General features: G+C 30.2%; 1 protein-coding gene across 1 annotated transcript; it reads right to left on the reverse strand.

The window, feature by feature from the left end:
- Positions 1-24240: 24240 nt before the first annotated feature.
- LOC146996287 (uncharacterized) lies at positions 24241-59869 on the reverse strand. The gene is made up of 7 exons (XM_085821404.1): positions 59864-59869; positions 58741-58968; positions 55331-55558; positions 46846-47073; positions 38375-38602; positions 34976-35203; positions 24241-26746 (listed from the first exon to the last, which is right to left on the reverse strand). Exons 1-7 carry the CDS (start codon positions 59867-59869, stop codon positions 26435-26437), a joined length of 1458 nt encoding a protein of 485 aa, XP_085677530.1. The 3' UTR covers positions 24241-26434.
- Between the last annotated feature and the right edge of the window lie 3702 nt (positions 59870-63571).

A 63571-nucleotide genomic window follows, 5' to 3' on the forward strand; every position in this document is an offset into this window, starting at 1 on the left:
AATCGATTATTGTTTGGGCATTGTCTTTGTAGTAAGTGAAAATGGTAACCTAGCTACATGGGTTTCCTGGAAATGTGCGGGTTCTGAGAATTGCCCCTTTCGTCATCCAGTTCGGCATAGCCGAAAGATAATGCGATTTTAAAAATTAGATAATGCTTTTTTTTTTGTTGTTGTTGTTTTGTTTTTGGTCAGTGTAATTTGTATAGATGATGGACACAAATTCATAAAGCCGCATTTGGAGATTACAGTTGATACTGAGTAGAATTTCAACAAGCATTTTATGATTGTATTGTACAAGAAAAGGCTTGAGAAAAGCTTTGAAAGAATTTAAAGATAATATGGGATTCTCAGAACCTCTGTAATTCTGCCTTTGAAGATGACGGCAATGATTTTATAAACGTGGAGCTTCCTCCACAGCAGGTTGATGGAGTTTTCTGATGATGGACTAGAGGCAGAGTGAGGCATTGCTAGGAGTGAAAAGTGTTATTTAAGATTCTGTGCTTAGCAACGAATCATTACGGGCATTTCAATAGAGATTAAAAATTGTCTTCAGTTAGTCATTTATCTTCAGTAACATACGAGAGGATGCTGAACAGGCACTGGAAGCTGTAGACACACTAATGTTTGTGAAAAATGCAACACCATGAAGGAACTGTCGGAAATGAATGAAATTTATTCCGCATATTACCGATAGTGATACAAGTAAACGATCACATTTACAAACGGAAAAAAAACGAAAGTTGGAAAATCAGTACTTTGGGGTTCTGTCATGCTGAGCGAGAGCCTGTACACATTGTGGCATTGAATCGTATAAGTTCTGAATGTAATCCTGGGGAATGGCTTTGACTTGATGTGAAAGTTCAGTTTCAGTGTGTGCCCCACTAGCTGTACGTGCGAGTCGCTGACCGATGAAATCCTAGGCATGCTGATTGACCAACATATCTGGGGAAGATGCAAAACCTGTTGTACCTTAAAGAAGGCTTGTGCACAGGTATTTTTTTCCCCTAAAATATAGTGCCTGGAATGCATCGAATAATGCATACTCTGTCATCATTATACTCCAGATTGTAGCAAGATTTGTTGGAGAAAGCAACTTGTTGCCACAGAGCACGCCATGCACTGAGTTGCAGTGCTCACTGAAGAGGCATATGTTACTCAGCGACAGGGCAATCCTGCATAGAGGAACCCTTGCATGCAGTTTATGTTGCAGCAGACAGTGACGAACACTTGTAACCGTGCTCCAATATTGTACTAACATATGAGAGGATGCTCAACAATCCATCACAGCCATGCAGATGAGGTGTTTGTCGTCCTGTGCTGTTGTGTGCCCCATTGCCAGGATTTCACCTTGTTTGGTTCTCGCTGTCCGTTTCTTCTAAACATGCATCACTGTTGTGGCATTGTGCTGCATGCGGGCTGTGATTGTTTGATATGAAAGTCCACCCTCTTGCATACAGACGATGTGGCCTCGTTCAAACTTGTTGGTATGGCATCCTCCGCTGTTGACGAGGCATACTGAGCACAAATTAAATGTTCACTGCAAACGGAGGATGATAAACAGATTTCAGCACAACTTTACAGTCCTTTAGTACTGCCAGTTCTCATTTCATGCATGCATAATCCCTTTGTAATTCTAATCATTTGTATGTCTTAACTCACTTTACATTTCATGTAAGTTTGGTTCAAAGTGCATAATTTCTTCATGGTTGTGATTTTCACAAATATTAGTGTATATTAGGTAGTCCTAACTAAAAAAGCATCTTGAAATAAAAGTATGCAGTTGTCCAGATCAAATGTTTATTTTACAGAAAAATATAAACAGCTTATTCATACATGCATTGTTTTTACAGGATTCTGACCATACCTGAATAATAATTTTTCACTAAGTTGTATTTTACAATAATTCTTTCAAATAAGTAACAGTTACTTATCCATTATTTTAATTAAAAGAATTTTGTATATATTTTTGTTCTTATCAACTAATGAAAGGGATGTATATGTATTAATTTTATAAAATTCATGTGAATGTATGCAAATAAATTGTTTATAAATGCCACATAAGTTTATACCTCCTTAAACCATTTTCATGTGAAACAGAAGCCTTATTCATAACAATATAATCAAACATACCAAGGTATAATTTTATTAAGACCCTGAGTTACATCAGTATGAACTTATGATGGAACTATTGGAACAATACTCATCATGAGTTGAGGATTACTTATAATTTGTCAGTAGGCATGTATGAAAATGGGTTTTGTAATTAATATTGAATGTATAACTTTTTCTTTTCATATAAATACAGAAGGATTTCATGTCTGCAGATAATGTATTACAAGAGGCTGTTGTGTGCCAGTGGACAAGCTGGTGAGAAGCTGAACACTAATAGCTTGAATCCTGGTGAATGGACTGCCTGCATAAGCGTCGTCATGATTTTTCCATGTGTAATATGAATGCAAGCCAGTTTGCCTTAAAACATCCCTTCTCGGAAAATATCTTCTAGTGTTTCATCACAAAAATCAGTCAAAAACTGTTTCTCATGATTTGAAAAATGCGTATAAAGGAAGTCAAATTTAATTGATAAATTGTGCATGCTGAGATTGTATACTATATCATATATATTTTTAATATATTTTCTGTATCTCTAATGTTGAGAATTTTGATGTTTTAATTTAACCCTGAATAAAATGTTAAGTACTATAAGCAAAGTAAGCAGTATTGTATTTGATGTCAGAACAATATTTTTTTATTTTATACTTGTATATTTTTGCTTATGATTGGAATTTTAGTACAAATTATTTTGGCATGATGTGGCCAGTTCTCATTTAAAATGCATTTTGTATTTTTTTCCCCTCTATTATTTGCATTATAATAGTTTGGCCATAACAACTATGGATGCCAAATCAACATGTATGGGAATAATTGTATTAAATTTTGCGAAAACCTTTAGGTGTCATTTATTATAAAGGTTGAGATGATTGTTTTTATAAATTCATTCATTCTTATCTATTTAAGAATTATCATTTAACATAAAATATGAAAAAGAATAATATATTATAATACTAAATAAAATATACTTATATATATATATATATATATCCAAGCTCACTATATGCACACTCAAAGAGATACATTTCTTTTTTGTGATGTATGTGATGATAATTTACTGTTAAGTATCTTAAGTTGTTCATAAATAGTGCTCATTTTTCATAATGCACCAAACAAACCTCACATAATTAATTTAATAAAATATTATTGCAGAGACATATTTTTGAAATTGACATTAGTTCTCTATCCGTCCATCCCATAGGGATAACTATGGGCCAGCTTCTGGGCAGATTCCTACTGTCATCTACAATATGCCCAAGCCCTTCGCCAATGACAGCTGCTTCTCAATACCCGTATTTTACAATTAAATTCACGAATCTGATCTGGCTGAGTTTCATATCAGGGGAATTAAAAAAGCAAAATACATTCATTACCTAAAACCATTTTTCTCCAACTAGCTGGATGATAATGTGATTGGTGTGCATGGATGGTAATGTGAAAGGATATGATTACATTTCTTCTAGGTCATAACAGTTTTTAATAATGAAAAGCTCTTGTTCTTTTTTCTTTAAATTCTTGTGTTTTTTTTTTATTTCAATGCACACTTTTTTAAAAGTAAACTGAATTAGCTGGATGATCACTATGAGTTTCATGACATATATTAAATATTGCATCTACATTCATTTTGAATAAATTGTTATTACTATAGTCTGCAATCATTGAGTTCATTTTAAGATTATTTGTCCTTTTTTTTTTTTGTTTGTGGAATAGGAGGCTGTATTGTTTAGATTTTCTGTTTATTTAGCCAGTTTTCTATATAATGGCTAACATAAAATATAATTTATGTTAGCCATTATATAGAAATTTATGTGCCCTGTTTTAAAAATTATGTATATCTTAATTTAAGTTTGTCTCATGTCAGATGAACAATGCTGCTAGTCTGGTTGAGAAATTAAGAAAGTCTGACCATTCCATGAAAAATCTTTTAGAACAGCTCACTGATTAAAATACATATACACACCAATTAACTGTGCTCATCAAAAGTGCTGTATTATTTAATGCTTCTCATGAGCAAAATTCAAAACATTATTTCTCTTGTTTTCTGTGTATGAAGTTTGTAGCAAAATGGAATTATTATTATTTTTTTTTTTAATTTCATTCACTGATATCACTATTTTTATATGTCTGATAATGATCTACTGCATAAGTAATATCTATATGCAAACATAAACCAAAATCTTGCTTCAGAAGAATTCCACCGGTTTTAGTTCTTGAATAGATAAGACCACAGAATACTGGTGATACAATTTAGGTTTGAATTCTATCAAATGGGTTAGCTACATCTCTGTTTTTACAGTTTTCCTATGTTTAATACGAATACAAGTCAGTTTCATTCAAAAAGTACTCAAAGAAGGGCATCTCTTCTTTTAAGCAAATAGCCCTCAGGACCTTTGCTATAAAAATTCAACAGCTGAGCTATATACAAGACATAAACTATATACTAAAAGATAACATAGTATACAGATGTCCATTTTATAACTTTCAAATGAAGTGGTCGATTTAAATTTCACATCTGGTGCTATAGCAATATATGTGACTTGGGTAAACAGCCAGTTGATATGGTCTAAGGAACAGGGTTTTTAATTTTATTTTCTTTTTGTATAGCAAACTAGCTTGCCTATGCATATATGCAAGTCTAATTTATTTTTTACAAAAGATTCATATTAAAATACATACACATATGACAAAGAAATGTATGCACATAAACTATAACTAATAAATCAATTGAGCAATATGTGAACATAGATGCTAATGGTTCAAGTGTCATGTAGCAGGGTATGACTGCAAACCCTATAGTGGTGCTGCAAACAAAAATTAGTGTCTGATTCAAAGCAGGCATAAAAACTAGTATACAGTTTGTCCTCATATGACACAAAACAAAAAGTATGTAATCAGAAAAAATATCATGTAGACATTGATTTACCCAACTTATAAGCTTCGGTAAAGGCCTTATCATTTGCCTTAAATCTGTAGAATGATTAGCACCCTTCTGCTTTGGAAACAGCTCCAGAAAGATATGTTAACCTAAACTACAGTAGAACATGTGCCTCTGAACCATTACCATCGAAACTGCAATTTCAGAGTCACTATGTACACTAATCTCGATATTAAAGCACTAGTAGCTCTATTTGCGATTGTGCTACTGTAGATGAGTGTAGAGTACCATAGAATGGTGATGTATAATATTAGGTTTATTTAGGAGAAAAAAAAAAATTAGAAATGACCTATCCTGGATTCGAAATCTGGGCTTAAAGACTGCCATCCAGAAGTGCTTCTAATTACATCATGAAAGCATGCGTTGAGAAAAAAGAAAATTCCGTACATTCTTCCCCATTTAAAAGGCAGTTGGGGAGGTGGTAGCCTAATCGCCACCTGCTGGTGGTGAAGAATTATCGTCTACCACATTTTAGTTTGGGAACCACTTGGTTAGTTGGTTGAGCCTTTAGGTATTTATTTGAAATAGAAAATATCAGCGAATGACCGCCCCAGGATTTGCATTCTGGACTTACCTATTGCCAGCCGAACGTGCTTCTAATTAGAACACGAAGCCAAGTGGTAAGGAAAGAGAAAATTAGTGACTTAGTATCTTATTTTATTTTGGCTGCACACAGTTCCTATATGTAGCTAAACGAATTTCCCGGTCAGTAGCATAAATCCCAACCTTCCTAGTGGACAGCGTGCTTCCGCTCCTGTAAAATATTGCGATTTAAGAAGTCATCCACGATAGCTGATCAGTTCTGCAATTATATAAATAATAAAAATTAAGAATGAAATGGAGAAATTAATGTAACGTTAGTACAAACAAGAAGATGCAACAAAAAGATCAATTAGGAGATCACTTAAGGTCCGGTATTGTACAGCATGCACATATAAGTAGCATGACATGTATGGGGTGTAGGAGAAGGTATAAAGCATGGTGTATGCTCAAAACATGAAAGGAAGCTACTGCACGGTACATTTGGTTTTAACAACATCGATTTGTAGTCTCAGCGTGACAGTTCTATTGACAATATCTAGACGACTTTGTCTGGAAGTTTGAAAAAAGGCCAAAGTGCGACTATACACATCATGTCAGTAGTTTGGATTACATTTCGAACAAAGGGAGCAGCTATCTGAAGGTTTAGTAATGCTCATCGTCAAATTAGACTTTTATATGCCCGTAGCACTTCAAAGATTTTGCTGCCTCCACATACCCATCTATAGTATAACGCCTCTTTCTCATCATACCCTCTTTCTTGGGCTTGGATTAACTGCACTATGTATTCCCTTCTAAAATCTGCAGTGAGAATTTTATTTTTGTGGAGCCTTTGCACTCTTTCTTTGAATCTTTAAGCACCTTTTTGTAACGCCGCCTTTACCTGATGCCCTAAGCACGTGCTTACTTTCCTTAATGGCTAATCCAACTCTGGTAGTGGTTTTCCACAAACAATCACGCCAGGATATGAAGAACTGATATCTTCTCTTACAGATGATGAGTTGTGTTCAGTTTATTTAGTTATGGCGAAACATTCGAGGGCTACCTGTCTAAGGGAAGGGATGGCTTCGTGAAAGACTTTCTAAGGGAAATTGGACTGTATATAGGTTACACATATGGAAACCATGAAAACGCTTAGTTAGCAGGCAATCTGCTCACCGGGATTCGAGCCCCGGCCCGAGTTTATCGGCTTTACCGTTCGGCCACTGGAGAGCCGTCTTTAGATGATGCGATATCTATGCTAATGACTCCCATCATCTGGTGGTGCTGACAGTGGGTGACATCCTAAGATGCATGCAATCTATTACTGGAAATCCAATATGGCTAAAGACTTGCTATAGTTTTCAGCGCCTAAAGACAACTGAAGATTTCGTACACCCTTCTGTTTTCTAAGTATGGAAACTGTTTCATTCTAAAACTTCGTCAGTTTGGTATTTCCGTGACACTACACCCAGGGACAGTTGTCCACCCTCGCCCGTCTCTAGCTATAACACTGATATCACTACGAAACAATCTGATGGTGTTTTGATCGCTTTGCGGACTTTCATGCCTTCTCGTCGGAGGCAGTGTCTTCTGTAGTGTTGCAAACAAAAGATCTGAGTAGCTCCAGTGGAGTGGCGAGCATAACTAGCGCCCGGGGCAAAATACCTTTTTGGCGCCCCCTTCCCGAAAAAAACACAATGATATGGTGAAAATCTTGTTTGGAGACCATTTGGCGCCCCTCTGCGACCGGCGCATCATACACCCCCTTTACGCCACTGAGTAGCTCAGCAATCGAGTTGAGCTTTAAGGATAGCAGCAGTCGCTGGCAAGACTAAACAGGGAAAGGCGGTGTCATCCAGTTTTCTAGGACAATAGAGGAGCCGCTGCAATATTATATGAGGGGTTATCATCCAGGTTCAAGAATAAGATAACAGCTTTAATCTTCCGATATTTAGATTATCTAGCCATTCTGGAAGTCTAAATATCTAGATAAAGCAGAGATTACGCAGTCGTCCCTCTAAGATCATCGAAAGGAAACAGTTTGCAAGTGCTCAAATTTTCGTTTGTGGAAGTGAAATGCTTGGTCGCTATATGAAGCTCCATACATATGAAGAAGATTAATTCACTACTGACTGCAGTTGTGCTAATTTTCTTCTCCTCACGTGCATCTTTTCCAAGATTCTTCACGAACAATAGTGCTACACTTCATGGTATACCAACTGTCGCTAGCTTGTTAAGGAGTGAAGATATAGCACCTGTCTTAGCGTAGGCATTCTGAAGGCTGTCGTATGCTCCAACTTAATATATGGTGTATGGTCTGGGGACTTTTGACAGCCCGTCGCTAGTGCCTTTCAATGCTTTCATAGCTGTAATCAGCCCTGCAAGAAGAATTGAACATAATTTCTCAGAAATTCGTGGACGATCTCGTACAGAGCATGAATATACAGTAGAGAGACTGCATCACAATTAAGTAGGATTATATCCCCTAGTGATAATTGCGTTTGTGTTACCCTTATCATATGGGCATTCAACTTCTAATTTGAGTAGAATACAGATGTATTTCGAATCTGCTTTTGTATCTTTTGCATTCCTTTCTTAGTCAGGGTTGTCACATTTCTCAGTGTCTAATACGTTGACGATGTTATACTATCCTTTGCACCATTCTAATTACTGCTTGCACATGAGACATAACATGCGAAAATCTGTCTGTCTCAACCAATATACACCAATACCTGACAAAGAATCCAAGCACGATATTTCAGTACGATAATGAACGCCACTCATAGCTTATTGCCCAAGACTGGCTACGTCATTTACTGACACTTACACAACCTACCTGCTCCAAAAATATGTCCCTTGTTGAGCATAAACCTACCAGTAAATTTGGTGAATACTGTTAGTTCGACTGGTTTGAAATTCCAGCGAACGGACTGGTCGCATGGGAGTTTTTGATGTTTTCTCTTGCGCAATGTGAATGCCAGCGAGTTTTCTTCGAAAAGTCCATCATGAAGCCATCAAGAATCTTTGCTCTTCTTAGACAAATAGCCCTCAAGTGCTTTTCTAAAATCAAGCAAACCAAATAGAACCTTTAAAAAGTGCTCCACAAAAGCATCCCTGTTCTTAGGCAGAAAGCCCTTGAGTGCTTTGCAGTGATCAAAATAATGTGACTTAAGCTCTATCTGGCCTGCGTAGGCTCAGTGCTTCGATTCCTCAATGTGAAACACATTATCTAGCAAGTGTGGAATGTTTGCCATAGGATTATACGAGTGCCTGTTCAATTTTATGCCTCAATGCATTGTGGTCAGTACTTAATTTCTAAAAGAAGAAGGACTATGAAAGGTCGTCAACAAAGATAAAAATAAAGAAAAAAATAAAAATAAAATGTAAATTAATAAATAAAATTAGATAATTCAATTTAATTAATGAAAATAGTTCAGTAGAAAATTGAAATAACGGAGCTCATCTTAATTTAGACTCCAACAGGAATTATACTTTTGCTCAAAGAGTGAAAAGTACTGGGACTGGATTTTAGGTGGATTAAAGACGTGACTATGACTTGAGATCGTACTGAAGATGATTGCACTGCATGCATATCCTTCTTTAATTGACCTGCTGCTCTGTTTTGATGAGCAGATCTCAAAACAAGAGAATAGATAAACAAGAGCTAAGTTCAGAATCCAGAAAGCAAACAGAATTAACATTTTTTATGAAGAGCATTGCTTATAGATTATAGGTCACATAATATCATGATAAAAGGTGTTTATTACGCTAACCTGTTGACACAACTTGTACTAGGCCCACCAGCGGCCGAGAGGTAAATCCGCTGAATGCTAGTAATTCGCTCAGAGTTTTATCTTGACGAATAGGCTGGCTCTAGAGGAGATTTTGCAGTTTTCCTCATGTTTAAAGTGAATCAGAGCCAGTTTTACTTATATTGTTCCTTTGAAAAGGCATATCTTCTCTTAGACAGATAGTTCTCACATTTTTTTGACGTAATAATCCAATACAATTCCTATTAACTATAAAACTGTGTAGCAAATTCAGCAGTAAAATTCCGCTATGCATAAAAACGCTGCAGCACACAAGACTAAAATTTGCCAGATTGCTGTTCCAGGAATGATAATTTCAGCTTATACCCTGTTCAGTAGTGATTAAGAGTTGCCGACAGGAGGCGCTGCTAGCGCGTTATACTCTCGACCTACGTAATTTGAATTGAGTATTCTTTTCTTTTGTGTACTTGCTGTAACAGATCTTACAGCTTTGTGATTGAGAAATTAAAATATTTTGGAGCCAGATCGTTCCTCTACAGCAACAAAATGATTAATAAATATATAATAAAGTAAATATCTTTGTGATGATAATCTTTGTTATTAAATACAAAGTCAACCAGCTCCTGAGTACAGTTCAAGTGGTCCGTCGAGAATCGAAGGTGAGCTCTCCCATTTTAATCTCTATTAAATTTGAAGAGTATAACTGTTATAAATATGGAAGCTCTAAAAACTAGAAAAAGAGTGTTAAAAAGTTCACTGACGAAGCATAAAGATAAAGTTGTTTCGTCATTAGATGTTTCAGATTCAGTTGCGTTGCAGCTATTTGAAACTAAAACTAATGAAATTTCTAACGAACTTAAATCTGTATTTTATTCAATTTTCGAAACATGTAAACCCGAAGAATTGGATAACTTTATTAAGGATAAAGAAGATACAGATGATATTGTTGATGAGTTGCTATTGATGATTAAACGTAAATTAGCAGTAGTAAAAAATAAGATGAATTCTGAACATTCTGTTTCTCCTGTGCCGAGTAATAATAATTCAAATGTGTTTTCGGATGTTAAGTTACCGACGCTATCGGTACCAATATTCAATGGTAAAATAGAGAATTGGATAATGTTTAAAGATATGTTTAAAGCTAGTGTAATAGAAAACAAATCTATTTCGAGTAATGCAATGAGATTGCAATATTTAAAAGCTAGTTGTAAGGACGAAGCTCTGAGAGTAATACAGTCTATTTCTATTTCGTATACAAATTTCGATATAGCTTGGAAACTTTTAGAAGATAGGTATTCGAATAAACGTGAGCTTTTAAATGCTATAATAAAAAAGCTTTTGAATCAGCCGAGTATTAGCGAGACATCTAGTTCTATTCTAAATTTAATTGATGTAACGAACGAATGTATTCGAACTTTAAATATTTTAAACTACAAAGTAGAAAACTTATCGGAAATAATGATTGTATATTTGATAGTGGATAAGTTTGATAAATCGACTCGATACTGGTGGGAAAAGGAATTAAAAAACTCGGAAGAATTTGGTACGATTGAACAATTACTTTCGTTTTTACAAAGCCAAGCGAGAACGCTTCAAAATAGTAAAATAAAGGAGGTAAAAAAGAGTAATAATTCTCCACATAAACTTACGAGTATGATATCCACTTCTAATACGAAAAACATAAATTTGAAATGCATAAAGTGCCGTGGTGAAGAATTCCATTCATTATATAAGTGTCCGGAATTTATACATCTTTCTGTCAATGACAGGTGTGAATTCGTGAAAAGAAATAAGCTTTGTTTTAATTGTTTGAAAAACCATTTCGTTCGAACGTGTTCGTCTAATTATCGATGTCAAAAATGTTCACGAAAGCATTCAACGCTATTACATTTCGAAAATGAAAAACAAAATAAATCCGAAAGTGCTCATATTTCAAAGCCGGAAGTAGGGGGGGGGGGAGAAGACGACAGTCAGTCTCAATCCGAATGCTGAAAAATTTGTTTATGACTCTTCTTCTACCAATAAAGAAAGTAGTTTCGCCGGCACAGCTGTAAACGGAATGCGTCAAACGAAAAATGTTTTACTTTCTATTGCGAATATTTTAATAAGTGACGGTGAATTAAAATCAGTTCGCGCTTTGTGTAATGTAGGTTCGCGCGCTTTGTGTAATGTAGGTTCGATGACGTCATTCTTAACGGTTGAATGTGCTAATTCGTTAGGCATTAAAAGAGAAAAAATATCTGTTGCGGTTTCTGGATTAAATAACACGAGAAAAAATATTAATTCTAAAGTATGTGCTTCTATTTCAAACGGTATTGACTTTGAAATGAGTTTAGAATTTTTGTGCGTGCCTAAAATCTCGGACTCCATACCAATAAATAATATAGAAGTTCCGACTGAACATTTTCCTCAAAACATTAAGTTTGCTGATCCAAACTTTAATAAAAGAGGAAAAATTGATGCATTATTAGGCGCAGAGGTGTTTTATCAGATCTTAAAATTCGGTCAAGTTGAAGTGCCCAATTCAGAGCTAAGATTTCAAAATTCTTTTTTTGGCTTTATAGCCACTGGCAACATTTTAGGTTCAGAGACTGAAAATACGCGAGCAGTTCACTGTGGATTAATTAATAATTATAGTGGTACAGAAAATGAAATTAAAAAATTTTGGCAACTTGAGTCTATAGGAATTAAAGATTATCCCAGTGAAAATGAGATAGATCAATCTTTAGAAACATTTGAAAAAACTGTTCGTTTTAAAGATAACCGGTATGAGGTTCAATTACCGTGGAAAAGAGATTGGGGAGAGCTCAATAATAACTTCATCGTTTCTAAAAACAGACTTAATTTACTTATGCGTAGACTTCAAAAAGATCCAAATCTTCATTTGCAGTATATTGAAACTTTAAAAGTCTATGAAAATAAGAATATTATAGAGAAAGTTAGATGTCCTAAAGAGCCTGTTGATAAACCTGTGTTCTATTTGCCACATCAACCAGTTTTTAGAGAGGAAAGTGCAACTACAAAAATGAGAATAGTATTTGATGCAAGTTCCAGTCATAACTTTAAGCATTTAAGTCTAAATGATTGCCTGTGGTCAGGGCCAAACCTGAATTCGAACATATTCGACATTCTTGTTAATTTCAGATTAAACAAAGTCGCCTTTACTTCAGACATAGAGAAAGCTTTCCTACAAATTTTATTAGCCGAAAAGGACAGAGATGCAGTTCGTTTTCTGTGGGAAGAAAATGGTAAAATTCAAGTTTACAGATTTAATCGTGTTCTTTTTGGTGTTACGAGCAGTCCATTCCTTTTGACTGCTACTTTGAAAACTCACCTGAGAAAGCACTCTGAAGAATTCCCGACTACAACAGAATGCTTAGACCGCTGTTTGTATGTGGATGATTTTATTTCTGGAGCTGATAATGTGTCGGATGTTTTGAGATCTCCACTCAAGCTACATCAATTATGAGCCAAGCTAGCATGGTGCTACGAAAATGGACTACGAATGACAATACATTGATGCAGTTTTGGACATATGAAGGTTTCGATACACAGCCACAAGTCAACACTATTAAAGTTTTGGGACCGTCATGGATTCCTACTGAAGATTGTCTAATATTGGGAAAGCAGAGCCTAGTGAATAGTCTGTCTAAAAACGAAAATACCAAACGATTCCTACTACGTACAACTGGAAGGATTTTGATCCGCTTAGGTTGCTTTCGCCGTTTACTATTCGCGCAAAGTTCATTCTGCAAGTCTTGTGGATGAAGAAAATTTCTTGGGATGAAGAAATACCTGTAGCTCTACAAAAAATATGGCTTCAGTGGTGCTCCGAAGTTCTTGATCTTTCAGAGTTACGAGTTCCTAGAAACGTGCTCAATTTAAATTTACAAGAGTCAACCGATATCTTAGAACTACACTGCTTCTGCGACGCTAGCCAAAAGGCTTATGGTGCTGCTATTTATGCAAGAGTTGTGAAGTATGATAATATCGAAGTGAATTTATTGGTTAGCAAGAGTCGGGTGACGCCACTAAAGAAAATCACTCTACCTAGACTAGAATTACTCGGTGCTTTGCTTGCCGCCCGACTAGCGAGTAAAGTCAAGAAAACAGTGGATTTGAAAAAGACCTCCTTAGTGTTCTTTTGGACGGATTCAAAAATAACTCTCCATTGGATTAAAGGATCTACGAAACGATGGAAATCATTTGTTGCCAATAGAGTTAACGAAATACAGAGTTTAAGTGATACCAGTGCCTGGGGCACACTGCCCTGGGAAGCAAAATCCAGCTGATCTCCTCAGCAGGGGAGTCAGTGCTGACATTTTATTGAACAGTGACATTTGGTAGCATGGACCCCAATTTTTGAGAGAAAAGACTGATGTTCCGGTAGACAATAATGACATTCTAATTTCATTAGATGACTTTTCTGATGAACTAAAGAAAACTGATGACTCTAATGATCATTCTTCTATTGCCTTTACTGTTTTATATCATAGTTCTATAGTTGATGATATTCTTTCCTTGAGTAATAATTATTTAACTATTGTTCATGTTATGTGCTATGTATTTAGATTTATCAATAATGTAAGAAATGAAAAGCTTACAGGTCACCTTACATTTAGCGAGTTGAGAAGAGCGGAAATCTATTTATTTAGGTCAATCCAACAAGGTGAGTTTGTAGATGAAATAAAACATCTTGAGAGAGGTGCCTCAGTGCCCAGCAATAGCAAAGTAAAATCTTTAAACTGTTTTTTAGATAAAGACAATGTTCTAAGGGTTGGAGGCAGACTGAAACATTCTGACCTCAGTACATATGAGAAAAATCCAATTGTTCTGCCAGATAAGCATCCATTAACTTTAATAATTGTGAGGTATTATCATTTAAAATATTTGCATGTTGGTTCAAATGCATTATTGTATCATGTTCGACGTAAATTTTGGGTCTTAGATGGCAGAAATGTTTGTCGTAAAATTGTTTTTCAATGTATAACTTGTTTTAAAAACAAACCTGTTTTTGAGACTCAGATAATGGGTGATCTGCCCAAAGAACGAGTAACACCTTCTTACCCATTGAGTAATGTTGGAACTGATTTTTGTGGACCATTCCACATTAAATTTAAAAATCAGCGTAAGGGTAAACTAAACAAAGTTTATGTGTGCATATTTGTATGCTTAAGCACCAAAGCCATCCATTTAGATTTCGCCTCTGATCTTACTTCAGATGCCTTTATAGCTTGTTTGAAAAGATTTTTTTGTCGCAGGGGTAAATGTGCAAAATTATTCAGTGACAATGCAAAGAATTATGTGGGTGCAAGCACTGAGCTCAGAAAATTGCATAAATTGGTTAAACACCCAGATGAAACACTGACTAAATACCTGCTAAGTGAAAACATTGAGTGGAGGTTTATCCCTCCTAAATCACCAAACTTCGGCGGCCTTTGGGAAGCCGGGGTGAAATCTTTTAAGTTTCATTTGAAACGAATTATTGGCAATGCTCATCTGTTTCTTGAAGAATTTCTCACTGTGATTCTAGAAATTGAAAGCGTATTAAATTCTAGACCTCTTACTCCCTTATCATCCGAGTTTGATAATTTTAAAACCTTGTCCCCCGGACATTTTCTCATAGGGAGGCCTTTAACTTCAATAGCTGAACCCCAACTTGTTGAGATACCAGAAAATAGGCTCTCAAAGTGGCAAAAAATAACGAAATATAGTCAACAAATTTGGAAGTTATGGAAGAGAGACTATTTAAATAACCTTCAACAACGTAGTAAATGGATGTTTGCTAAAGATAATGTTAAGGTGGGTTCACTTGTGTTAGTCAAGGATGAGCATATGCCCAGTACAAAATGGTTAACAAGTAGAATTGCAGAAATAATTTTTGGAAAAGATAAAAAAGTTCGAGTGATTAACATAGTATTACCAGGTGGTAAAATGTTAAAAAGAAATGTGAGAGACATTTGTGTTCTTCCTGTGAGTTGTAATTAGATTTATGTATTGTATATTGTAATGTGTTTCTTTCCAGTGTTTATATTGCATTTATGATTTAATGTGTCTTTTAAAATTTAACCATTGTATTGCTATTGCTTACAATTGTTTGTTATTATATTGTGCTTTAAAACAGTGTATACTAATTGTAATATTTTGAAACCCGTAAGGTTTCAAGGTCGGGAGTATGTTCAGTAGTGATTAAGAGTTGCCGACAGGAGGCGCTGCTAGCGCGTTATACTCTCGACCTACGTAATTTGAATTGAGTATTCTTTTCTTTTGTGTACTTGCTGTAACAGATCTTACAGCTTTGTGATTGAGAAATTAAAATATTTTGGAGCCAGATCGTTCCTCTACAGCAACAAAATGATTAATAAATATATAATAAAGTAAATATCTTTGTGATGATAATCTTTGTTATTAAATACAAAGTCAACCAGCTCCTGAGTACAGTTCATACCCTATGCACAATGTTCACTAGACCTTGTCATCAAATGATTTCTTTTTTGTTTCAAAAACAGAAGAAGTATTTGTATATTTCATACTGCAGTCTGATGATGATTTGAATGATGTTCAGGAATGATCTGAAGGCTGTGATAAAAAATATTTTTATATTGGAATTCAATGCGTAATTGATTGCTGTACTAAATGCATTTAAGTATACATAGGAAACTGAGAATGGAATTTTAAACATTTTCTACAAATTTATTATGCTTAAACTTACTGAATATCTCTATATATGGAATAAAATTAAGCAGAGAGAAGGAATATTTCACAAATGGTATGACATGACAAAACTAAAATGTACATAGGCTGTACAATGAAATTTTCTACCATTATGAAGATGTAAGACACAGAGCTCTTAAGTTGTCTGAATAATTTAAAAATAATACACTTGTTATGAATCCAGGTAAACAATGAAATTTAAAATGGAAGTTAGATTTTGAATGTTGATCATAAGTTTCAAGGCTATTAAGTTAAACTGCAGAAAACTTTTCAAAAGAGAAATTAAAAACTGAAAACAACAAATTACAGAATTAATGTATTCACACACACACACACACACACACACAAAAAAAAAAAAAAAAAAAAAAAAAAATCACAGGAGTTCACCAGACAAACCAGTTAAAAAAATAATAATTGGACTAAGGAAGTAGCTGTTATTTTGGAAACAAATGAACAAAAACTTTTCATTTGAATAATAATAAAAAAATATAGAGAGATTTTAAATCATTAGTGAAAAGATCATTAAAAATGCCAGTGTGGTAACTGTATTAGAAATCTCAGCTCTTCTACATATAAATCCATTAGTAACTTTAAATAAATAAATAAAGGTAATACAAGACATTCTGGTGGTTCTGATGAAGTCATACATGTGTGCTGCTTCATTGCAGTTAGCAATATTTCTTGAAATGTGTTGGTCCTGAAATCAGTTTCTCATGTATTTCAAGGTTTTGAAAAGAAGTAAAAAAAGTATCAAATTGGTTAAAATTTATTCAAAGGGGTTAAAACAAAAAGAGTGACATTTATCTCATGTACATATTTTAATTCTTTTAGAACTTGTATTTTAGAACCATCAAAAATTGTTTTCAGATTTTTTCATTAAATAGCTTCACAAAACTCACTTCATTCTCTGACGACTGAAAGTATTAAATTATATTGCTTGTATTATTTGTTACTGTACTAAAAATGGTCTGCCTTAATAGATGTTGTGCATTATTTATTTTTAGATTATTATATTAGATTAAGTTTATTCTTATAGGGAAAAAAAGTAATAATGTATATGTGCAAGATAAGTTGATAAAAAGGTTAATTTTTTTGATTGTTTACTTAAAACATCCAACAGAAGTCATACACTTAAAATTTATATGTATAAATTGATTCCCATATTTGCATTAAACCGAATATTTTTAAATACATTATTGTAGAATAATAATGTACTTATGTAGAATTTACTAATATTTTACTCTATATACATACAAACATATTGCATTATTTCAGACAATTACTTCCATATTTAGATATTTGGATAAAAAAGGCCAAGCATTTTTAGATGTCCATCTGTAAATAGTATAAAGCAAAACTCTTACAGAGAAAAAAAAAAAAAAAAAAAAAGGAAAGGAAAAGAAAAGGACATTTGAAGTACAGTTCTTATACTAGAAATTAGGTGCTTTGAACCTATAAGTTCTTTTGATAAAGTTAATGACAAGACATACAGCTGCCATTTATTTCTTAAATAGAATATATAAATATGTCATCTATTACTTGAATATAATATATATATATTAATATATAAATATGCTTGAATATAATGTATAATTATTTTCAGGAAAATATTCATAACATTATAATTTTTCTAACAAAAATAATCATCTGTTATCATACTTCAATACCATAAAATATATTTGGAGGTAAAATGACTTTCCAGTATAAAGTTTTATTTTTGAGCTTATGAGGGCAGGATATGATAATAAAACAAATACTGCATAAGTCATATGTAAGCGATTATTTTTTCTATATTCAGAGTGTGTAATCAGTCACATATATTTATAAAAAATACCTTAGAATTATCTTTATTATAATTTTGTACATATCCCCCTCCTTTTTTTCAATATTAAATATAAAAGAGTCAATTGTGATTTTAATAAATCATCATCAGGTACACTATCAAAAGGTAAAAAATTTTCACGTCTTTATATTAAAATTTGAGTTCTTCTAAGAGTTTAAAACAAACCCACATACAAAAGTTTGCTGTAGAAACCAAAATTATGATAAAAAATTTCTAAACTTTTTTATTTTAAGGAGCTGGGTGGTTTGTTTACATTCTTTTTCAGCAAAACATTTTTCGAGACCAGGCTCAAAAATGTATGTATGCATGTATATCTGTGCACACACACACAAACGTATGTGCACACATATACATATGCTACATGAACACCTACATCCGTACATACAAGCATATGCACATACATTTCTGAATTAATCTCCTGAACACATTCTTTATGTATATAAATGCTTCTGTATGCAATTTTATAGAAATATTTAGCTACGCATGACAGAAAAATTACACAAGGTTTTAAGACGATTTTTCAATTTCGTTTCATAAGAATGTGATTTTACTGCTTGCATGCATGATTTATTTAAATCTGTTGATAAGAATTTCAAGAAATTTTGATTATTTGTGTAAACTCCGCATCAGTATAAAATGATCAAACATTAGCAATTTAAAAGAAGAATAATATTCAGATATATTCAAAGTTCTTTATTTTACATAATGTTTTAGATATCTATCAAAGAATGATAGTAATTAGTCATCAAACGAAATAAAAAATAACTTTTTCTTGACATTCTAGCACTACACGGTAAAGCAATTCACCCTTCCGATAATCAGACAAACAGACAAAGTAGACAGATGTCTTGTTTTGCACCCGCTAAGTCTTTCTGCACCGATGGGCGAAAAATCAAGCATAGACAGACAGACAGACACACAAAGTAGACAGATGTCTTTTGTTGCACCCGCTAAGTCTTTCTGCACCGATGGGCGAAAAATCAAGCATAGGTGCGAAGGAAAGGTATATAGAAAGGGGGGCAATTTCGTATTTCAGAGGAGAGTAAAAAGAAACTTCGTATATTTTATACGAGTTCGAAAGGCCAGGAAGAAAAGATGGGACAAAATAAAGTAAAAAATAAATGGCCCAAAAGTAATGGAGAGGGAAAAAAAAAATTTATTTATAATTAAAAAAAAAAAAAAAAAAGGGCCTATAGAAAGAAAAGGAAAGGAAGTAAGAGAATTTTGTTAAAAAAAAAACACAATTGTGTTCATGAGTGTAGTCAAAGTTGTTATCATTTACATTAAATACAGTCTTCCAGGTGTGTGTTTTGTAAAGCTGAATAGAGGTAAAGATGGGCAAAATTAATAATAAAATAATAAATTTTGGGGGTCCAGTCACATAACAGTATAGGTCAGGTTTAGAAGCTAACTTTTGCTATAACAGGGAAACTAAAATTTAAAATTTTTTAAATTTAAACTTTTATTTTTTTACATGGAAACCAATATTAGCCTCTACCTTGAGACACAGTAACAGAAGACACATAAGATCAAGATACATATAATATCATGCAAAGTTATACATTAAACTAAGTAACATCATCTATTGCGGTTTCCAACATATTTATATATTCAGAAAACACCATCAGATAAAATCATAAATCCAAAACAAGGCGAGAACATATCAGCAAAAATAAATAAGTAAATAAATTACGGAGTTTTTTTATTATTATTATTAATTAATTTTAAAAAAAAATAAGCATTTTATTTATTTATTAAGTTAATGGTCATAATTTATTATATGTGTACTATTTTATCAATTTGAGGCACACTGCATTAATATATGCTTTTAATTTAAATAGACAGGAAATATAGATTAAAGGAGCAAAAACTACAACTCTGTACATTCATTGAGGCCCGAGATCGTGTTTTTAGCTCTCGAGACATTCCTCAAAGGGGCCCCAATGGGTAGGGCTAACACTACTGATAAGGGCTACTGATAAGGATAGCGTCCCTACGAAATAGTAACCAAAAAAGAACCACATGATTTAAAGCAATTACTAAGTATTTAATGCCAAAACATAATAAAATGAGCATAATAATAATAATGATCATAATAAATGAATGAATTTAAAGGTACTTTAGTGACACATATTTGATTTAGTTTAGAGAAAAGAAGTTCTACTTATCTGAACGCTCCGTCTTAGTGCTGCAAAAGATTGCAAGGAAGACAAGACCCCCCAGGTACAGGAGAACTCCCAGCTTTGAGAACGAGACAATGCAGAGGATATTCGCGAAAATTTTCTGAAATAAATGAAGATTTTCCGGAAAACACCTTTGAAAATTCAGGAGCTCTTCCAAGATCCTGCCTCCATCGTACGTGATCACAGCGCCCTCAAATCAAGCATAGGTGCGAAGGAAAGGTATATAGAAAGAGACACAAATTTAAACAAACATCTCTTTACGACTGGTCGGAATGCGCAGAAATCACGAAAGTGTTTCTGCGCAACTAGTCATATGTTTCAGCTAAACGTCCGACATCGTACGGGTAGACACAGCCTGTGATTTCTGAAACTCAAGTTCATGCTCTTAGGGGCGAATTCAAATGCAACGCTCTGATAAATTGCAAATGTTAGCTCGCAAGAGGCGTTCCTGCTATCGTCTGCTAAAGTCGAATTAAAGTGCAACGCTTTACCGCTCTGGTAACTGATGACGTCAAAATTGCAATGGGGAGCTGGTTTGCTCTCGTGCCAGGAGAGCTTGTCCGATAAACTACATCAATATCCAATGAGACTGCGTATCGATGTAAACAAAAAACATCAGTTTCCATGATTTCTCTGAGCTTGTGGTCAAGTGTTTACTGCGTTGTAGTGTGGTGTAACGAATTGTTCCAGTCCTGAAAACGAAAGAAATATATTTCTTTTAATGTGTACAACGTGTGTTTAACATGTACAACTTTATTTACTTTATCCTATAGAAAATTCCCTCCAAAGTAATCTACAGCAACAGGTGTGTGTAAAATATATTTTACTTTTCAGACAAAAATCCTTCCCTTTTCAAATATAAACCACATTTTTTTTTCCATTTTCAAATTACAGCATTTGGTTTTAATTCTTCTAATAGTAGGTTTATTTTAAAATTCAAATTTGTGTTATATTTTTATTGTTTAATGCAGATGCATGATTCTTCAGTGACAGTAGGCATGTTTACCATATGAAAATTAACTAGTTCTTGAATTATACAGCATTTGGTTTTAATTCTTCTAATAGTAAGTTTAATTTAAAATTAAAATTTTTGTTATATTTTTATTGTTTAATGCAGATGCATGATTCTTCAGTGACAGTAGGCATGTTTACCATATGAAAATTAACTAGTTCTTGAATTATATAGTAATTAATAAGCCCATCTATCTACAAGCAGATAAGCCTGCTGAACACCGCTATCCCAGTCTCTCTTTAAATCCAGGTGAAAAAGCTGGCTGCATGAGTGTTTTCTTCATTTTTTCAATATATAACATGAATACTAAGTTTTCCTTAGTCTTCCACGCAGGCATTCCTTCCCTTAGACATTCATTATGTGATGAAACAGTTAAGAGCAATTTTTAGATTTATATTGTACATCGTTGGGAAAATATAAAAATGAAATTAAAGGTATTTCAATGTAATACAATAAATAAAAAATTATATGAAAGGCTGACAATTCTAATGTGATATTAATGTAATATATACATCCAGAGTAAAGGTTAATTTATAAATTATGCTTTGTGTTCTGCTCATTATATTGTGCATTTACAGTACACTTTCTGCTTCTTAAGTGAAAGTTTGGACCCATTCTCATTTAATATCAGTTATCTCGTTTAATATCAGTTATGTTCAGATTTATTTATTTCAAAAAATTTCAAAAAACAATTTTTGGCTATTAAAAGCTACAAGTGCAGAAACAAAAGCTTAATTTCTTTACTGTAACTGTGTCATGCTTCTCTGCTGATAATGAAAGTCGTCTTTTAATAAGATTTCTTTCATTGCATATATTAATTATATCTTTTACCATACTGGTTGCCATCTTTCATTGTGCATTCTTCAATATTTTTTGGTACTTAACGTATTAACACAAACACCTGGATCAGTTTGGTGGTCTTTATAAATGAAAAGAGAAAAATACTTATCAGGAGAAGTACATTGTTTTTGCAGCTTGCTTTTAGCATAACCAAACTATCAGTATTTATCTAAGTTGGCAAAATGTTATCAACATATCAAAGGAAAAAACATTTAACAAATTTTAAAATACTAATTTGAATTATTAAATAAAAATTATATGATAGTTTAAAAAAAATACATTTTCCACAAATTTTTTGTCTAATTTTTTAGCACTTGTGCCAAGTGATCTGTTTTCACTTAAAAAAAAAAAAAAATCAGAGAATTACATAAACTTGATACTGCATGCCTTGTCTATGTACCAAATTCATCTAATAGTTGTTTCCATTAGAAATTTTTGTACTAAAATGTTCTATTCCTGCAGAACTTTTAACACAGCTTCGTGTTTTGATGGTAAGCTCCACAAGCAGTATTTTAAATCTGAAATTAATCTAAAACAACTATTTGTATCTAAAATCCATTGGAACTTGAAATACAACATAAGAAACACATATGAAAATGGTGACATTGCTTGAATGAAAAATTGTCATGAGCATGTTACCTGAAAATTTTGATACATAATCGTTGTCAGAGTTTGGCACATTTTTGAAAATTTGGTAACTTTTATTAAGCTGGTTTCAATAATATGCAAATATCTTTTATTCTTATGATTGCTTCATTGTATACTTTTTCCTTTTCCCTAGAGTGCAGTACAATACCACAAGTTTTCCAGCCAAATGCGGTATGCATTTCAAGTTTCTATACATTTATATAAATTTTAAGAGAGTAAAATAAAATTTAACGAAATAAATAAGTAAAATAAAAATAAAATTTCTATACATTTATATAAATTTTAAGAGAGTAAAATAAAATAAAATTTAAGAGAGTAAAATATTGACAAAAACTGCATTAAGTTTTCAACTCTTGTTTTGTTTTTCATTAAAAATTTGCTACCATTATGTATAATTCATTTTTTTAATGTAAATGTTTTTAAGTATTTGTAGGATAAAGGCAAATTACACTTATTCATTCTTTCTTTGATATAATACATGTAGCTCTTTACCTGAAATTAATGTTTGTCAAATTGTTGTGCATAAATTAGAAGTATGCATGTTTCTCTTAAGTCAGTTATGTTTCAGGAACTATCTTTAATGAGTTGTATAAAAAATTGTGGATGAGGTGTTAGGTGTACAGGAACGTGGTATATTATAAACATGTATAGTATCTCATAGTATATAAACTCATAACTTTGATTATGCAGTATGCTTTGTATATTATTTCTGAAAGCATGTATATTTCAATCAAGATTGTTGAGTAAACTTTTCTTGCTTTATGCTATCTCTGAAAGCATGTATATTTTAGTCAAGATTGTTGAGTAAATTGTGCTTATTTTGTGCTCTTTTCTTTTTTACATTAGAAAATTCCACACCTTTAACACGAAGAAATCTGCAATGGCATTTAGGAATGACAAGTTTGTATCTATTACATAAAATCTAATGTTTTCTGCATTCTTCTTTTCCTTTTCCTCCCAACAGAAAAACTTTAATGGTATAAATCAGCGGTTTTCGACCTTTTGACTGTAGTGTACCATCTAAGCAAAAACTGAAAAACATTAAGACTACCACTAATTTTACAATGTTTTTTTTTTTTCAATTCTTCAATAGAAATATTAAAAACATATTATATATATATTGCCATTTGCACACTCTTTGTATTAAATATGTACACATAAAGAACTATTAGATTAAAAACTGATGATTACTTAATTATCAAAATTAAATTTAATTAAATTAATTATTCACTTGATTATCAAAATTTCAGTTCTAATACTTTAATATTTAATTTCTTTATGTCTGCTCTTATTTCATTTAATGGTAAATTAGGATCCACTTTTTATTTTGATGAGTATTTATATTTCAAATTTAACATGGAAAAAATCATTTTTCACACAAACAGGTTGTGCGAAAAGACAATACAAATTTGATAGCTTTATTTGAAATGCCTTTAAATTTTTTTTTCGGTTCAGCCAAAAGTTAACAAGTTTGTCATTTTCCAAATCTTCAAGTCAATTTCGATCAAAGGAAATTTCTATTAACTATTCTTTTCTTTATGAGATTTTTGAATTTCATAGTTAAAAATATTTTGTTTCTTTGCATACCACCGGCTGAGAACCGCTGGTATAAATTAATTATAACAGATGTAAATAAATATTTCTCATACAAAAGAGTTATTTCAATTCTTTATTGCGAACATTATATACAGAGTATGTCTTTTATTAACAACACAATTTTAAGAATTTAAAATAATAATCATTAAATCCTCTTGATCTATAAACAGTCTTAAAAATTATAAAGGGAAAAAAATTGAAAGTTTAAGAAATCAATATTATGAATTGTTCCTTTTTAGAGAAGTTTCATTGTTTAATTAATTATAAAAAGTGTTTTACATTATGAAATATAAAAATTAAGAATATTTGAATTTGAATGAATATTTTAAAATTTTCTCTCAGATAGAAGCTCAACTATTCGAAGCAGGAGACCGAAGAGAAAAAAGGAAGAGAGATGATATTACAGCTGCAGAAAAGGAAATAATTAAAATGCAGAAGAATATATTAATGTACTGTGTGAAATATGTGACTTGTATAAGCAATCAGTTGCAAATCAGTCTGCTGTCATAGAAAATCAAAATATAATTATTAATTTATTAAAAAAAATAAATCATGCATTTCAAATATTACAGTGTTTTCATTCTTGTATGTATTTCTGCAGTGTGGGATTCATATTTTAATTGTAAAATTTACTACTTTCTTAATTTTATAAAATTTTGTGATTATAAAAATTATTTAAAAGAAATTCACAGATCCATTATATGACATAAACATTATAATAATTCTAATACCACTATTATAAGTCTCGTGAAAATATTTATGCATTTTACACAGCAATTATCTTTTTCCTGGAGGAAAATAGGAATAAGACCTGTAAGAATCTTTAGTCAATGTATTACAAATTTTAATTTTCAGATATAACACGAAATGAATTAAATTGTTTTTCAATTACGTTAATAAGTTATATGAATGATATGTGGTATTAAAAATTTCATTTCTTTTTATCATTGAAGAAATAACATTCGATATCCTACAGCTCCATAACAATGGCAGATAAAATTGACATTCTAATTTCGAAGTTCTAAAAATACAAAGATGACAACTATTAAAGTATTTACAATAACAATGTTGAGTCGCGTACTAAAAATTAAGTGAATCAAACTGTATTTATTTTCCCCCTTCTCTTTTTAAATGTATTTCTTTTAATTTTTTTTAAATGTATTTCTTTTAATGGCAAACCCACTGAGGTAAGTATGCAGTAAGTTATTATAGTGAATGCGTAATGATGATATAAATCTAAATTCAGCAAACAATCTTACCCTTACTTTAATGTTTTAAAATCTAGAATTAAAAGAAAAATGTATGTTCTTCAAAATAATACAAGAGCATATGGAGGCATAAATCATAGGCTGTTTATTCTTTACATATTATGCTAATCAGGAATTGGAGCAAAACCCTGCTTAATCGAAGAATACGCTCACAGGAATGGTGGAGGAAAATTGAACTGTCCAATATTTGTTTTGCCCACCCCCAAGAAGACATAAACAGTATAGAGTGAAATAATTGTTTTTAGGAAATACATTTAAATATCTTTGACAGAATATGTCAGTTTTAATTTATACTATAATAAATAAGCATGAAGTTCTTATGCTATTAAATGTGTATTGTCACATGGAAATTTTCTATCTTGTCCCACGGAAGGGGACGAAAGGGAAACATTTGACTTTTTGGAAGAAACTGAATTTCGGTGCAGTAAATCTTATTGCTAAGTTTAAGATAAATTAAGTGCAATGCTAATTTATAGTGACTTACTATTGTAAATCATGACTGGCATACTCAACACTAAAATATATATATATCAAGCCTATTAAGTTATTTCTGGTAGTCAAGAGTTTTTAAACATAAATGATGGAAACAAGAAATTCAGAGGGAAGAACAATAATGATAAAAGTTGTCAGTATGCATTTGAAACAAGGACTAATAAAATAATTTAGGATTATTATTATAAATTAAAATCATTTAGGGTTGTGCATTTAGTTACAGGTTTAAATATAAACCATGGCTTGTGGGTCCCCAAGAATATATTATGAAAGTAATTTTTTTCATAATATATTCTTTATTATCCATGAAGGGGGTTTCACCTTTGCCAGAGGTTCATTGTTGCCAACTTTGGGTTTTTATTATCGAGTTTCAAAATTTAAAGATAATTCATTGTGCAATGCAATTTCGACATGCACTGACTGAAAACTTTCTGAAGGTACCAACTCAACATCTTCAAACACATTAATATAAGGATTTTCAACACAATACCTTAAGCATATATTATGTAAAATGGCCACCAGATATGACCATTTTACATATTTTGCTTTGTGAATACAATAGTGTTCCACCAGTATCGTACATTACCCTAAATCTTGATTTGATCTCTATAGCTGCACGAACTTTTCTGTGCTTCTCATTATACAGATATTCCCGTGATAAAATGGGAATATAATCCACTATCTCCCAAAGATATGCACGATGCGACAAAATACTGTCTAGATTTTGTTTCAGTCCACTCCATATAAATGCATCATGAGTATTGCCTGGCCATTGTCCTATAGCATAGAGAACCCTCAGACGAGCATTCCATACCTAGAAAAACATAAATACTAAGTCAAAAGAAAGTTTCATCTGAAATTTTAATATACAGATTTTTAACATTAAATATAGTTGATATATTAATAAATCAGTTTTTTAAGGAGTTTACTTTCCATTTTTAACAAAAATATGTCACTGTTTTTTCATTATTAAAAATATGCAATAAAATGTTAAAACAAACACACACACACAACCACACACACATACAAAAAAAAAAAAAAAAAAAAAAAAAAAAACCAGCTACCCTTTTTTTTATTAAATTGTAGTAATTATAGTAAATAGGTGATTCTAAAATTTATTTAATATTTTGTATTATTTAATATCTATACTTCACTATAATTATAGTATAGATAGCTTTTTGTTATTATTATTTGAATAATAATGAAACATTCTTGCAGTAATTTGAAATGACTATAATATTATACTTATTATCATATATTTCTTACCTTTTCACCATTAATGGAAAATTTATTTTTCCGGTTAATGAAGACAAAACAAAAATTAATATCACCACACTCGCAACATCTGCGGTTTCATTTGTATGTAACCCAAAATAATTCTTGGTAAGCTAGGTAGAATCACATTTGTGATTGCACTCCAGTTCTTTTACAGCTGGTCGAAAGAATTAACATCTACTGTATGTGGAAATAGCGAACAAAACAGTAAGAAATTGGAACAATTACCTGTGGACAACTTGTATTCATAGCATTCTAAAATGAGCTTTTGGCAAAATTTGACCGCGAATAAAACAGTAGTAATGAACAAATGTTTATTCACGAAGTGGGTCCAATACTTTCACAGCAGGGTTATTTCATGTATTCTGCAGAGAGACTGTTGTATGGTTTGTTGTAACTGCTGTATACAAATGTCTGGCTCAGAATTCCACAGCAGTAATTAGCACAACTTTCATGGTTGATGGTATAATATGGAGGTACCAAAAATTAGTATTATCACAGTAACTGCAAGATGGCTTATATTTCTAAAACTCAGTTAACACATTTCATGCAGAAAGAAAATATTATCCAGTTTCATACTTAAATCAAGGTCACTGAAATGTGGTAAAAGCAATCTGCTTAAGAAAACAGATGCCTCTGTAGAGGACTTTCTATGGAAAACTGGCTTTCATTACTATTATACATGGGCAAAACCAATGTCATGTAATATAATAATCTATTAGTACAGTAAATACATTTAATTTCTTTGTATTTATTTATGTCATGCTGCTTTTCGTGTAATTTAGTATGATAACCTTATAAGTTTATTTAATTCTGATCATGGTCTACGGAAGTAAGGTAAGTCACCTGTTATCGAGAATATCAAGTTATAGTTATGTGAAAGTCTGCAATAACTTTTCATATCATAAGAGATTTACGAATGTGTATATAACTTACATGTGTAGTTATTATGCAAGATCTATAGAAAGTATCCAAAATTACCATGACATTAATCACACTGTACGAACAGGCAAAACATTATACATTAGGAGAAAATTAACTAATATTTTGGGGGATGAAATACTATTTTACACATGGGAACTGTTTAAACGGCTGAGAAAAATTCATGCATTTTCCCCCTACAGTTACAGAATATATATATATTATTTCATAAGAATAAAAAGTAAAGTTAAATTTAAATAATTCTCATGTGCCATTGCTGCAAAGAATGAAATTTGAATTTAACAAATATTCTCTATTCATATAAAGTTAATTTAAATTATGAAATTTTAATTGCATACATATCAAAGATTAATTATTGCTGCAAAATAATTTATTATATCACTGAAATTCTGAGAGCATATGTAAATTAAATGCACGTATATAAAACCATGAAAAAATACATAATATTCCAAAAAACTAATCCCAAATATATACATATATATATATATATATATATCTCAAACACAGGCATATGCATAATTTCTGTTAGAAAAACAATTTCTCCGAGATTACGTTTTAGAGTAATTAAAACAATAAATTAATGGTGATATTATTACTGCATTCCAAAATTCGCAGCAATTAACGATTTCGATCATTACTACGAAAAAAAAACGGGATGAAAAAGAAAGAATCCTGATACAATAACATTAAAAATTTGTGTGTTTACGTATAAAAAGATATAATATTCTCAAATAGGTCATTTAAGCATAGTCTTTGATTCGGTAACATTTCCAGAAGTATTTCAGTTTTCATAATCTGAAGTAAAAACAAACCTGCTTTTGCAGAGAATATCCATTGGTAGTTGCCTTCAGAAAAGGTTTCAATTCATTGAAGCAAACCAATTTAGCGGCAAATTCAAGTGCAACGCTCTGATAAATTGCAAATGTTAGCTCGCAAGAGGCGTTCCTGCTATCGTCCGCTAAAGTCGAATTCAAGTGCAACGCTTTACCGCTCTGGTAACTGATGACGTCAAAATTGCAATGGGGAGCTGGTTTGCTCTCGTGCCAGGAGAGCTTGTCCGATAAACTACATCAGTATCCAATGAGACTGCGTATCGATGTAAACAAAAAACATCAGTTTCCATGATTTCTCTGAGCTTATGGTCAAGTGTTTACTGCGTTGTAGTGAAGTGTAACGAATTGTTCCAGTCCTGAAAACGAAAGAAATATATTTCTTTTAATGTGTACAACATGTGTATAATGTGTACAACTTTATTTACTTTATCCTATAGAAAATTCCCTCCAAAGTAATCTACAGCAACAGGTGTGTGTAAAATATATTTTACTTTTCAGACAAAAATCCTTGCTTTTTCAAATATAAACCACATTTTTTCCCATTTTCAAATTACAGCATTTGGTTTTAATTCTTCTAATAGTAAGTTTATTTTAAAATTCAAATTTGTGTTATATTTTTATTGTTTAATGCAGATGCATGATTCTTCAGTGACAGTAGGCATGTTTACCATATGAAAATTAACTAGTTCTTGAATTATATAGTAATTAATAAGCCCATCTATGTGCAAGCAGATAAGCCTGCTGAACACCGCTATCCCAGTCTCTCTTTAAATCCAGGTGAAAAAGCTGGCTGCATGAGTGTTTTCTTCATTTTTTCAATGTATAACATGAATACTAAGTTTTTAGTCTTCCACGCAGGCATTCCTTCCCTTAGACATTCATTATGTGATGAAACTGTTAAGAGCAATTTTTAGATTTATATTGTACATCGTTGGGAAAATATAAAAATGAAATTAAAGGTATTTCAATGTAATACAATAAATAAAAAATTATATGAAACCCTGATAATTCTAATGTGATATTAATGTAATATATACATCCGGAGTAAAGGTTAATTTATAAATTATGCTTTGTGTTCTGCTCATTATATTGTGCATTTACAGTACACTTTCTGCTTCTTAAGTGAAAGTTTGGACCCATTCTCATTTAATATCAGTTAATATCAGTTATCTCATTTAATATCTCGTTTAATATCAGTTATGTTCAGATTTATTTATTTCAAAAAATTTCAAAAAACAATTTTTGGCTATTAAAAGCTACAAGTGCAGAAACAAAAGCTTAATTTCTTTACTGTAACTGTGTCATGCTTCTCTGCTGATAATGAAAGTCGTCTTTTAATAAGATTTCTTTCATTGCATATATTAATTATATCTTTTACCATACTGGTTGCCATCTTTCATTGTGCATTCTTCAATATTTTTTGGTACTTAACGTATTAACACAAACACCTGGATCAGTTTGGTGGTCTTTGTAAATGAAAAGAGAAAAATACTTATCAGGAGAAGTACGTTGTTTTTGCAGCTTGCTTTTAGCATAACCAAACTATCAGTATTTATCTAAGTTGGCAAAATGTTATCAACATATCAAAGGAAAAAGCATTTAACAAATTTTAAAATACTAATTTGAATTATTAAATAAAAATTATATGATAGTTTAAAAAAAATACATTTTCCACAAATTTTTTGTCTAATTTTTTAGCACTTGTGCCAAGTGATCTGTTTTCACTTAAAAAAAAAAAATCAGAGAATTACATAAACTTGATACTGCATGCCTTGTCTATGTACCAAATTCATCTAATAGTTGTTTCCATTAGAAATTTTTGTACTAAAATGTTCTATTCCTGCAGAACTTTTAACACAGCTTCGTCTTTTGATGGTAAGCTCCACAAGCAGTATTTTAAATCTGAAATTAATCTAAAACAACTATTCGTATCTAAAATCCATTGGAACTTGAAATACAACATAAGAAACACATATGAAAATGGTGACATTGCTTGAATGAAAAATTGTCATGAGCATGTTACCTGAAAAATTTTGATACATAATCGTTGTCAGAGTTTGGCACATTTTTGAAAATTTGGTAACTTTTATTAAGCTGGTTTCAATAATATGCAAATATCTTTTATTCTTATGATTGCTTCATTGTATACTTTTTCCCTTTCCCTAGAGTGCAGTACAATACCACAAGTTTTCCAGCCAAATGCGGTATGCATTTCCAGTTCTATACATTTATATAAATTTTAAGAGAGTAAAATAAAATTTTAATAAAAATAAAATTTAACCAAATAAATAAATAATTAAGTAAAATAAAATTTCTATACATTTATATAAATTTTAAGAGAGTAAAATAAAATAAAATTTAAGAGAGTAAAATATTGACAAAAACTGCATTAAGTTTTCAACTCTTGTTTTGTTTTTCATTAAAAATTTGCTACCATTATGTATAATTCATTTTTTTAATGTAAATGTTTTTAAGTATTTGTAGGATAAAGGCAAATTACACTTATTCATTCTTTCTTTGATATAATACATGTAGCTCTTTACCTGAAATTAATGTTTGTCAAATTGTTGTGCATAAATTAGAAGTATGCATGTTTCTCTTAAGTCAGTTATGTTTCAGGAACTATCTTTAATGAGTTGTATAGAAAATTGTGGACGAGGTGTTAGGTGTACAGGAACGTGGTATATTATAAACATGTATAGTATCTCATAGTATATAAACTCATAACTTTGATTATGCAGTATGCTTTGTATATTATTTCTGAAAGCATGTATATTTCAATCAAGATTGTTGAGTAAACTTTTCTTGCTTTATGCTATCTCTGAAAGCATGTATATTTTAGTCAAGATTGTTGAGTAAATTGTGCTTATTTTGTGCTCTTTTCTTTTTTACATTAGAAAATTCCACACCTTTAACACGAAGAAATCTGCAATGGCATTTAGGAATGACAAGTTTGTATCTATTACATAAAATCTAATGATTTCTGCATTCTTCTTTTCCTTTTCCTCCCAACAGAAAAACTTTAATGGTATAAATCAGCGGTTTTCGACCTTTTGACTGTAGTGTACCATCTAAGCAAAAACTGAAAAACATTAAGACTACCACTAATTTTACAATGTTTTTTTTTTTTCAATTCCTCAATAGAAATATTAAAAACATATTATATATATATTGCCATTTGCACACTCTTTGTATTAAATATGTACACATAAAGAACTATTAGATTAAAAACTGATGATTACTTAATTATCAAAATTAAATTTAATTAAATTAATTATTCACTTGATTATCAAAATTTCAGTTCCAATACTTTAATATTTAATTTCTTTATGTCTGCTCTTATTTCATTTAATGGTAAATTAGGATCCACTTTTTATTTTGGTGAGTATTTATATTTCAAATTTAACATGGAAAAAATACTTTTTCACACAAACAGGTTGTGCGAAAAGACAATACAAATTTGATAGCTTTATTTGAAATGCCTTTAAATTCTTTTTTTCGGTTCAGCCAAAAGTTAACAAGTGTGTCATTTTCCAAATCTTCAAGTCAATTTCGATCGAAGGAAATTTCTATTAACTATTCTTTTCTTTATGAGATTTTTGAATTTCATAGTTAAAAATATTTTGTTTCTTTGCATACCACCGGCTGAGAACCGCTGGTATAAATTAATTGTAACAGATGTAAATTAATATTTCTCAAACAAAAGAGTTATTTCAATTCTTTATTGCGAACATTATATACAGAGTATGTCTTTTATTAACAACACGATTTTAAGAATTTAAAATAATAATCATTAAATCCTCTTGATCTATAAACAGTATTAAAAATTATAAAGGGAAAAAAATTGAAAGTTAAAGAAATCAATATTATGAATTGTTCCTTTTTAGAGAAGTTTCATTGTTTAATTAATTATAAAAAGTGTTTTACATTATGAAATATAAAAATTAAGAATATTTGAATTTGAATGAATATTTTAAAATTTTCTCTCAGATAGAAGCTCAACTATTCGAAGCAGGAGACCGAAGAGAAAAAGGAAGAGAGATGATATTACAGCTGCAGAAAAGGAAATAATTAAAACGCAGAAGAATATATTAATGTACTGTGTGAAATATGTGACTTGTATAAGCAATCAGTTGCAAATCAGTCTGCTGTCATAGAAAATCAAAATATAATTATTAATTTATTAAAAAAAATAAATAATGCATTTCAAATATTACAGTGTTTTCATTCTTGTATGTATTTCTGCAGTGTGGGATTCATATTTTAATTGTAAAATTTACTACTTTCTTAATTTTATAAAATTTTGTGATTATAAAAATTATTTAAAAGAAATTCACAGATCCATTATATGACATAAACATTATAATAATTCTAATACCACTATTATAAGTCTCGTGAAAATATTTATGCATTTTACACAGCAATTATGTTTTCCCTGGAGGAAAATGGGAATAAGACATGTAAGAATCTTTAGTCAATGTATTACAAATTTTAATTTTCAGATATAACACGAAATGAATTAAATTGTTTTTCAATTACGTTAATAAGTTATATGAATGATATGTGGTATTAAAAATTTCATTTCTTTTTATCATTGAAGAAATAACATTCGATATCCTACAGCTCCATAACAATGGCAGATAAAATTGACATTCTAATTTCGAAGTTCTAAAAATACAGAGATGACAACTATTAAAGTATTTACAATAACAATGTTGAGTCGCATACTAAAAATTAAGTGAATCAAACTGTATTTATTTTCCCGCTTCTCTTTTTAAATGTATTTCTTTTAATTTTTTTTAAATGTATTTCTTTTAATGGCAAACCCACTGAGGTAAGTATGCAGTAAGTTATTATAGTGAATGCGTAATGATGATACAAATCTAAATTCAGCAAACAATCTTTCCCTTACTTTAATGTTTTAAAATCTAGAATTAAAAGAAAAATGTATGTTCTTCAAAATAATACAAGAGGATATGGAGGCATAAATCATAGGCTGTTTATTCTTTACATATTATGCTAATCAGGAATTGGAGCAAAGCCCTGCTTAATCGAAGAATACGCTCACAGGAATGGTGGAGGAAAATTGAACTGTTCAATATTTGTTTTGCCTACCGCCAAGAAGACATAAACAGTATAGAGTGAAATAATTGCTTTTAGGAAATACATTTAAATATCTTTGACAGAATATGTCAGTTTTAATTTATACTATAATAAATAAGCATGAAGTTCTTATGCTATTAAATGTGTATTGTCACATGGAAATTTTCTATCTTGTCCCACGGTAGGGGAAGAAAGGGAAACATTTGACTTTTTGGAAGAAACTGAATTTCGGTGCAGTAAATCTTATTGCTAAGTTTAAGATAAATTAAGTGCAATGCTAATTTATAGTGACTTACTATTGTAAATCATGACTGGCATACTCAACACTAAAATATATATATATCAAGCCTATTAAGTTATTTCTGGTAGTCAAGAGTTTTTAAACATAAATGATGGAAACAAGAAATTCAGAGGGAAGAACAATAATGATAAAAGTTGTCAGTATGCATTTGAAACCAGGACTAATAAAATTATTTAGGATTAATATTAAAAATCAAAATCATTTAGGGTTGTGCATTTAGTTACAAGTTTAAATATAAACCATGGCATGTGGGTCCCCAAGAATATATTATGAAAGTAATTTTTTTCATAATATATTCTTTATTATCCATGAAGGGGGTTTCACCTTTGCCAGAGGTTCATTGTTGCCCAATTTGGGTTTTTATTATCGAGTTTCAAAATTTAAAGATAATTCATTGTGCAATGCAATTTCGACATGCACTGACTGAAAACTTTCTGAAGGTACCAACTCATCATCTTCAAACACATTAATCTCAGGATTTTGAACACAATACCTTAAGCATATATTATGTAAAATGGCCACCAGATATGACCATTTTACATATTTTGCTTTGTGAATATAATAGTGTTCCACCAGTATCGTACATTACCCTAAATCTTGATTTGATCTCTATAGCTGCACGAACTTTTCTGTGCTTCTCATTATACAGATATTCCCGTGATAAAATGGGAATATAATCCACTATCTCCCAAAGATATGCACGATGAGACAAAATACTGTCTAGATTTTGTTTCAGTCCACTCCATATAAATGCATCATGAGTATTGCCTGGCCATTGTCCTATAGCATAGAGAACCCTCAGACGAGCATTCCATACCTAGAAAAACATAAATCCTAAGTCAAAAGAAAGTTTCATCTGAAATTTTAATACACAGATTTTTAACATTAAATATAGTGGACATATTAATAAATCAGTCTTTTTAAGGAGTTTACTTTCCATTTTTAACAAAAATATGTCACTGTTTCTCATTATTAAAAAATATGCAATAAAACATTAAAACACACACACACACACACAAAAAAAAAAAAAAAAAAAAAAAAAATTACAGCTACCCTTTTTTCATTAAATTGTAGTAATTATAGTAAATAGGTGATTCTAAAATTTATTTAATATTTTGTATTATTTAATATCTATACTTCACTATAATTATAGTATAGATAGCTTTTTGTTATTATTATTTGAATAATAATGAAACATTCTTGCAGTAATTTGAAATGACTATAATATTATACTTATTATCATATATTTCTTACCTTTTCACCATTAATGGAAAATTTATTTTTCCGGTTAATGAAGACAAAACAAAAATTAATATCACCACACTCGCAACATCTGCGGTTTCATTTGTATGTAACCCAAAATAATTCTTGGTAAGCTAGGTAGAATCACATTTGTGATTGCACTCCAGTTCTTTTACAGCTGGTCGAAAGAATTAACATCTACTGTATGTGGAAATAGCGAACAAAACAGTAAGAAATTGGAACAATTACCTGTGGACAACTTGTATTCATAGCATTCTAAAATGAGCTTTTGGTAAAATTTGACCGCAAATAAAACAGTAGTAATGAACAAATGTTTATTCACGAAGTGGGTCCAATACTTTCACAGCAGGGTTATTTCATGTATTCTGCAAAGAGACTGTTGTATGGTTTGTTGTAACTGCTGTATACAAATGTCTGGCTCAGAATTCCACAGCAGTAATTAGCACAACTTTCATGGTTGATGGAATAATATGGAGGTACCAAAAATTAGTATTATCACAGTAGCTGCAAGATGGCTTATATTTCTCAAACTCAGTTAACACATTTCATGCAGAAAGAAAATATTATCCAGTTTCATACTTAAATCAAGGTCACTGAAATGTGGTAAAAGCAATCTGCTTAAGAAAACAGATGCCTCTGTAGAGGACTTTCTATGGAAAACTGGCTTTCATTACTATTATACATGGGCAAAACCAATGTCATGTAATATAATAATCTATTAGTACAGTAAATACATTTAATTTCTTTGTATTTATTTATGTCATGCTGCTTTTCGTGTAATTTAGTATGATAACCTTATAAGTTTATTTAATTCTGATCATGGTCTACGGAAGTAAGGTAAGTCACATGTTATCGAGAATATCAAGTTATTAATAGTTATGTGAAAGTCTGCACTAACTTTTCATATCATAAGAGATTTATGAATGTGTATATAACTTACATGTGTAGTTATTATGCAAGATCTATAGAAAGTATCCAAAATTACCATGACATTAATCACACTGTACGAACAGGCAAGACATTATACATTAGGAGAAAATTAACTAATATTTTGGGGGATGAAATACTATTTTACACATGGGAACTGTTTAAACGGCTGAGAAAAATCCATGCTTTTTCCCCCTACAGTTACAGAATATATATATATTGTTTCATAAGAATAAAAAGTAAAGTAAAATTTAAATAATTCTCATGTGCCATTGCTGCAAAGAATGAAATTTGAATTTAACAAATATTCTCTATTCATATAAAGTTAATTTAAATTATGAAATTTTAATTGCATACATATCAAAGATTAATTATTGCTGCAAAATAATTTATTATATCACTGAAATTCTGAGAGCATATGTAAATTAAATGCACGTATATAAAACCATGAAAAAATACATAATATTCCAAAAAACTAATCCCAAATATATACATATATATATATATATATATATCTCAAACACAGGCATATGCATAATTTCTGTTAGAAAAACAATTTCTCCGAGATTACGTTTTAGAGTAATTAAAACAATAAATTAATGGTGATATTATTACTGCATTCCAAAATTCGCAGCAATTAACGATTTCGATCATTACTACGAAAAAAAAACGGGATGAAAAAGAAAGAATCCTGATACAATAACATTAAAAATTTGTGTGTTTACGTATAAAAAGATATAATATTCTCAAATAGGTCCTTTAAGGATAGTCTTTGATTCGGAAACATTTCCAGAAGTATTTCAATTTTCATAATCTGAAGTAAAAACAAACCTGCTTTTGCAGAGAATATCCATTGGCAGTTGCCTTCAGAAAAGGTTTCAATTCATTGAAGCAAACCGATTTAATCTGAATCAACTGATGAATTCACGCTCCGACATTTCAAAAGCATTATGACTGTCTCTTAAATGCCAAGGAATTCGATCAGCATTTCTCCGATTTCTTAAACGTCTGAGCAAAATCACTTCAGCCATCTTGTTTACAGTCGCTGTTAAGAGTTTGCGGCAGGTCAGGAGTAGCCGCAAAATTCCTCTATGGTAGTGACGTATTTTCAGTAGGCGTGTCCGAAAAGCGTTGCACTTGAATTCGGTTTTGCAATGCAACTGCGATTCCCATGACAAGCGTTGCATTTGAATTCGCCCCTTACTATTGTAAATCATGACTGGCATACTCAACACTAAAATACATATATATCAAGCCTATTAAGTTATTTCTGGTATTCAAGAGTTTTTAAACATAAATGATGGAAACAAGAAATTCAGAGGGAACAACAATGATGATAAAAGTTCTCAGTATGCATTTGAAACCAGGACTAATAAAATTATTTAGGATTATTATTATAAATTAAAATCATTTAGGGTTGTGCATTTAGTTACAGGTTTAAATATAAACCATGGCATGTGGGTCCCCAAGAATATATTATGAAAGTAATTTTTTTCATAATATATTCTTTATTATCCATGAAGGGGGTTTCACCTTTGCCAGAGGTTCATTGTTGCCCAATTTGGGTTTTTATTATCGAGTTTCAAAATTTAAAGATAATTCATTGTGCAACGCAATTTCGACATGCACTGACTGAAAACTTTCTGAAGGTACCAACTCATCATCTTCAAACACATTAATCTCAGGATTTTGAACACAATACCTTAAGCATATATTATGTAAAATGGCCACCAGATATGACCATTTTACATATTTTGCTTTGTGAATATAATAGTGTTCCACCAGTATCGTACATTACCCTAAATCTTGATTTGATCTCTATAGCTGCACGAACTTTTCTGTGCTTCTCATTATACAGATATTCCCGTGATAAAATGGGAATATAATCCACTATCTCCCAAAGATATGCACGATGCGACAAAATACTGTCTAGATTTTGTTTCAGTCCACTCCATATAAATGCATCATGAGTATTGCCTGGCCATTGTCCTATAGCATAGAGAACCCTCAGACGAGCATTCCATACCTAGAAAAACATAAATCCTAAGTCAAAAGAAAGTTTCATCTGAAATTTTAATACACAGATTTTTAACATTAAATATAGTGGACATATTAATAAATCAGTCTTTTTAAGGAGTTTACTTTCCATTTTTAACAAAAATATGTCACTGTTTCTCATTATTAAAAAATATGCAATAAAACATTAAAACACACACACACACACAAAAAAAAAAAAAAAAAAAAAAAAAAAAAAAAAAAATTACAGCTACCCTTTTTTCATTAAATTGTAGTAATTATAGTAAATAGGTGATTCTAAAATTTATTTAATATTTTGTATTATTTAATATCTATACTTCACTATAATTATAGTATAGATAGCTTTTTGTTATTATTATTTGAATAATAATGAAACATTCTTGCAGTAATTTGAAATGACTATAATATTATACTTATTATCATATATTTCTTACCTTTTCACCATTAATGGAAAATTTATTTTTCCGGTTAATGAAGACAAAACAAAAATTAATATCACCACACTCGCAACATCTGCGGTTTTATTTGTATGTAACCCAAAATAATTCTTGGTAAGCTAGGTAGAATCACATTTGTGATTGCACTCCAGTTCTTTTACAGCTGGTCGAAAGAATTAACATCTACTGTATGTGGAAATAGCGAACAAAACAGTAAGAAATTGGAACAATTACCTGTGGACAACTTGTATTCATAGCATTCTAAAATGAGCTTTTGGTAAAATTTGACCGCAAATAAAACAGTAGTAATGAACAAATGTTTATTCACGAAGTGGGTCCAATACTTTCACAGCAGGGTTATTTCATGTATTCTGCAAAGAGACTGTTGTATGGTTTGTTGTAACTGCTGTATACAAATGTCTGGCTCAGAATTCCACAGCAGTAATTAGCACAACTTTCATGGTTGATGGAATAATATGGAGGTACCAAAAATTAGTATTATCACAGTAGCTGCAAGATGGCTTATATTTCTCAAACTCAGTTAACACATTTCATGCAGAAAGAAAATATTATCCAGTTTCATACTTAAATCAAGGTCACTGAAATGTGGTAAAAGCAATCTGCTTAAGAAAACAGATGCCTCTGTAGAGGACTTTCTATGGAAAACTGGCTTTCATTACTATTATACATGGGCAAAACCAATGTCATGTAATATAATAATCTATTAGTACAGTAAATACATTTAATTTCTTTGTATTTATTTATGTCATGCTGCTTTTCGTGTAATTTAGTATGATAACCTTATAAGTTTATTTAATTCTGATCATGGTCTACGGAAGTAAGGTAAGTCACATGTTATCGAGAATATCAAGTTATTAATAGTTATGTGAAAGTCTGCAATAACTTTTCATATCATAAGAGATTTATGAATGTGTATATAACTTACATGTGTAGTTATTATGCAAGATCTATAGAAAGTATCCAAAATTACCATGACATTAATCACACTGTACGAACAGGCAAGACATTATACATTAGGAGAAAATTAACTAATATTTTGGGGGATGAAATACTATTTTACACATGGGAACTGTTTAAACAGCTGAGAAAAATCCATGCTTTTTCCCCCTACAGTTACAGAATATATATATATTGTTTCATAAGAATAAAAAGTAAAGTAAAATTTAAATAATTCTCATGTGCCATTGCTGCAAAGAATGAAATTTGAATTTAACAAATATTCTCTATTCATATAAAGTTAATTTAAATTATGAAATTTTAATTGCATACATATCAAAGATTAATTATTGCTGCAAAATAATTTATTATATCACTGAAATTCTGAGAGCATATGTAAATTAAATGCACGTATATAAAACCATGAAAAAATACATAATATTCCAAAAAACTAATCCCAAATATATACATATATATCTCAAACACAGGCATATGCATAATTTCTGTTAGAAAAACAATTTCTCCGAGATTACGTTTTAGAGTAATTAAAACAATAAATTAATGGTGATATTATTACTGCATTCCAAAATTCGCAGCAATTAACGATTTCGATCATTACTACGAAAAAAAAACGGGATGAAAAAGAAAGAATCCTGATACAATAACATTAAAAATTTGTGTGTTTACGTATAAAAAGATATAATATTCTCAAATAGGTCCTTTAAGGATAGTCTTTGATTCGGAAACATTTCCAGAAGTATTTCAATTTTCATAATCTGAAGTAAAAACAAACCTGCTTTTGCAGAGAATATCCATTGGCAGTTGCCTTCAGAAAAGGTTTCAATTCATTGAAGCAAACCAATTTAGCGGCAAATTCAAGTGCAACGCTCTGATAAATTGCAAATGTTAGCTCGCAAGAGGCGTTCCTGCTATCGTCCGCTAAAGTCGAATTCAAGTGCAACGCTTTACCGCTCTGGTAACTGATGACGTCAAAATTGCAATGGGGAGCTGGTTTGCTCTCGTGCCAGGAGAGCTTGTCCGATAAACTACATCAGTATCCAATGAGACTGCGTATCGATGTAAACAAAAAACATCAGTTTCCATGATTTCTCTGAGCTTATGGTCAAGTGTTTACTGCGTTGTAGTGAAGTGTAACGAATTGTTCCAGTCCTGAAAACGAAAGAAATATATTTCTTTTAATGTGTACAACATGTGTATAATGTGTACAACTTTATTTACTTTATCCTATAGAAAATTCCCTCCAAAGTAATCTACAGCAACAGGTGTGTGTAAAATATATTTTACTTTTCAGACAAAAATCCTTGCTTTTTCAAATATAAACCACATTTTTTCCCATTTTCAAATTACAGCATTTGGTTTTAATTCTTCTAATAGTAAGTTTATTTTAAAATTCAAATTTGTGTTATATTTTTATTGTTTAATGCAGATGCATGATTCTTCAGTGACAGTAGGCATGTTTACCATATGAAAATTAACTAGTTCTTGAATTATATAGTAATTAATAAGCCCATCTATGTGCAAGCAGATAAGCCTGCTGAACACCGCTATCCCAGTCTCTCTTTAAATCCAGGTGAAAAAGCTGGCTGCATGAGTGTTTTCTTCATTTTTTCAATGTATAACATGAATACTAAGTTTTTAGTCTTCCACGCAGGCATTCCTTCCCTTAGACATTCATTATGTGATGAAACTGTTAAGAGCAATTTTTAGATTTATATTGTACATCGTTGGGAAAATATAAAAATGAAATTAAAGGTATTTCAATGTAATACAATAAATAAAAAATTATATGAAACCCTGATAATTCTAATGTGATATTAATGTAATATATACATCCGGAGTAAAGGTTAATTTATAAATTATGCTTTGTGTTCTGCTCATTATATTGTGCATTTACAGTACACTTTCTGCTTCTTAAGTGAAAGTTTGGACCCATTCTCATTTAATATCAGTTAATATCAGTTATCTCATTTAATATCTCGTTTAATATCAGTTATGTTCAGATTTATTTATTTCAAAAAATTTCAAAAAACAATTTTTGGCTATTAAAAGCTACAAGTGCAGAAACAAAAGCTTAATTTCTTTACTGTAACTGTGTCATGCTTCTCTGCTGATAATGAAAGTCGTCTTTTAATAAGATTTCTTTCATTGCATATATTAATTATATCTTTTACCATACTGGTTGCCATCTTTCATTGTGCATTCTTCAATATTTTTTGGTACTTAACGTATTAACACAAACACCTGGATCAGTTTGGTGGTCTTTATAAATGAAAAGAGAAAAATACTTATCAGGAGAAGTACGTTGTTTTTGCAGCTTGCTTTTAGCATAACCAAACTATCAGTATTTATCTAAGTTGGCAAAATGTTATCAACATATCAAAGGAAAAAGCATTTAACAAATTTTAAAATACTAATTTGAATTATTAAATAAAAATTATATGATAGTTTAAAAAAAATACATTTTCCACAAATTTTTTGTCTAATTTTTTAGCACTTGTGCCAAGTGATCTGTTTTCACTTAAAAAAAAAAAATCAGAGAATTACATAAACTTGATACTGCATGCCTTGTCTATGTACCAAATTCATCTAATAGTTGTTTCCATTAGAAATTTTTGTACTAAAATGTTCTATTCCTGCAGAACTTTTAACACAGCTTCGTCTTTTGATGGTAAGCTCCACAAGCAGTATTTTAAATCTGAAATTAATCTAAAACAACTATTCGTATCTAAAATCCATTGGAACTTGAAATACAACATAAGAAACACATATGAAAATGGTGACATTGCTTGAATGAAAAATTGTCATGAGCATGTTACCTGAAAAATTTTGATACATAATCGTTGTCAGAGTTTGGCACATTTTTGAAAATTTGGTAACTTTTATTAAGCTGGTTTCAATAATATGCAAATATCTTTTATTCTTATGATTGCTTCATTGTATACTTTTTCCCTTTCCCTAGAGTGCAGTACAATACCACAAGTTTTCCAGCCAAATGCGGTATGCATTTCCAGTTCTATACATTTATATAAATTTTAAGAGAGTAAAATAAAATTTTAATAAAAATAAAATTTAACCAAATAAATAAATAATTAAGTAAAATAAAATTTCTATACATTTATATAAATTTTAAGAGAGTAAAATAAAATAAAATTTAAGAGAGTAAAATATTGACAAAAACTGCATTAAGTTTTCAACTCTTGTTTTGTTTTTCATTAAAAATTTGCTACCATTATGTATAATTCATTTTTTTAATGTAAATGTTTTTAAGTATTTGTAGGATAAAGGCAAATTACACTTATTCATTCTTTCTTTGATATAATACATGTAGCTCTTTACCTGAAATTAATGTTTGTCAAATTGTTGTGCATAAATTAGAAGTATGCATGTTTCTCTTAAGTCAGTTATGTTTCAGGAACTATCTTTAATGAGTTGTATAGAAAATTGTGGACGAGGTGTTAGGTGTACAGGAACGTGGTATATTATAAACATGTATAGTATCTCATAGTATATAAACTCATAACTTTGATTATGCAGTATGCTTTGTATATTATTTCTGAAAGCATGTATATTTCAATCAAGATTGTTGAGTAAACTTTTCTTGCTTTATGCTATCTCTGAAAGCATGTATATTTTAGTCAAGATTGTTGAGTAAATTGTGCTTATTTTGTGCTCTTTTCTTTTTTACATTAGAAAATTCCACACCTTTAACACGAAGAAATCTGCAATGGCATTTAGGAATGACAAGTTTGTATCTATTACATAAAATCTAATGTTTTCTGCATTCTTCTTTTCCTTTTCCTCCCAACAGAAAAACTTTAATGGTATAAATCAGCGGTTTTCGACCTTTTGACTGTAGTGTACCATCTAAGCAAAAACTGAAAAACATTAAGACTACCACTAATTTTACAATGTTTTTTTTTTTTTCAATTCCTCAATAGAAATATTAAAAACATATTATATATATATTGCCATTTGCACACTCTTTGTATTAAATATGTACACATAAAGAACTATTAGATTAAAAACTGATGATTACTTAATTATCAAAATTAAATTTAATTAAATTAATTATTCACTTGATTATCAAAATTTCAGTTCCAATACTTTAATATTTAATTTCTTTATGTCTGCTCTTATTTCATTTAATGGTAAATTAGGATCCACTTTTTATTTTGGTGAGTATTTATATTTCAAATTTAACATGGAAAAAATACTTTTTCACACAAACAGGTTGTGCGAAAAGACAATACAAATTTGATAGCTTTATTTGAAATGCCTTTAAATTCTTTTTTTCGGTTCAGCCAAAAGTTAACAAGTGTGTCATTTTCCAAATCTTCAAGTCAATTTCGATCGAAGGAAATTTCTATTAACTATTCTTTTCTTTATGAGATTTTTGAATTTCATAGTTAAAAATATTTTGTTTCTTTGCATACCACCGGCTGAGAACCGCTGGTATAAATTAATTGTAACAGATGTAAATTAATATTTCTCAAACAAAAGAGTTATTTCAATTCTTTATTGCGAACATTATATACAGAGTATGTCTTTTATTAACAACACGATTTTAAGAATTTAAAATAATAATCATTAAATCCTCTTGATCTATAAACAGTATTAAAAATTATAAAGGGAAAAAAATTGAAAGTTAAAGAAATCAATATTATGAATTGTTCCTTTTTAGAGAAGTTTCATTGTTTAATTAATTATAAAAAGTGTTTTACATTATGAAATATAAAAATTAAGAATATTTGAATTTGAATGAATATTTTAAAATTTTCTCTCAGATAGAAGCTCAACTATTCGAAGCAGGAGACCGAAGAGAAAAAGGAAGAGAGATGATATTACAGCTGCAGAAAAGGAAATAATTAAAACGCAGAAGAATATATTAATGTACTGTGTGAAATATGTGACTTGTATAAGCAATCAGTTGCAAATCAGTCTGCTGTCATAGAAAATCAAAATATAATTATTAATTTATTAAAAAAAATAAATAATGCATTTCAAATATTACAGTGTTTTCATTCTTGTATGTATTTCTGCAGTGTGGGATTCATATTTTAATTGTAAAATTTACTACTTTCTTAATTTTATAAAATTTTGTGATTATAAAAATTATTTAAAAGAAATTCACAGATCCATTATATGACATAAACATTATAATAATTCTAATACCACTATTATAAGTCTCGTGAAAATATTTATGCATTTTACACAGCAATTATCTTTTTCCTGGAGGAAAATGGGAATAAGATCTGTAAGAATCTTTAGTCAATGTATTACAAATTTTAATTTTCAGATATAACACGAAATGAATTAAATTGTTTTTCAATTACGTTAATAAGTTATATGAATGATATGTGGTATTAAAAATTTCATTTCTTTTTATCATTGAAGAAATAACATTCGATATCCTACAGCTCCATAACAATGGCAGATAAAATTGACATTCTAATTTCGAACTTCTAAAAATATAGAGATGACAACTATTAAAGTATGCCTAATGTCTAGTTTACAATAACAATGTTGAGTCGCGTACTAAAAATTAAGTGAATCAAACTGTATTTATCTTCCCCCTTCTCTTTTTTTGGCTGAAAAACAATTTATTATACACTCATGATTTTACTTAAATGTATTTCTTTTAATGGCAAACCCACTGAGGTAAGTATGCAGTAAGTTATTATAGTGAATGCGTAATGATGATACAAATCTAAATTCAGCAAACAATCTTTCCCTTACTTTAATGTTTTAAAATCTAGAATTAAAAGAAAAATGTATGTTCTTCAAAATAATACAAGAGGATATGGAGGCATAAATCATAGGCTGTTTATTCTTTACATATTATGCTAATCAGGAATTGGAGCAAAGCCCTGCTTAATCGAAGAATACGCTCACAGGAATGGTGGAGGAAAATTGAACTGTTCAATATTTGTTTTGCCTACCGCCAAGAAGACATAAACAGTATAGAGTGAAATAATTGCTTTTAGGAAATACATTTAAATATCTTTGACAGAATATGTCAGTTTTAATTTATACTATAATAAATAAGCATGAAGTTCTTATGCTATTAAATGTGTATTGTCACATGGAAATTTTCTATCTTGTCCCACGGTAGGGGAAGAAAGGGAAACATTTGACTTTTTGGAAGAAACTGAATTTCGGTGCAGTAAATCTTATTGCTAAGTTTAAGATAAATTAAGTGCAATGCTAATTTATAGTGACTTACTATTGTAAATCATGACTGGCATACTCAACACTAAAATATATATATATCAAGCCTATTAAGTTATTTCTGGTAGTCAAGAGTTTTTAAACATAAATGATGGAAACAAGAAATTCAGAGGGAAGAACAATAATGATAAAAGTTGTCAGTATGCATTTGAAACCAGGACTAATAAAATTATTTAGGATTAATATTAAAAATCAAAATCATTTAGGGTTGTGCATTTAGTTACAAGTTTAAATATAAACCATGGCATGTGGGTCCCCAAGAATATATTATGAAAGTAATTTTTTTCATAATATATTCTTTATTATCCATGAAGGGGGTTTCACCTTTGCCAGAGGTTCATTGTTGCCCAATTTGGGTTTTTATTATCGAGTTTCAAAATTTAAAGATAATTCATTGTGCAATGCAATTTCGACATGCACTGACTGAAAACTTTCTGAAGGTACCAACTCATCATCTTCAAACACATTAATCTCAGGATTTTGAACACAATACCTTAAGCATATATTATGTAAAATGGCCACCAGATATGACCATTTTACATATTTTGCTTTGTGAATATAATAGTGTTCCACCAGTATCGTACATTACCCTAAATCTTGATTTGATCTCTATAGCTGCACGAACTTTTCTGTGCTTCTCATTATACAGATATTCCCGTGATAAAATGGGAATATAATCCACTATCTCCCAAAGATATGCACGATGAGACAAAATACTGTCTAGATTTTGTTTCAGTCCACTCCATATAAATGCATCATGAGTATTGCCTGGCCATTGTCCTATAGCATAGAGAACCCTCAGACGAGCATTCCATACCTAGAAAAACATAAATCCTAAGTCAAAAGAAAGTTTCATCTGAAATTTTAATACACAGATTTTTAACATTAAATATAGTGGACATATTAATAAATCAGTCTTTTTAAGGAGTTTACTTTCCATTTTTAACAAAAATATGTCACTGTTTCTCATTATTAAAAAATATGCAATAAAACATTAAAACACACACACACACACACAAAAAAAAAAAAAAAAAAAAAAAAAAAAAAAATTACAGCTACCCTTTTTTCATTAAATTGTAGTAATTATAGTAAATAGGTGATTCTAAAATTTATTTAATATTTTGTATTATTTAATATCTATACTTCACTATAATTATAGTATAGATAGCTTTTTGTTATTATTATTTGAATAATAATGAAACATTCTTGCAGTAATTTGAAATGACTATAATATTATACTTATTATCATATATTTCTTACCTTTTCACCATTAATGGAAAATTTATTTTTCCGGTTAATGAAGACAAAACAAAAATTAATATCACCACACTCGCAACATCTGCGGTTTCATTTGTATGTAACCCAAAATAATTTTTGGTAAGCTAGGTAGAATCGCATTTGTGATTGCACTCCAGTTCTTTTACAGCTGGTCGAAAGAATTAACATCTACTGTATGTGGAAATAGCGAACAAAACAGTAAGAATTGGAACAATTACCTGTGGACAACTTGTATTCATAGCATTCTAAAATGAGCTTTTGGTAAAATTTGACCACAAATAAAACAGTAGTAATAAACAAATGTTTATTCACGAAGTGGGTCCAATACTTTCACAGCAGGGTTATTTCATGTATTCTGCAGAGAGACTGTTGTATGGTTTGTTGTAACTGCTGTATACAAATGTCTGGCTCAGAATTCCACAGCAGTAATTAGCACAACTCTCATGGTTGATGATATAATATGGAGGTACCAAAAATTAGTACTATTATCACAGTAACTGCAAGATGGCTTATATTTCTAAAACTCGGTTAACACATTTCATGCAGAAAGAAAATATTATCCAGTTTCATACTTAAATCAAGGTCACTGAAATGTGGTAAAAGCAATCTGCTTAAGAAAACAGATGCCTCTGTAGAGGACTTTCTATGGAAAACTGGCTTTCATTACTATTATACATGGGCAAAACCAATGTCATGTAATATAATAATCTATTAGTACAGTAAATACATTTAATTTCTTTGTATTTATTTATGTCATGCTGCTTTTCGTGTAATTTAGTATGATAACCTTATAAGTTTATTTAATTCTGATCATGGTCTACAGAAGTAAGGTAAGTCATCTGTTATCGAGAATATCAAGTTATTAATAGTTATGTGAAAGTCTGCAGTAACTTTTCATATCATAAGAGATTTACGAATGTGTATATAACTTACATGTGTAGTTATTATGCAAGATCTATAGAAAGTATCCAAAATTACCATGACATTAATCACATTGTACGAACAGGCAAGACATTATACATTAGTAGAAAATTAACTAATATTTTGGGGGATGAAATACTATTTTACACATGGGAACTGTTTAAACAGCTGAGAAAAATCCATGCTTTTTCCCCCTACAGTTACAGAATATATATATATTGTTTCATAAGAATAAAAAGTAAAGTAAAATTTAAATAATTCTCATGTGCCATTGCTGCAAAGAATGAAATTTGAATTTAACAAATATTCTCTATTCATATAAAGTTAATTTAAATTATGAAATTTTAATTGCATACATATCAAAGATTAATTATTGCTGCAAAATAATTTATTATATCACTGAAATTCTGAGAGCATATGTAAATTAAATGCACGTATATAAAACCATGAAAAAATACATAATATTCCAAAAAACTAATCCCAAATATATACATATATATATATATATATATATCTCAAACACAGGCATATGCATAATTTCTGTTAGAAAAACAATTTCTCCGAGATTACGTTTTAGAGTAATTAAAACAATAAATTAATGGTGATATTATTACTGCATTCCAAAATTCGCAGCAATTAACGATTTCGATCATTACTACGAAAAAAAAACGGGATGAAAAAGAAAGAATCCTGATACAATAACATTAAAAATTTGTGTGTTTACGTATAAAAAGATATAATATTCTCAAATAGGTCCTTTAAGGATAGTCTTTGATTCGGAAACATTTCCAGAAGTATTTCAATTTTCATAATCTGAAGTAAAAACAAACCTGCTTTTGCAGAGAATATCCATTGGCAGTTGCCTTCAGAAAAGGTTTCAATTCATTGAAGCAAACCAATTTAGCGGCAAATTCAAGTGCAACGCTCTGATAAATTGCAAATGTTAGCTCGCAAGAGGCGTTCCTGCTATCGTCCGCTAAAGTCGAATTCAAGTGCAACGCTTTACCGCTCTGGTAACTGATGATGTCAAAATTGCAATGGGGAGCTGGTTTGCTCTCGTGCCAGGAGAGCTTGTCCGATAAACTACATCAGTATCCAATGAGACTGCGTATCGATGTAAACAAAAAACATCAGTTTCCATGATTTCTCTGAGCTTATGGTCAAGTGTTTACTGCGTTGTAGTGAAGTGTAACGAATTGTTCCAGTCCTGAAAACGAAAGAAATATATTTCTTTTAATGTGTACAACATGTGTATAATGTGTACAACTTTATTTACTTTATCCTATAGAAAATTCCCTCCAAAGTAATCTACAGCAACAGGTGTGTGTAAAATATATTTTACTTTTCAGACAAAAATCCTTGCTTTTTCAAATATAAACCACATTTTTTCCCATTTTCAAATTACAGCATTTGGTTTTAATTCTTCTAATAGTAAGTTTATTTTAAAATTCAAATTTGTGTTATATTTTTATTGTTTAATGCAGATGCATGATTCTTCAGTGACAGTAGGCATGTTTACCATATGAAAATTAACTAGTTCTTGAATTATATAGTAATTAATAAGCCCATCTATGTGCAAGCAGATAAGCCTGCTGAACACCGCTATCCCAGTCTCTCTTTAAATCCAGGTGAAAAAGCTGGCTGCATGAGTGTTTTCTTCATTTTTTCAATGTATAACATGAATACTAAGTTTTTAGTCTTCCACGCAGGCATTCCTTCCCTTAGACATTCATTATGTGATGAAACTGTTAAGAGCAATTTTTAGATTTATATTGTACATCGTTGGGAAAATATAAAAATGAAATTAAAGGTATTTCAATGTAATACAATAAATAAAAAATTATATGAAACCCTGATAATTCTAATGTGATATTAATGTAATATATACATCCGGAGTAAAGGTTAATTTATAAATTATGCTTTGTGTTCTGCTCATTATATTGTGCATTTACAGTACACTTTCTGCTTCTTAAGTGAAAGTTTGGACCCATTCTCATTTAATATCAGTTAATATCAGTTATCTCATTTAATATCTCGTTTAATATCAGTTATGTTCAGATTTATTTATTTCAAAAAATTTCAAAAAACAATTTTTGGCTATTAAAAGCTACAAGTGCAGAAACAAAAGCTTAATTTCTTTACTGTAACTGTGTCATGCTTCTCTGCTGATAATGAAAGTCGTCTTTTAATAAGATTTCTTTCATTGCATATATTAATTATATCTTTTACCATACTGGTTGCCATCTTTCATTGTGCATTCTTCAATATTTTTTGGTACTTAACGTATTAACACAAACACCTGGATCAGTTTGGTGGTCTTTATAAATGAAAAGAGAAAAATACTTATCAGGAGAAGTACGTTGTTTTTGCAGCTTGCTTTTAGCATAACCAAACTATCAGTATTTATCTAAGTTGGCAAAATGTTATCAACATATCAAAGGAAAAAGCATTTAACAAATTTTAAAATACTAATTTGAATTATTAAATAAAAATTATATGATAGTTTAAAAAAAATACATTTTCCACAAATTTTTTGTCTAATTTTTTAGCACTTGTGCCAAGTGATCTGTTTTCACTTAAAAAAAAAAAATCAGAGAATTACATAAACTTGATACTGCATGCCTTGTCTATGTACCAAATTCATCTAATAGTTGTTTCCATTAGAAATTTTTGTACTAAAATGTTCTATTCCTGCAGAACTTTTAACACAGCTTCGTCTTTTGATGGTAAGCTCCACAAGCAGTATTTTAAATCTGAAATTAATCTAAAACAACTATTCGTATCTAAAATCCATTGGAACTTGAAATACAACATAAGAAACACATATGAAAATGGTGACATTGCTTGAATGAAAAATTGTCATGAGCATGTTACCTGAAAAATTTTGATACATAATCGTTGTCAGAGTTTGGCACATTTTTGAAAATTTGGTAACTTTTATTAAGCTGGTTTCAATAATATGCAAATATCTTTTATTCTTATGATTGCTTCATTGTATACTTTTTCCCTTTCCCTAGAGTGCAGTACAATACCACAAGTTTTCCAGCCAAATGCGGTATGCATTTCCAGTTCTATACATTTATATAAATTTTAAGAGAGTAAAATAAAATTTTAATAAAAATAAAATTTAACCAAATAAATAAATAATTAAGTAAAATAAAATTTCTATACATTTATATAAATTTTAAGAGAGTAAAATAAAATAAAATTTAAGAGAGTAAAATATTGACAAAAACTGCATTAAGTTTTCAACTCTTGTTTTGTTTTTCATTAAAAATTTGCTACCATTATGTATAATTCATTTTTTTAATGTAAATGTTTTTAAGTATTTGTAGGATAAAGGCAAATTACACTTATTCATTCTTTCTTTGATATAATACATGTAGCTCTTTACCTGAAATTAATGTTTGTCAAATTGTTGTGCATAAATTAGAAGTATGCATGTTTCTCTTAAGTCAGTTATGTTTCAGGAACTATCTTTAATGAGTTGTATAGAAAATTGTGGACGAGGTGTTAGGTGTACAGGAACGTGGTATATTATAAACATGTATAGTATCTCATAGTATATAAACTCATAACTTTGATTATGCAGTATGCTTTGTATATTATTTCTGAAAGCATGTATATTTCAATCAAGATTGTTGAGTAAACTTTTCTTGCTTTATGCTATCTCTGAAAGCATGTATATTTTAGTCAAGATTGTTGAGTAAATTGTGCTTATTTTGTGCTCTTTTCTTTTTTACATTAGAAAATTCCACACCTTTAACACGAAGAAATCTGCAATGGCATTTAGGAATGACAAGTTTGTATCTATTACATAAAATCTAATGTTTTCTGCATTCTTCTTTTCCTTTTCCTCCCAACAGAAAAACTTTAATGGTATAAATCAGCGGTTTTCGACCTTTTGACTGTAGTGTACCATCTAAGCAAAAACTGAAAAACATTAAGACTACCACTAATTTTACAATGTTTTTTTTTTTTTCAATTCCTCAATAGAAATATTAAAAACATATTATATATATATTGCCATTTGCACACTCTTTGTATTAAATATGTACACATAAAGAACTATTAGATTAAAAACTGATGATTACTTAATTATCAAAATTAAATTTAATTAAATTAATTATTCACTTGATTATCAAAATTTCAGTTCCAATACTTTAATATTTAATTTCTTTATGTCTGCTCTTATTTCATTTAATGGTAAATTAGGATCCACTTTTTATTTTGGTGAGTATTTATATTTCAAATTTAACATGGAAAAAATACTTTTTCACACAAACAGGTTGTGCGAAAAGACAATACAAATTTGATAGCTTTATTTGAAATGCCTTTAAATTCTTTTTTTCGGTTCAGCCAAAAGTTAACAAGTGTGTCATTTTCCAAATCTTCAAGTCAATTTCGATCGAAGGAAATTTCTATTAACTATTCTTTTCTTTATGAGATTTTTGAATTTCATAGTTAAAAATATTTTGTTTCTTTGCATACCACCGGCTGAGAACCGCTGGTATAAATTAATTGTAACAGATGTAAATTAATATTTCTCAAACAAAAGAGTTATTTCAATTCTTTATTGCGAACATTATATACAGAGTATGTCTTTTATTAACAACACGATTTTAAGAATTTAAAATAATAATCATTAAATCCTCTTGATCTATAAACAGTATTAAAAATTATAAAGGGAAAAAAATTGAAAGTTAAAGAAATCAATATTATGAATTGTTCCTTTTTAGAGAAGTTTCATTGTTTAATTAATTATAAAAAGTGTTTTACATTATGAAATATAAAAATTAAGAATATTTGAATTTGAATGAATATTTTAAAATTTTCTCTCAGATAGAAGCTCAACTATTCGAAGCAGGAGACCGAAGAGAAAAAGGAAGAGAGATGATATTACAGCTGCAGAAAAGGAAATAATTAAAACGCAGAAGAATATATTAATGTACTGTGTGAAATATGTGACTTGTATAAGCAATCAGTTGCAAATCAGTCTGCTGTCATAGAAAATCAAAATATAATTATTAATTTATTAAAAAAAATAAATAATGCATTTCAAATATTACAGTGTTTTCATTCTTGTATGTATTTCTGCAGTGTGGGATTCATATTTTAATTGTAAAATTTACTACTTTCTTAATTTTATAAAATTTTGTGATTATAAAAATTATTTAAAAGAAATTCACAGATCCATTATATGACATAAACATTATAATAATTCTAATACCACTATTATAAGTCTCGTGAAAATATTTATGCATTTTACACAGCAATTATCTTTTTCCTGGAGGAAAATGGGAATAAGATCTGTAAGAATCTTTAGTCAATGTATTACAAATTTTAATTTTCAGATATAACACGAAATGAATTAAATTGTTTTTCAATTACGTTAATAAGTTATATGAATGATATGTGGTATTAAAAATTTCATTTCTTTTTATCATTGAAGAAATAACATTCGATATCCTACAGCTCCATAACAATGGCAGATAAAATTGACATTCTAATTTCGAACTTCTAAAAATATAGAGATGACAACTATTAAAGTATGCCTAATGTCTAGTTTACAATAACAATGTTGAGTCGCGTACTAAAAATTAAGTGAATCAAACTGTATTTATCTTCCCCCTTCTCTTTTTTTGGCTGAAAAACAATTTATTATACACTCATGATTTTACTTAAATGTATTTCTTTTAATGGCAAACCCACTGAGGTAAGTATGCAGTAAGTTATTATAGTGAATGCGTAATGATGATACAAATCTAAATTCAGCAAACAATCTTTCCCTTACTTTAATGTTTTAAAATCTAGAATTAAAAGAAAAATGTATGTTCTTCAAAATAATACAAGAGGATATGGAGGCATAAATCATAGGCTGTTTATTCTTTACATATTATGCTAATCAGGAATTGGAGCAAAGCCCTGCTTAATCGAAGAATACGCTCACAGGAATGGTGGAGGAAAATTGAACTGTTCAATATTTGTTTTGCCTACCGCCAAGAAGACATAAACAGTATAGAGTGAAATAATTGCTTTTAGGAAATACATTTAAATATCTTTGACAGAATATGTCAGTTTTAATTTATACTATAATAAATAAGCATGAAGTTCTTATGCTATTAAATGTGTATTATCACATGGAAATTTTCTATCTTGTCCCACGGTAGGGGAAGAAAGGGAAACATTTGACTTTTTGGAAGAAACTGAATTTCGGTGCAGTAAATCTTATTGCTAAGTTTAAGATAAATTAAGTGCAATGCTAATTTATAGTGACTTACTATTGTAAATCATGACTGGCATACTCAACACTAAAATATATATATATCAAGCCTATTAAGTTATTTCTGGTAGTCAAGAGTTTTTAAACATAAATGATGGAAACAAGAAATTCAGAGGGAAGAACAATAATGATAAAAGTTGTCAGTATGCATTTGAAACCAGGACTAATAAAATTATTTAGGATTAATATTAAAAATCAAAATCATTTAGGGTTGTGCATTTAGTTACAAGTTTAAATATAAACCATGGCATGTGGGTCCCCAAGAATATATTATGAAAGTAATTTTTTTCATAATATATTCTTTATTATCCATGAAGGGGGTTTCACCTTTGCCAGAGGTTCATTGTTGCCCAATTTGGGTTTTTATTATCGAGTTTCAAAATTTAAAGATAATTCATTGTGCAATGCAATTTCGACATGCACTGACTGAAAACTTTCTGAAGGTACCAACTCATCATCTTCAAACACATTAATCTCAGGATTTTGAACACAATACCTTAAGCATATATTATGTAAAATGGCCACCAGATATGACCATTTTACATATTTTGCTTTGTGAATATAATAGTGTTCCACCAGTATCGTACATTACCCTAAATCTTGATTTGATCTCTATAGCTGCACGAACTTTTCTGTGCTTCTCATTATACAGATATTCCCGTGATAAAATGGGAATATAATCCACTATCTCCCAAAGATATGCACGATGAGACAAAATACTGTCTAGATTTTGTTTCAGTCCACTCCATATAAATGCATCATGAGTATTGCCTGGCCATTGTCCTATAGCATAGAGAACCCTCAGACGAGCATTCCATACCTAGAAAAACATAAATACTAAGTCAAAAGAAAGTTTCATCTGAAATTTTAATACACAGATTTTTAACATTAAATATAGTGGACATATTAATAAATCAGTCTTTTTAAGGAGTTTACTTTCCATTTTTAACAAAAATATGTCACTGTTTCTCATTATTAAAAAATATGCAATAAAACATTAAAACACACACACACACACACAAAAAAAAAAAAAAAAAAAAAAAAAAAAAAAAAAATTACAGCTACCCTTTTTTCATTAAATTGTAGTAATTATAGTAAATAGGTGATTCTAAAATTTATTTAATATTTTGTATTATTTAATATCTATACTTCACTATAATTATAGTATAGATAGCTTTTTGTTATTATTATTTGAATAATAATGAAACATTCTTGCAGTAATTTGAAATGACTATAATATTATACTTATTATCATATATTTCTTACCTTTTCACCATTAATGGAAAATTTATTTTTCCGGTTAATGAAGACAAAACAAAAATTAATATCACCACACTCGCAACATCTGCGGTTTCATTTGTATGTAACCCAAAATAATTTTTGGTAAGCTAGGTAGAATCGCATTTGTGATTGCACTCCAGTTCTTTTACAGCTGGTCGAAAGAATTAACATCTACTGTATGTGGAAATAGCGAACAAAACAGTAAGAATTGGAACAATTACCTGTGGACAACTTGTATTCATAGCATTCTAAAATGAGCTTTTGGTAAAATTTGACCACAAATAAAACAGTAGTAATAAACAAATGTTTATTCACGAAGTGGGTCCAATACTTTCACAGCAGGGTTATTTCATGTATTCTGCAGAGAGACTGTTGTATGGTTTGTTGTAACTGCTGTATACAAATGTCTGGCTCAGAATTCCACAGCAGTAATTAGCACAACTCTCATGGTTGATGATATAATATGGAGGTACCAAAAATTAGTACTATTATCACAGTAACTGCAAGATGGCTTATATTTCTAAAACTCGGTTAACACATTTCATGCAGAAAGAAAATATTATCCAGTTTCATACTTAAATCAAGGTCACTGAAATGTGGTAAAAGCAATCTGCTTAAGAAAACAGATGCCTCTGTAGAGGACTTTCTATGGAAAACTGGCTTTCATTACTATTATACATGGGCAAAACCAATGTCATGTAATATAATAATCTATTAGTACAGTAAATACATTTAATTTCTTTGTATTTATTTATGTCATGCTGCTTTTCGTGTAATTTAGTATGATAACCTTATAAGTTTATTTAATTCTGATCATGGTCTACAGAAGTAAGGTAAGTCATCTGTTATCGAGAATATCAAGTTATTAATAGTTATGTGAAAGTCTGCAGTAACTTTTCATATCATAAGAGATTTACGAATGTGTATATAACTTACATGTGTAGTTATTATGCAAGATCTATAGAAAGTATCCAAAATTACCATGACATTAATCACATTGTACGAACAGGCAAGACATTATACATTAGTAGAAAATTAACTAATATTTTGGGGGATGAAATACTATTTTACACATGGGAACTGTTTAAACAGCTGAGAAAAATCCATGCTTTTTCCCCCTACAGTTACAGAATATATATATATTGTTTCATAAGAATAAAAAGTAAAGTAAAATTTAAATAATTCTCATGTGCCATTGCTGCAAAGAATGAAATTTGAATTTAACAAATATTCTCTATTCATATAAAGTTAATTTAAATTATGAAATTTTAATTGCATACATATCAAAGATTAATTATTGCTGCAAAATAATTTATTATATCACTGAAATTCTGAGAGCATATGTAAATTAAATGCACGTATATAAAACCATGAAAAAATACATAATATTCCAAAAAACTAATCCCAAATATATACATATATATATATATATATATATCTCAAACACAGGCATATGCATAATTTCTGTTAGAAAAACAATTTCTCCGAGATTACGTTTTAGAGTAATTAAAACAATAAATTAATGGTGATATTATTACTGCATTCCAAAATTCGCAGCAATTAACGATTTCGATCATTACTACGAAAAAAAAACGGGATGAAAAAGAAAGAATCCTGATACAATAACATTAAAAATTTGTGTGTTTACGTATAAAAAGATATAATATTCTCAAATAGGTCCTTTAAGGATAGTCTTTGATTCGGAAACATTTCCAGAAGTATTTCAATTTTCATAATCTGAAGTAAAAACAAACCTGCTTTTGCAGAGAATATCCATTGGCAGTTGCCTTCAGAAAAGGTTTCAATTCATTGAAGCAAACCGATTTAATCTGAATCAACTGATGAATTCACGCTCCGACATTTCAAAAGCATTACGACTGTCTCTTAAATGCCAAGGAATTCGATCAGCATTTCTCCGATTTCTTAAACGTCTGAGCAAAATCACTTCAGCCATCTTGTTTACAGTCGCTGTTAAGAGTTTGCGGCAGGTCAGGAGTAGCCGCAAAATTCCTCTATGGTAGTGACGTATTTTCAGTAGGCGTGTCCGAAAAGCGTTGCACTTGAATTCGGTTTTGCAATGCAACTGCGATTCCCATGACAAGCGTTGCATTTGAATTCGCCCCTTACTATTGTAAATCATGACTGGCATACTCAACACTAAAATACATATATATCAAGCCTATTAAGTTATTTCTGGTATTCAAGAGTTTTTAAACATAAATGATGGAAACAAGAAATTCAGAGGGAACAACAATGATGATAAAAGTTCTCAGTATGCATTTGAAACCAGGACTAATAAAATTATTTAGGATTATTATTATAAATTAAAATCATTTAGGGTTGTGCATTTAGTTACAGGTTTAAATATAAACCATGGCATGTGGGTCCCCAAGAATATATTATGAAAGTAATTTTTTTCATAATATATTCTTTATTATCCATGAAGGGGGTTTCACCTTTGCCAGAGGTTCATTGTTGCCCAATTTGGGTTTTTATTATCGAGTTTCAAAATTTAAAGATAATTCATTGTGCAACGCAATTTCGACATGCACTGACTGAAAACTTTCTGAAGGTACCAACTCATCATCTTCAAACACATTAATCTCAGGATTTTGAACACAATACCTTAAGCATATATTATGTAAAATGGCCACCAGATATGACCATTTTACATATTTTGCTTTGTGAATATAATAGTGTTCCACCAGTATCGTACATTACCCTAAATCTTGATTTGATCTCTATAGCTGCACGAACTTTTCTGTGCTTCTCATTATACAGATATTCCCGTGATAAAATGGGAATATAATCCACTATCTCCCAAAGATATGCACGATGCGACAAAATACTGTCTAGATTTTGTTTCAGTCCACTCCATATAAATGCATCATGAGTATTGCCTGGCCATTGTCCTATAGCATAGAGAACCCTCAGACGAGCATTCCATACCTAGAAAAACATAAATCCTAAGTCAAAAGAAAGTTTCATCTGAAATTTTAATACACAGATTTTTAACATTAAATATAGTGGACATATTAATAAATCAGTCTTTTTAAGGAGTTTACTTTCCATTTTTAACAAAAATATGTCACTGTTTCTCATTATTAAAAAATATGCAATAAAACATTAAAACACACACACACACAAAAAAAAAAAAAAAAAAAAAAAAAAAAAATTACAGCTACCCTTTTTTCATTAAATTGTAGTAATTATAGTAAATAGGTGATTCTAAAATTTATTTAATATTTTGTATTATTTAATATCTATACTTCACTATAATTATAGTATAGATAGCTTTTTGTTATTATTATTTGAATAATAATGAAACATTCTTGCAGTAATTTGAAATGACTATAATATTATACTTATTATCATATATTTCTTACCTTTTCACCATTAATGGAAAATTTATTTTTCCGGTTAATGAAGACAAAACAAAAATTAATATCACCACACTCGCAACATCTGCGGTTTTATTTGTATGTAACCGAAAATAATTCTTGGTAAGCTAGGTAGAATCACATTTGTGATTGCACTCCAGTTCTTTTACAGCTGGTCGAAAGAATTAACATCTACTGTATGTGGAAATAGCGAACAAAACAGTAAGAAATTGGAACAATTACCTGTGGACAACTTGTATTCATAGCATTCTAAAATGAGCTTTTGGTAAAATTTGACCGCAAATAAAACAGTAGTAATGAACAAATGTTTATTCACGAAGTGGGTCCAATACTTTCACAGCAGGGTTATTTCATGTATTCTGCAAAGAGACTGTTGTATGGTTTGTTGTAACTGCTGTATACAAATGTCTGGCTCAGAATTCCACAGCAGTAATTAGCACAACTTTCATGGTTGATGGAATAATATGGAGGTACCAAAAATTAGTATTATCACAGTAGCTGCAAGATGGCTTATATTTCTCAAACTCAGTTAACACATTTCATGCAGAAAGAAAATATTATCCAGTTTCATACTTAAATCAAGGTCACTGAAATGTGGTAAAAGCAATCTGCTTAAGAAAACAGATGCCTCTGTAGAGGACTTTCTATGGAAAACTGGCTTTCATTACTATTATACATGGGCAAAATCAATGTCATGTAATATAATAATCTATTAGTACAGTAAATACATTTAATTTCTTTGTATTTATTTATGTCATGCTGCTTTTCGTGTAATTTAGTATGATAACCTTATAAGTTTATTTAATTCTGATCATGGTCTACGGAAGTAAGGTAAGTCACATGTTATCGAGAATATCAAGTTATTAATAGTTATGTGAAAGTCTGCAATAACTTTTCATATCATAAGAGATTTATGAATGTGTATATAACTTACATGTGTAGTTATTATGCAAGATCTATAGAAAGTATCCAAAATTACCATGACATTAATCACACTGTACGAACAGGCAAGACATTATACATTAGGAGAAAATTAACTAATATTTTGGGGGATGAAATACTATTTTACACATGGGAACTGTTTAAACAGCTGAGAAAAATCCATGCTTTTTCCCCCTACAGTTACAGAATATATATATATTGTTTCATAAGAATAAAAAGTAAAGTAAAATTTAAATAATTCTCATGTGCCATTGCTGCAAAGAATGAAATTTGAATTTAACAAATATTCTCTATTCATATAAAGTTAATTTAAATTATGAAATTTTAATTGCATACATATCAAAGATTAATTATTGCTGCAAAATAATTTATTATATCACTGAAATTCTGAGAGCATATGTAAATTAAATGCACATATATAAAACCATGAAAAAATACATAATATTCCAAAAAACTAATCCCAAATATATACATATATATATATATATATATATCTCAAACACAGGCATATGCATAATTTCTGTTAGAAAAACAATTTCTCCGAGATTACGTTTTAGAGTAATTAAAACAATAAATTAATGGTGATATTATTACTGCATTCCAAAATTCGCAGCAATTAACGATTTCGATCATTACTACGAAAAAAAAACGGGATGAAAAAGAAAGAATCCTGATACAATAACATTAAAAATTTGTGTGTTTACGTATAAAAAGATATAATATTCTCAAATAGGTCCTTTAAGGATAGTCTTTGATTCGGAAACATTTCCAGAAGTATTTCAATTTTCATAATCTGAAGTAAAAACAAACCTGCTTTTGCAGAGAATATCCATTGGCAGTTGCCTTCAGAAAAGGTTTCAATTCATTGAAGCAAACCGATTTAATCTGAATCAACTGATGAATTCACGCTCCGACATTTCAAAAGCATTACGACTGTCTCTTAAATGCCAAGGAATTCGATCAGCATTTCTCCGATTTCTTAAACGTCTGAGCAAAATCACTTCAGCCATCTTGTTTACAGTCGCTGTTAAGAGTTTGCGGCAGGTCAGGAGTAGCCGCAAAATTCCTCTATGGTAGTGACGTATTTTCAGTAGGCGTGTCCGAAAAGCGTTGCACTTGAATTCGGTTTTGCAATGCAACTGCGATTCCCATGACAAGCGTTGCATTTGAATTCGCCCCTTACTATTGTAAATCATGACTGGCATACTCAACACTAAAATACATATATATCAAGCCTATTAAGTTATTTCTGGTATTCAAGAGTTTTTAAACATAAATGATGGAAACAAGAAATTCAGAGGGAACAACAATGATGATAAAAGTTCTCAGTATGCATTTGAAACCAGGACTAATAAAATTATTTAGGATTATTATTATAAATTAAAATCATTTAGGGTTGTGCATTTAGTTACAGGTTTAAATATAAACCATGGCATGTGGGTCCCCAAGAATATATTATGAAAGTAATTTTTTTCATAATATATTCTTTATTATCCATGAAGGGGGTTTCACCTTTGCCAGAGGTTCATTGTTGCCCAATTTGGGTTTTTCTTATCGAGTTTCAAAATTTAAAGATAATTCATTGTGCAACGCAATTTCGACATGCACTGACTGAAAACTTTCTGAAGGTACCAACTCATCATCTTCAAACACATTAATCTCAGGATTTTGAACACAATACCTTAAGCATATATTATGTAAAATGGCCACCAGATATGACCATTTTACATATTTTGCTTTGTGAATATAATAGTGTTCCACCAGTATCGTACATTACCCTAAATCTTGATTTGATCTCTATAGCTGCACAAACTTTTCTGTGCTTCTCATTATACAGATATTCCCGTGATAAAATGGGAATATAATCCACTATCTCCCAAAGATATGCACGATGCGACAAAATACTGTCTAGATTTTGTTTCAGTCCACTCCATATAAATGCATCATGAGTATTGCCTGGCCATTGTCCTATAGCATAGAGAACCCTCAGACGAGCATTCCATACCTAGAAAAACATAAATCCTAAGTCAAAAGAAAGTTTCATCTGAAATTTTAATACACAGATTTTTAACATTAAATATAGTGGACATATTAATAAATCAGTCTTTTTAAGGAGTTTACTTTCCATTTTTAACAAAAATATGTCACTGTTTCTCATTATTAAAAAATATGCAATAAAACATTAAAACACACACACACACAAAAAAAAAAAAAAAAAAAAAATTACAGCTACCCTTTTTTCATTAAATTGTAGTAATTATAGTAAATAGGTGATTCTAAAATTTATTTAATATTTTGTATTATTTAATATCTATACTTCACTATAATTATAGTATAGATAGCTTTTTGTTATTATTATTTGAATAATAATGAAACATTCTTGCAGTAATTTGAAATGACTATAATATTATACTTATTATCATATATTTCTTACCTTTTCACCATTAATGGAAAATTTATTTTTCCGGTTAATGAAGACAAAACAAAAATTAATATCACCACACTCGCAACATCTGCGGTTTTATTTGTATGTAACCGAAAATAATTCTTGGTAAGCTAGGTAGAATCACATTTGTGATTGCACTCCAGTTCTTTTACAGCTGGTCGAAAGAATTAACATCTACTGTATGTGGAAATAGCGAACAAAACAGTAAGAAATTGGAACAATTACCTGTGGACAACTTGTATTCATAGCATTCTAAAATGAGCTTTTGGTAAAATTTGACCGCAAATAAAACAGTAGTAATGAACAAATGTTTATTCACGAAGTGGGTCCAATACTTTCACAGCAGGGTTATTTCATGTATTCTGCAAAGAGACTGTTGTATGGTTTGTTGTAACTGCTGTATACAAATGTCTGGCTCAGAATTCCACAGCAGTAATTAGCACAACTTTCATGGTTGATGGAATAATATGGAGGTACCAAAAATTAGTATTATCACAGTAGCTGCAAGATGGCTTATATTTCTCAAACTCAGTTAACACATTTCATGCAGAAAGAAAATATTATCCAGTTTCATACTTAAATCAAGGTCACTGAAATGTGGTAAAAGCAATCTGCTTAAGAAAACAGATGCCTCTGTAGAGGACTTTCTATGGAAAACTGGCTTTCATTACTATTATACATGGGCAAAATCAATGTCATGTAATATAATAATCTATTAGTACAGTAAATACATTTAATTTCTTTGTATTTATTTATGTCATGC

This window comes from Stegodyphus dumicola, chromosome 7 (assembly GCF_044657685.1).
Source record: "Stegodyphus dumicola isolate Sdum_Otavi_A_Nest chromosome 7, ASM4465768v1".
Taxonomy (NCBI): domain Eukaryota; kingdom Metazoa; phylum Arthropoda; class Arachnida; order Araneae; family Eresidae; genus Stegodyphus; species Stegodyphus dumicola.

Bases quoted from the DNA above. Each gene is read 5' to 3' on its own strand.
- LOC146996287 (XM_085821404.1), bottom strand. The intron at 55,559-58,740 runs GTAATGTACGAT...ATGTTTTTCTAG, and splicing joins AGATCAAATCAAGATTTAGG to GTATGGAATGCTCGTCTGAG. The intron at 35,204-38,374 runs GTAATGTACGAT...ATGTTTTTCTAG, and splicing joins AGATCAAATCAAGATTTAGG to GTATGGAATGCTCGTCTGAG.